The 69,202-nt window shown below is 44.6% G+C and overlaps 3 protein-coding genes across 9 annotated transcripts; 1 reads left to right on the forward strand and 2 right to left on the reverse strand.

Moving 5' to 3' along the window:
- Positions 1–20,362: 20,362 nt before the first annotated feature.
- Positions 20,363–25,528, reverse strand: LOC115296754 (HLA class II histocompatibility antigen, DM beta chain). 2 transcript variants are annotated; one of them, XM_029945234.1, is made up of 6 exons: positions 25,238–25,527; positions 24,286–24,570; positions 22,803–23,087; positions 21,267–21,383; positions 21,077–21,112; positions 20,363–20,724 (listed from the first exon to the last, which is right to left on the reverse strand). In XM_029945234.1, the coding sequence occupies exons 1-6, from the start codon at positions 25,290–25,292 to the stop codon at positions 20,708–20,710; spliced, it is 795 nt and encodes a 264-aa protein (XP_029801094.1). In that variant the 5' UTR covers positions 25,293–25,527; the 3' UTR covers positions 20,363–20,707. The 2 variants fall into 2 exon arrangements, with proteins under 2 accessions (XP_029801094.1, XP_029801095.1); XM_029945235.1 differs by lacking the exon at positions 21,267–21,383 and having other exon boundaries at positions 25,238–25,528.
- Positions 25,529–33,260: 7,732 nt separating this feature from the next.
- Positions 33,261–37,107, reverse strand: LOC115295870 (HLA class II histocompatibility antigen, DM alpha chain). The gene is made up of 5 exons (XM_029944162.1): positions 36,957–37,107; positions 35,159–35,443; positions 34,232–34,510; positions 33,868–33,996; positions 33,261–33,524 (listed from the first exon to the last, which is right to left on the reverse strand). The coding sequence occupies exons 1-5, from the start codon at positions 37,042–37,044 to the stop codon at positions 33,520–33,522; spliced, it is 786 nt and encodes a 261-aa protein (XP_029800022.1). The 5' UTR covers positions 37,045–37,107; the 3' UTR covers positions 33,261–33,519.
- Positions 37,108–48,625: 11,518 nt separating this feature from the next.
- Positions 48,626–60,266, forward strand: BRD2 (bromodomain containing 2). 6 transcript variants are annotated; one of them, XM_029943854.1, is made up of 13 exons: positions 48,626–48,744; positions 51,334–52,654; positions 54,223–54,526; positions 55,117–55,254; positions 55,761–55,899; positions 55,997–56,211; positions 56,316–56,690; positions 57,204–57,332; positions 57,635–57,886; positions 58,016–58,281; positions 58,752–59,056; positions 59,288–59,410; positions 59,513–60,266. In XM_029943854.1, exons 2-13 carry the CDS (start codon positions 52,626–52,628, stop codon positions 59,650–59,652), a joined length of 2,415 nt encoding a protein of 804 aa, XP_029799714.1. In that variant the 5' UTR covers positions 48,626–48,744; positions 51,334–52,625; the 3' UTR covers positions 59,653–60,266. The 6 variants fall into 6 exon arrangements, with proteins under 6 accessions (XP_029799714.1, XP_029799716.1, XP_029799713.1 ...); XM_029943856.1 differs by lacking the exon at positions 48,626–48,744 and adding an exon at positions 49,224–49,354; XM_029943853.1 differs by lacking the exon at positions 48,626–48,744 and adding an exon at positions 50,608–50,710.
- Positions 60,267–69,202: the final 8,936 nt, after the last annotated feature.

Here is a 69,202-nt window from a genome sequence, read left to right on the forward strand (position 1 = left end):
AACATAGGTAAGTATCAGCAAGCCCAAAGATAACTCTGTAACAAGAATTTTATAGGAAGTCAACACATTACAGCAGGATAAGTACAGTGAGAGGAAAAAATACAAAGTAACCCCAAAAGTAAAGTGATTAACTCTTACTGGTATGTGGCAGGTCAAGAAAAGTTTCCTGGAGAAAGAGACATCTGAATGGAATTTTGATAAGTGTAATCTGGAATTTTCCAAGTAAGCAGTAAAAGGGGGAGATTCCAGGCAAAGGAAACCACAAGAAAGTAAAGGCAGGGAGTCATGAATCAGCATGTTTTCGTAAAGATCTATATCTATAATCAGATTAACTGACTGGAGAAAAGGGTGAAACAGGCAGACCCAGGAGAGGTGAGCAATATCAAGGAATGCCTTCTGTACTGTGTTAGAGATTTGATGTTTATTATGAAACAAACAAAATTACCTAAGTTCTAAATGAAGGGATTAAAAATAGTCATGAAGATGAGAGAATATACTTAAGGTTGTCTGGGAGGTAGAATTTACACTAAGTATTGAGTAATAAAATGAAGGGGTTGAGAGAGAGGTAAGAATGTGAGTCAGGGGCACCTGGATGGCTCAGTCAGTTAAACATTCAACTCTTGGTTTTGGCTCAGGTCATGATCTCATGGTTCATGAGACCGAGCCCCATAATCTGGCTCTGTGTTGTGAGTGTGGGACCCACTTGGGATACAATTGGGATCCTCTCTCTCTTTTTTTCTGCCACTCCCCCCCACCTCAAAATAAATGAAAAACATTTTTATAAATATTTTTTAAAGGCATTTTTGAATATCCACCATGAACCTGATGCTATTTAAGTGCTAGAGATACATGAGTGAACAAGACAGATGCAGTCTCTTTCCCACAAAGCTTATGGTTAAATACATATTGGTTAAATGGTTCAAGACTTTCAGGAACACAGCTAACCCATGAATCAGTAAAGGGAATTTTTTAAAATATTGAGTCACTGACAAAGAGAAATGAAATGAATGTATAAAGATCTAAAATTTAAACCTTTTTTTTTAAGTAAAGGAAACAAAAGAAGCATAGTAAAATCCTTACGTAAAATCAGTGGCAAATTATAGCCCGTAGATGTCAGCAAAGACCCACCCTGTGGGCAGGAAAACATTTTACCAGAAGAGGTGGTGTTTTAATTTCTGCCTTGTGTCTTTCCCCTCCATATGTTCATTTTTGTTTTATGTTCTCCATGTCTTAATAGCTTATAGTATGTACCCAAGGCAAATGTTTCCTGCTATTTCATCTATTTATTGAATATATTTTGTTTTGTGAATTTTATTCAACTCACGACCAATTCTGGCAATCTAGTTTTGCTCTTCTCTCTACTCTAAAGGACTTTTTGTCTACAATATAAAACCTAGAGCTTCGTGGTATACGGGCACCAATTGTTTTCTAAAACACTGGTTTCCAAAATGTAGTGTGTACACTGCAGCGAACATACACAAGGTATTATGGGAAGGAAATATTAGGATTCCTATTTATATATTTTTGGCAACTTTTAAACCTCCTATTTGTCTATGTTGTGGTACATATAATCAAGTCATAGTACTTGTACATATGGATAATTTATGATAATTTATAAATAAACATATGCACATAGGTTCTCAAATGTTGTCTTAATCCAGTTGGGCACTGTAATAAAATACCAGAGACTGGGCAGCCTATACACAACAAATTTATTTCCCATAGTTCTGGAGACTGAGAAGTTCAAGGTCAGGGTACCAGAATGGTTTCATTCTGGTGAAAGCCCTCTTCCTGATTCATAGCCAGCGCCTTCTCACTCTGCCCTGAAATGGAGGAAGGGTCAAGAGAGGCCTGGGCAGGTCTCTTTTACAAGGACACTAATCCCATTCAGGAGGGCTGCATCCTCATGACCTAAGCACCTCCCAAAGGCCCTACCTCTTAATACAGTCACATTAGGCAAAAAGATTTCAACACGCATTTGGGAAGACACAAGTATTTAGACCATGGTAAGTGCTTTGTGCTTTTTTTTAAAAAATATGAGGGCCATAGTTCAAATGTATGTTTTGTCTTGACTACATAATTTTAGTGTATGTTCTTCCAGGGAGTGGCGGTGTCTTACTTCTCTTACCTTTTCCAAGGGATCTTGTTTGTGTAAATGCTAATATTTATTGACCGCCACTGACACACAATTCTCTTCTTCAAACCATCAATCTAGAGGCCACCCTTTGAACGTGCTTTGGAAGCATTTTCATTAAAGCTAAAGATAGCTTAGAAAATGTTAATTAAAATTAAAACTAAGAGTGAAACAAAGATGTTTTCCTTTGTACCAGCAGAAATAAGACTTAATGAAAAACTCCAGTAGTAAATGTAGAAGTAATATTGTAAGCAGGGCAATGGGAAGGATTAGATAAAGCCATGCCAACGGCCTCAAACCAAAGGATGTCCAGTTGCCCCAGTTAATGCATATTTGGTGCTATTTTTCATTGATAAGAATAACTCATAATTAACCTAACCGGCTTACCCATGCTTTCTTAAACCTCAGTGTACACAGGAATTTCTAGGACGTAGGCTAGATGCAAATTCTGTTTCACCCATGGGATTCTGAATCAGCAAGTCAGGGGGGCCAGAAATTTGCGTTTTCATCAAGTAACCTGGAAGACTCTAAGCTGGCTACCTGAAACACAACTCTGAGGTAAATGTCCTAGACAAGAGTATTCTACCTTGTCACCAGCCAAGCGAATCTGAGCAAAAAGCAGATCTAAGAACTCATTTACCAGTCTGTTACCCTTACCACCCTTATTGCCAACTGTGATCAAAGTGTGAAGAGACAGTCCATGTGCTTCCCTCAGAGATGATCGCATGGCCAGCAGTGAGACGGTTCAGCTCCCTCAGAACCAGGTGGGGACTGTGGGCCTGGCGCCCCAGCACCAACTGTGCTCCTCCACGTGCCAGCTGCGTGTTTCGTAATATTTACTTGATAAAGCACTGCTCAGTATTGAGCCTCATCTCCTCCTGGCCCATCCATGTGGCCTTGGCTGACCTTTTATCCATTAGGTAGGCCATCTTGTGGCTCCCCTGTCTTCCCAACAGATGTGAACACGAGGAACCCTGGAGCAGAGCGAGATGCCGCTGTGTGAAAACAGCGGAGACTCGCCTGTGTGTGCCGGGAATGGGGAGGGCTGGATCCAGGGACGGAAGCAGCCCTGGGAAGACACGATGCAGGGGGACCTTTCCAAACTAGACTCTTATCTCCTTCACGTGTGCCTTGGGACGTCACTGCCTCCCCTTCGCACACAAACCGAAATCAGACAGCCTTTGTTCCTCGCTAAGTCAAGTAACTGAAGAAACCAGGTGTTTCCATTACCTGTCACCGCCGCCACAGCTGTCAGAGAGCCTGCCTGCTCCTGAGACCTGACGGACAGAATAGCTGCGACTAGAGTTCCACAGTGCTTCTGAGTCCCCCCAAGGCTGGACCCGGAACGACAGACCTTCACCCTTTCCCATGTGTCACACCCACAAACTAGCTGTTACCCCTGTGGAGACATGAGCTCACAGACCCACAGAATTAGACAGCCGAGGACTAAAACTGCTGCAAATCCAACACCTTATAGTATCTACTGCAGAATTCAGAAAAAGATGAAACAAGAACTTAAGATGGTAAATACACTTAACAAAATAGTAGAAGATATAAACAAAACTGGTAATTCATAAAAACAAATGGATAATATTGGGTTTAAATGATAAAAGTTTATGTGGCAAACACTATGGATGGAACAGGCAGATGGATGAAGCTGAAGCAGAAACGGTGAGGTGGAAGCCGAGATGGAAGAAGACTCCCCGAAGAGGGCAGGAGAGAATAAATATATTGAAAATATAACAGAGAGCCCAGCAAAATGGAGGGTAGAAATAGAAGTCTTGACATCTGGATAATAAAGGTCATGGAGTGAGAGAGTAAAAGCGAAGAGTACATATGTGAGGAAATAGTGACTAACGATTTACCATATTACATAAAGATGAAAGGCCTTGGAATAAAGGGCTCAAAGAACACCAAACAGGAGCAGTAAGAAAAATTCCACACCCAGGATCGCTATAATGGGTCAGAGAAATCTGCTAAAAGTTCACAGAAAGAAATCAGATCGCTTCAACAGAATAAGAATCAGATTGACATTACACTTTTCAACAGCATCGATTCTATGCATGAAGACAGTATTTTAGTGAAGGAATATAAACTTCAACCTAGAACTTTATATACATCTAAATAAGGTTAAATACATTTCAAAAAAGGTGGCATAATAAATATATTTTTTTGCCTACAGAGCCTTAGAATCCAAAGATGTATATTAAATAAAACACTCTTGGAAGAAGTACTCAAATAAGAAGACACTCAAATTAAGGAGGTTGCAACAAGGAATATGGGAATGAGGGTGATTTGACAACAGTTCCAGGACCATATTAAGAAAAAGGGTAAGTGTGTGTGTGTGTGTGTGTGTGTGTGTGTGTCCACATTTTGAAATCTTCACTTGGTGGGGGGATTGGCATTTGTGTGAGAGAAGGAAAACATCAAAGGACAGGTAATGGATGTGTTAACCAGCTTGAGCGTAGTAATTATTTTATAACGTACACGTATATTAAATCATCACATTGTACAGCTTTTTAAAAGTTACACTGTGTGGGGCAATTGGGTGGCTCTGTCAGTTAAGCATCCAACTCTTGATTTTGGCTCAGGTCATGACCTTGTGGTTCATGGCATCAAGCCCTGCATCTGGGCTCTGAGCCTGCTTGGGATTCTCTTTCTATCACTCTCAGTCTGCTCCTTCCCTGCTCTCTCCTGCTCGCTCTCTCTCCCTCTCTCTCTCTCTCTCTCTCTTTCAAAGTAAATAAATAAAAACTTTAAAAGTTACACTGTGTAACTTAAATATATGTGATCTTTATTTGTTAATCATAAAATTCCATAAAGCTGGATGAAAAAAAATTTAAATAAATGCATTTAAAAAGGAAATCAGAAGGACATACATTCTGCTAAAGAATTTGGGGTCAAGATATAAATATTAATGTATTTAATAAATTCATAAAGGTAAGTAAACATGAGTGTATGTTTTAAAATAAAGCCAACCCTCATAAGAACAGAATAAGTAAATATAACTTTTAATCCAGCAGGAAAAGAAATCAGTCCATCAAATGGAAAGTGAGAAAAAAAGAGAAACAATATACATTAGATACAAAATAAGAAAGGAGTTGCAAAAATAAGTCTTAATATATTAGCAGTTACCAATTAAAAGACAGAAGCATGGATAATGAAGGAAATAAAAAGATCAAATCATGTGTTATTTACAATAAATACAAATAAAGCAGGAAGATACATAAAGGCTGAAACTAAAAAGAAGAAAAAGATTTACCAGGTGGCAAATATGACCCTCAAAAAGTTGGACAACAATCTCAGTACACAAGAAAATAGATTTTAAGGTTTAAAAAAAAGTGCTTTGATAAAGGACCAAAAAAAGATTTTTATGTAATTAAAAAGAAACAACAGAACAAGAAGAAATAGCAATTATAAATATACATATAATCAATAATATAGCCTCACAGTTTTTAAAGCAATAACTGAAAGAACTATTTGTAGAAGTTGCAGTTGGTAATTTAACAAACCCTTAATCAAAAACTGGTATACAGAAAAATAAGCAAAGATCTTAAAGAGCAGAACAAATAAAATTATTTAAGCTTGTTTATTAATCAAGCCTCTACAAATAGGAAAATTGAGAACTCTTCCAGATTAGAAATGGCTAAAGAAACAAGGCAACTTACTGAAATGCATGATTCTGGATCACAGGGCAGAGGATAAAAGGAGTGAGGAGACTACAAAGATCTTTATTGAGAAAATTCTTAAAACTTGATTATGTATTGTGAATGAGATAATAGTATTATACCAAAGTTTAATTACCTGAGTATTATCACTCTCCTGTATTTATATTAAAGAATGTCCTTGTTCTTAAAAATGCACTAAAATATTTAACAGGAAAGAAGTATGATGTCTGCAACCTACTTTGAAATGATTAGAAAAAAACATTAGAGGGGCGTCCAGGTGGGTCAGTCTGCTAAGCCATCAGACTTCAGCTCAAGTCATGACCTCACAGTTTATGAGTTTGAGCCCCGCATCGGGCTCTGTGCTGACAGCTCAGAGCCTGGAGCCTGCTTCGGATTCTGTGTCTCCTCTCTCTGCCCCTCCCCAACTTGTGCTCTGTCTCTCTCTGTCTCTCAAAAATAAATAAATGTAAAAAAATTTCTTAAAGCATTAGAGAGACAAAAACCAAGAAAAAGAAAGCAAACAAACATAGCAAAATATTAAAAGTGACCGAAGTGTCATAGGCATTTTTTTTTTTTGCTGCTCATAATTTTTCTGTAAATTTGAAATTATTGCAAACTAAAAAGTTTTACAGGGGTGCCTAGGTGGCTCAGTTGGTTAAGCATCCAACTTCAGCCCAGGTCATAATCTCACAGCTCCTGGGTTCGAGCCCCGTGTTGGGCTTTGTGCTGACAGCTCAGAGCCTGGAGCCTGCTTCCGATTCTGTGTCTTCCTCTCTCTCTCTGCCCCTCCTTTGTTTGCACTCTGTCTCTCTCTCAAAATAAACATTAAAAAAAAATGTTTAAGTTTTACATTTTTATAAATAACATTTGACTTAAAACAAAATTATAAAGAATGTAAAGAATAATTAGAACTGACTAGACATTAAAACACTATATATCAAAATTTGTCAGATATGATTAAAGGAAAATTTTTTACCTATAAATATACTTATCAGAAAACTAAAAATAAATGCGTAAGTAAAATGAACTAAGCATTCAACTCAAAAATTAGTAAAGCAAAACAGAATAAACCCCCCAAAAAGAGGAAGGAAATAATAAAGATAAGAATAAAGATCAACAAAACAGAAAACTAAAGGCAAGTTAAGGAAAAAAGCTGGCCCTTGAAAAGATACATATATGAGTTGTTCCAGAAAAGCTGCACGACTCACTGTATTAAAGAATTTTTATTATAAAATAAATAAGGAAATACAAGAAAAGCAAGTTTTATGTCCATGCTTTATAAAAGTAACACACCCTCAGTAACTAAATAAAACAAACAGTAAATATGTAGCTATCAGATAATCAAAAAAGGTTTATCATAGGAGTGTAAAAATGTTTTGCATTAAAAATATCTCTCAACATAATCCCCCGTATTAGGATATTAAGAGGGAAATATATATAATTAAATAATGATGGAAATTATTTTTTAAGTTTCAACATCTACTTGTGATTTTTTTTATAAAATAAACTCTTAGAAAACTAGGAATAAAAGGAAACCTATTTAATTTAGCAAAGATTGCATGTAGAAACTTACAGCAAGGACTTCTGGGAAGATGGAGTACATCAACTTCTCCCTATTGCTCCCACTCCGTACAACTAAAAACCCTCGACATTGTACAGAAAACAAACATAAAAAGATTCCGAAAGGTGGAGATAAGAAGGCAGACCATGTGAGACACCAGGACCTGAGGCACAATACAATGGTGAGTTTCCTGGGCTCTGCCTGATACATCCCAAATGTGGCCCTGAAGAAACTGACAATTTGGAAAGGCCAACTAAACAAATAAACAAAAGAACAAAAACAAAAGCCCCAAAAGACTGATGTCACTAGCTCAAAGGCTGATATCACTAGTCAACAGTCGAATTATCACTAGTCAAAAATCTGGTATCACTAGTGAAAAGACCAGGACAGAGGCAGACTGTCAAGACCAAAAACTTTAAAAATTTTTTTAATGTTTTATTTATTTTTGATGCAGAGAGAGACAGAGCATGAGAGGGGGAGGGGCAGAGAGAGAAGGAGACACAGAACCAGAAGCAGAATCCAGGCTCTGAGCTGTCAGCACAGAGCCTGACACGGGGCTCGAACCCATGAACATGAGATCTGACCTGAGCCAAAGTCGGAGGCTTAACCAACTGAGCCACCCAGGCGCCCCTGCCAAAAACCTTTAGAAAATACCTGCTCTGCTCTGCAAACACCATAGGAATAACTGTGGCCCCATTCCTACTCACACCAGAAAGACAGAACAGGACACCTAGACTTCCACCCTCCTAAGAATGTAACATGACACTGCAGTGGTGTCCAAAAGACCAATTAGGAGACCAATAATTTCATTTCAGCAGACCAGTAATAAGGGCCTCTCCCCAAGATGCTAGTGGAATGGTATGTAAGAAGAGAACTCTCACACCTGCCCAGCAATAATGGTAATAACTAAAAGAAGTTCTCTAAATAGAAAGAAAATTATGAAAGAGGAACCTTGAAACATTGAGAATGAAGAACAAGATAAGCAAAAAATATGAGTAACTACATTAAATTCTTCTTCTCTTGCATTTTCTAATTTATGTTAGGTGGTTGGATCAAAAATTATAACACTGGGGGTGCCTGGGTGGCTCAGTCAGTTAAGCGTCTGACTTTGGTTCAGGTCAGATCTCACGTTCGTGGGTTCAAGCCCCACATCAGGCTCTGTGCTGACAGCTCAGAGCCTGGAGCCTGCTTCCGGTTCTGTGTCTCCTTCTCTCTCTGCCCCTCCCCCTCTCATGCTCTGTCTCTCTCTGTATCGAAAACAAATAAGACATTTAAAAAAAATTATAACACTGTCTGATGTGGCTCTAAATGTGTGTAGAGAAAATATTTAAAACAAGTAAGCGACATATAAGGGAGGGAAAGGGACATAAAGAGAGGTGAGGCTTCTATACTCCACTCAAACTGGTAAACGATGACACCAGTAGACCATGATAGTTATGTATGTATAATGTAATACCTACAGCAGCCACTGAGAAATGCTATACAAAGAGATACATTCAAAACCACTATAAATTTTTTAATGTTTATTTCTGAGAGAAAGAGAGAGAGAGAGGGAGAGAGAGAGAGAGGAAGACACAGAATCCAAAGCAGGCTCCAGGCTCTGAGCCATTAGCACAGAGCCCGACCTGGGACTGGAATCCATGAACCATGAGATCATGTCCTGAGCCAAAGTCAGACAGTCAACCGACAGAGCCATCCAGGTGCCCTTCAAAACCTCTAGAGATAAGTAAAAATGGAATTATAAAAAATGTTCAAATAAGCCACAGAAAGGCAGGAAAAGTAAATGGAGAAATGAGAAACAGAGAGAACAAAGAGAAAACAAAAAATTAAATGGCAGAATTAAGCTCTAGCATATTGCTATGAATTGAATTGTGTCCCTAAATTCACATACTGAATCCCTAACCCCTAATGTATTTGGAGATAGGGCCTTTATGGAAGTAATTAAAGATAAATGAAGTTGTAAGGGTAGGGTCCTGATATGATAGGATGTGTCCTTTTAAGAAGAAACACCAGACAGCTTGTTCTTTTTTTTTTTTTAATGTCTTTATTTTGAGAGACAAAGACAGAGAGTGAGTGGGGGAGGGGCAGAGAGAGAGGGAGACACAGAATCTGAAGCAGCCTCCAGGCTCTGAGCTGTCAGCACAGAGCCCGACATGGGGCTCGAACCCATGGATTGTGAGATGATGACCTGAGCTGAAGTCAGACACTTAACTGACTGAGCCACCCAGGTGCCCCCCAGACAGCTTGTTCCTATTCTCTCTGCCACCCTCCATCCTTCATGTGAGATAGAACCAGAAGGCGGCCAACTAAAAGCTAGAGAGGGAGCTCTCACCAATCATGCTGGTACTCCAATCTCAGACTTCCAGCTTCCAGAAATATAAGAAAATAAGTTTCTGTTGCTTTGTTGTTTAAACCACCCAGTCTAGGGTATTTTGTTATGGCATCCCAATATGCATATAGATATAGATATATATCAATAATTAATATATCAATAATTATATTAAATGTAAGTAGTCTAAATTCATCAATTAAAGGCAAAAATTGGTGGATTTTTTAAGTGAACCAAAGATACATCTAAAAAAATCCAGTTCAGTTCATATATAGGCAAGTTAAAAGTAAAGGTTGGAAAAAGATATTATTCAATCACTAATCAAAGGGAAACATGAGTGAGTATACTACTATCAGATAAAATAAACTTCAGAGTAGAGAAAATTATCATAGACAGGTTGGGACATTTTATAATGATAAAAGGGTCAATCTACCAAGAAGACATAACAAACATAAACACTTATGCACAAAACAACTGTTCAAGCTGCAAAATATGTGAAGCAAAAATTGATGAAATCCACAATTATAGTTGGAGACTTCAAAATAACTCTCTCCAAAAGTAACAGAATGAATAAATAGAAAATCACCAAGGATACATAACTTAGCAATATCATCAACCAATAGGGTCTAATTCACATTTATAAAACACTCCTTCTAACAACATCAGAAAACACATTCTTTTCGTGTGCCCAAGGAACATACATCAAGATGGACATATCTGGGGCCATAAAACAAATGTCAATAAATTTAAACAAATTGAAATCATACAAAGTATGTTCTCTGACCACAATAAAATTAAACTAGAAATCAGTAACAGAAAGATGACAGGAAAATCTCCAAACACTTGGAAAATAAACAATCATTCTAAATAATCCATGGATCAAAGAGTACATTTCATGGGAAATAAAAGATACACTGAATTGAATAACAACAAAAATGCAATACTAAGCTTATGGAACCCAGGTAGAGCAATACTTAGAGGGAAATTTATAGCATTAAATGTATGCATTTAAAAGAATGAAAAGTGTCAGGGCTCCTGGGTGACTCAATCAGTTAAACATCCGACTTTGGCTCAGGTCATGATCTCACAGTTCATGAGTTCGAGCCCCGCATTGGGCTCTCTGCTGTTAGCACAGAGCCCGCTTCAGATTCTCCATCTCCCTCTCCCTCTAAGAGTACGCCCCTACCCTGTTCACACACTCTATCAAAAGTAAATAAACATTTTTTAAAACTTTTAAAAATGGAAAATCTCAAACCAATAATCTAAAGCTTGTACCTCAAGAACCTAGGAAAAGATCAAACCCAAAGCAAGCAGAAGAAAGGAAATAATAAAAATAAAATCATAATTCAATAAAATTGAAGACAGAAAAACAGTAAGAAAAATCAATGAAACAAAGAACAGATTCTTTGAAAGAACAATAAACTGACCAAACTCTAGCAAGACTGACAAAGAAAAAAAAGAAAGAAAACACAAATTACCAGTATCAGTGATGAAACAGGTAATATCACTACAGACCCTGTGGATATCAAAAGGACAATAAAGGAATACTACAAACAACTCTACAAGCATAAATTTGAGAATTTAGACAAAACGGACTAGTTCCTCAAAAAAGGAAGCTACTACAACACACCCAATATGAAACAGATAACTTGAATAGCCCTACATAACTTTTAAAGTGTTGAATTTGGAATTTGAAATTGAAATTCCTAAAAGGGAAATTTCTGAGCCCAGATGGTTTCACTGGAGAACTCAACCATTTAAAGAAGAATTGATATCAGGGCACCTGAGCGCCTCAGTCAGTTAGGCAGCAGACTTCGGCTCAGGTCATTGACCTCCCAGTCTGTGGGTTCAAGCCCTGCATTGGGCTCGATGTTGACAGCTCAGAGCCTGGACCCTGCTTCAAATTCTGCTTCTCTGGCTTTCTCTGCCCCTCCCCCGCTTGTGCTCTCTCTCTCTCTCTCTCTCTCTCTCTCTCAAAAATAAACATTAAAAAATTTCTTTAATAAATAAAAAGGAATTAACACTAATTCTACACAATCTCTTGCAGAAAATAGAAGAGGAGAAAACACTTCCCAATTCATTTTATGGAACTAACATTACTCTCATACCAAAACCCAACGAAAAAGAAAACTATATACCTATATCATTAACGTAGGCACAAAAAATCCTTAACAAATTATTAGTCAATAGGATTCAACAGTATATTTAAAAAACCAGTAAACACTACAATCATTGAGGTTTTTTCCAGGGAGGCAAAGCTGGTTCAGAATTCAAAAATCAATCTGTGTAATTTACCATATTATCAGGCCAAAAAATAAAAATGATCATTTCAACATTGTTATATCAACCAATGGAGGAGAGGCACTTCATTAAATGTAATGCCCATTCATAATTTTTTTAAGCTCAGAAAAAAATAGGAATAAAGGGAACAGTCTCAACCTGCTAGAAAAAAGAAAACAAAAAAGAAAGAAAAAGCCCCTAGAGCTAATGTTATACTTAATGGTGAATACTGAATGCTTTTCCTGTAAGACCAGGGACAAGGCAAGATACTGGCTCTTGACACTCTAATTCAACTTGGTATTAGAATTTCTAGCCAGTAAATAATGCAAGAAAAGAAAAGAAAAGGCAAACAGATTGGAGAAGGAGAGGCGGCAGCAGCAGCTCAACCTAAAATGGATTATAGACTTGAATGTAAAATATAATTTTTTTTTAAAAACTAAGGGGAAATCTTTAGGATGTAGACCTAAGCAAAAAATTCTCAGAGTTGACAACAAAAGCATGATTCATAAAAGGAAATATTAATAAATTGGATCTCATCAAAATTAGAAACATGTGTTCTGTGAAAGACCTATGAGGAGGTTGAAAAGACAAGATACACAACGGGAGAAATTATTTCCAAGCCACGTGTCCAGAAGAGAACCAGGAGCACCTGGCTGGCTTAGTCGCTGGAGCATGTGGCTCTTGATCTCCCAGTTGTGAGTTTGAGCCCTACATTGGGTGTAGAGATTGCTTAAATAAATCAACTTTGAGAGAGAGAGAGAGAAGAATATACAAAAAATTCTGAAAACTCAACAGTAAAAAATAAACACCCTAATTAGAATATAGGGGGAGCAGGGGAAAGAAAGCAGGAAAAAGAAATGAAGAGACATTTCCCAGGCTAGGATACACAGATGGCAAGTAAGCATATGAAATGATTCTCAACAATAGCCATTAGGGAAATACAAAATAGAACAACAATGAGATATCACCATAAACCTGTTAAAATGGTTAAAATAAAAAAATAATGACAATACCAAATGCTGACGAGGATGCAGAAAAACTGGATCACTCATACATTTCTGGTACAGCCACTCTGGAAAACAGTTTAGCAGTTTCATCTTTAAAAACTAAACATGTGGGGGCACCTGGGGGCTCAGTCAGTTGAGCTTCTTCTGACTTCAGCTGAGTCATGATCTCAAGGTTTGTGAGTTCAAACCCACGTTGGACTCTGTGGTGGTGCGGAGCCTGCTTGGGATTCTCTCTCCTACTCTCTGCCCCTCCACCACTCATGCCCCACCCCAAAATAAATAAATAAACTTCAAATACATACATACATACATACATACGCACATATATATATATATATATATATATATATACACATACATACATACATACTAAGCATGCAACTACTGCACAGTTCAGCAACTACACTATTGGGGATTAATCTTGGAGAAATGAAGATTTACGTCCACACAGAAACCTGTACATAAATGTTTAAAGCAGATTTATTCATATTATCTAAATACTGGAAATAACCCAAATATCCTTCAGCCAGCTGTGCTCTATCCACACCACGGCAACTCAGCAATAAGAAACTGTATGTGTGGAACTACCTACGGAGAAATATGCCAAGAGAAAAAAACTGATCCCCAAAAGTTATGTACTGTATGTTTCCATTTATAAAACATTTTTGAGATGAGAAAATACAGAAATGGAGAACAGATGAGCAACTGCCAGAGGTTGAGGAAATTGTGAGTCAACAGGGAAGTGGGGGCGGCTAAGTGTCAGCGTATCCTGGTGGCCATATTGTACCATCAGGGAAAACTCGGTGAAGCACATGGGACCTGTTTGTACTATTGTTTTTACAACTGTATGGGAATCTATAATTATCTCAAATAACACGTTTACTTTTTTTTAAACCTGCAGCAAACATTGTAAATGGAGAACATTTAGTTTCATTTCTTTTAACAATAATGCTCTTTGTCACTGCTACTATTTAACATAGCCCCAGAGGTCCTGGTCAATCCTGTGAAAAAGAAAACTAAGAGTTTCAGGATTTGACAAGATACTCTCAGAGTTTGCTGAGGATACTATTATCTACCTGGAAAAAGGAAAGAGAGTAACAACAACAAACAAACCGCTGAAACCAGCAAGAGAATCCCATATAGGACCAAACTGCAAAAAGTGATTAACTTCTAATATTTGTAAATTACATAGATGATAAGGTGTTAATATCCAGAATATATAAAGAATTCCTACAACTCAACAGCAACAACATATAAGACCACGCAGAAAAATGATTCAAAAATGGGTAAATGATGTGAATAGGTATTTCTCTGACAGTGATATGCAAATGGCTGACAAGCATATAGAAAGGTGTTTGACATCACTAATCATTAGAGAAATGCAAATCAAAACCCAATGAAATATCACTTCACAGCCATTAGGTTAGCTACTATTAAAAAGAAAAAAAAACAGGCACCTGAACAGATATTTTTACACCCATGTTCATAGCAGCATGATTCACAATAGCCAAGAGGTGGAAACAACCAAGTGTCCATTGACTTGTAAATGCATAAACAAGATGTGGGATATCTATACAATGGAATATTATCTGGCCTTAAAAAGGGAAGGAAATCCCATCACTTGCTATAACATAGATGAACTTTAAGGACACTATGCTAAGTCTTTAAATAAGCCAGTCACAAAAAGACAACCATTGTATGATTGCACTTAGGTGAAGTATCTAAAGTAGTCAAATTCATAGAAACAGAAAGTAGTATGGTGGTAACAAGGGCCACGAGAGAGGTTGAGAAGTACAGTTTTGCATAATGAGAAAGTTTAGGAGATTTGCTGCACAGCAATGTGAATGCACCTCTCACTACTGAAATGTACACTTCAAAATGGCTAAGATGGCAAATTTTATGTTATTTTTTACCGCACTTTTTAAAATGTTGGTTACACTTCTCTACACCAGAAATAACGGATTTGAAAATAAAATTACAATAAGATAACAAATCTTAATTACAACAAAGTCTATAAAATGTCAGAATTAACTGGGCATACACGGGACCACTATGAAAAAGTGTATTTTAGAAAGCATAATGCAGATGCCTGGGTAACTCAGTCAGTTGAGTATCCTACTCCTGATTTTGGCTCAGGTCTTGATCTAAGGGTCATGGTATTGATCGCCATGTTGAGCTCTGCCCTGGGCATGAATCCTGCTTAAGATTCTTTCTCTCTCGGGGCACCTGGGTGGCTCAGTCTGCTAAGCATCCGATCTCAGCTCAGGTCATGATCTCAGGGTTTGTGAGTTTGAGCCCCGCCTCGGGCTCTGTGCTGACAGCTAGCTCAGAGCCTGGAACCTGCTTCAGATTCTGTGTCTCCTTCTCTCTCTGCCCCTCCCCCTCTTGTACTCTGTCTCTCTGTCTCTCAAAAATAAAACAAAACGTAAAAAAAGTGTTTTTAATATCATTAAAAAAAGATTCTTTCTCTCCCTCTGCCCCTCTCTCCTGCTCGCACTCTCTCCAAAACAAAACCAACCAAACAAAAAAACTGACAGTAAAATATGTCTGAAAAACTAAAGATCCCCAAAGAGTTACATAAGCCGTGCACAAGGGTAGGGAAGACTAGAAATGAATATTCTCTCAGGTCTCTGAGCAGGAAATTACGGTCTTCTCTTATGACTAAGGGCTGGTCCCTGCCCAAGACCAGAGGAAGCCCAAGCTTTGCATCTGCCCACCCCCACCCCCACCCCCACCACACTACCACAACTTTGGCTTCTTTCCTTCATATTGTAAATGTGCCAAGTGCCCTATATTTCTCCTGCAAGCACATTTCTCCTGCCCAGTGTCTGTCCTGAATGCTGTGCAGGCTCCCAAGCTCCATAGCTTCCCCGTACTCTGAGCCTTGCCCTGAGACCAGGGGGAGGAGGACAGTGAGGTTAGAGTTGTCACTCCATTGGCTTCCTGGGAGTAGGTCCAAGGTCACCTTGGACTCTCTATGTCCCTTGACTGAAGGGCACTGTTGCCAGCAAGGTAGCGACACTGTAGGGCTTGCTCTCCCTCTGAACTCTGATGACTCCTTCAGTCCCTTGCCTCTTTGGACCTCGGGTTAGTGACACCTCATGGGCTGCTACCTCAGGTGACACTGTACTAGCCTCCACCCACCTCTTTGTAAATACTTCCTTGTACATAGATTCTCATCAACTATCTTATTTTGAATGTACCATCTGTTTTCTCTTGAGGCCCTAGGACAATGAAAGTCATTTCTTCATTGCTTGCCTCTGACCAGTCTGGCCTTGAGCTCCTGAAAACCTCATTTACAATGGAAAATTGGGAGAAGGGTCAGGAGAGTAGGTGAGTCCCATGTCTGGGACCATCTTTTAGGTTTTGGAGCCTTTTCATTCTCTGCAGCCCATGGGGATTGGCCTGGAGAAAATAATTTTCCTAAATAAACATTGAAATTAAACACCAATCTTCTTCTGTTTTTTCACGTGAATATGTGCAGGAGTAAGGAAACAAAGACAAGCTGGAGCACAGGAGCATGCTGTCGTGGGGGGCGGGGGGCACTGAGGACACACCCTCCCATTGCATACTTGGGTTTCATTCCCATCGTCTTTATTCCTTTTAATCTGAGTATAGTTGCACACAATGTTACATTTGTTTCAAGTATGTAACACAGTGATTCAACTTCTCTAGGAGTGATACTGTACTCACCACAAGTGTAGCTACCATCCATCGCCACACAGCGCTATCACAGTACCATTGACTATATTCCTTAACTGTGCCGTTTATTCCTGTGGTTCATTGATTACAGAACAGGAAGGTTGTGTCTCCCACTCCCCTTCATTCATTTTGCCCATCTCTCTGTCCCCTCACCTCTGGCAATCATCAGTTTTCTCTCTTGGGGTTTTCTAATGTTTATTTATTTTGAGAGGGAGGAAAAACGCATGAGCAGGGAGGGAGCAGACAGAGAAGAAGAGAGAGAATCCCAAGCAGGTTTCATGCTCACAGGTCTCGAACTTATGAACTGTGAGATCATGATCTGACCTGAAATTGAGATTCACTTAACTAACTGAATCACCCAGGCAGCCCCAATCTGTTCCTTTGTGTTTACAGGTCTGATTCTGCTTTTTGTGTGTTCTTTCATTTGTTGAGGGTTTTTTTAGATTCCACATTATGATTGAAATCATATCAAAAGAAGAACCTCAAACTTGAGGTCAACATGGTTCCCTAAAGTATTGATATCTGCCCCAAGGGTTGAAGGGACTCCCTGCGTGGTGCGTGCCCTCACGACCAGAGATCCAGCTCCATTATGAGTACACGGTTGGACTAGATGACCTTTAATGTCAATTCCAGCTGCAAGTTCTGCTTTTAAAATGGACACAGCATTGAAGGGAGAGAACCATCTGTTGTACCACTTGGATTAGATATAACGCAACAGTGCAACTCCCTCTCTCTCTCTCTCTCTCACACACACACACACACACACACACACCTTTCAGCATTTGATTATGTTGAACATCCTACTCTCCTTACACAGTCTGGGAGCTGGCCCACTGTTACCCCAGTTTTACTTTCCATCCAGGCACCCCTATATAAGGACAGGTAGTTCCTCTCTTTTCTCCCTAATCTGGTGTCCTGGATCCGAGGAGACCTACAGGGCACTTTTTCCTACTCCTCGTCAGAAAAAGACAGCCTTGCCTATAAAACAAAACCATACAAATTTAGGGGAGATAGAAGCCACCAGAAGGAGAATTTCCAGAAGGGGACTAGAAGCCTTCAGTTAGCTGACTCTCTCCTTCCTTCCATTGGGGGTCCTGTCACTTTGACCCCCTCTGCTGGGACAGACCCAAACCCTTTGGATGCACAGCTTCTTCAAAATCAGCCTGGCATTGACATGACCCAGAGCCCCACCCCCAGACCAGACCAGCATTTCAAAAGGAATTTGCTTTGTCAAGCAAACAAGAACAAAAACACTGAACGGAAAAATGAAAATGAAACAATACAAGACTTTAAATAGCAAGTTTTTAAAGAAAGTCAAGTAGCAGTGCCTTGGCTCAGTCAGTTAAGCCTTCGACTTCAGCTCAGGTCATGGTCTTTGGGTTTGTGAGTTCAAGCCCCACATTGGGCTCTGCACTGACAGCTCAAAGCCTGGAGCCTGCTTCAGATTCTGTGCCTCTCTCTCTCTGCCCCTCCCCCACTCATGCTCTGTCTTCTCTCAAAAATAAACAAAAAAATTTTTAATTAAAAAATAAAGCCAAGTAGAGGAAAGAGATTATTTAGATGATACATACATATTTGTTAAATATACACATTTGTTAAATGCTATATATAAATGCAAAAAAATAACAGATTTTTTTTTTTTTTTGCATTTATAAACTCCTTCCAAGACAAATGTCCTGATCTCAAGGATCCTTCTGGGGAAAGTGTGAATGTGGAGGGGATCCATTCATTGGTCCTGAGGCACCTACTTTGGACATCAAGTCTGTAAAAACAGTGCTTCACCCCTTCTTCTGCAGGCTCCCATCAGTGTAGAAACAGTCCAGAGATGAAGGGTTCGAGTCCCCATGACCACCTCTCACACACACACACACACACACACACACACACACACACACACACATTCATGGATAGCAGCCCAGAGTAATGTAGGCTGTCTTCTGCCTCTTCCCCCAGCTCATCAGATTCTGATCTTATGTATTGATACATAGACACTCACATGCACACGTGCACCCATAACCCCTTGTTCTCCTACCACAACATTCTCTTAGGCTCAGCTGCTTCAGTACTCACCTTCCCATCTGGTTTTGTTTCCCTGACCGCAGTATCCAACTCTAATTCCCAAAACAATTCCACTGCCCAGTTTTCTCTGTCCAGCAGGTGGCGCCCTTCGCTGGAAACAAACTGCTCCTCTCTTTCACAGTGTGAAACCTGCACCTCAGTAGTGGAAGTCCCTTGGGTTTGAGGTAGAAGGAAATGAAAGTGTGGCTCTGAAGAGTGGTGTGCTCACCAGCATGAGGATCCTCAATAAAGCAAACTGTGGGAGACCAACCCACACACCGCAGCCGAAAGGTCCCAAGTAGGGGGTTGGTGTCGGCGAAAATATCTCTAGAAAAGAAGATGAACAAGACAGACAAGACAGACAAGACAGACAAGACAGACAAGACAGACAAGACAGACGAGCATGGATGGTGGTTGGTAGAAGTCACGTTTATTAAGATAGCCAGGGTCTTATATACCATGGGTGATTATATCATTTCTTTAAGGATTACGTAGTTCAAGGTCCCTGAAGTAAAGACATGCTCTGGGGAAGATTATTCTTATCAGTAAGTAATAGGTTTAAGTCATTGCAAAAAGAAGAATCCCCTAATAATCGTCTGGTTTTAAACATATGATAAGCCTGAAGAATTCTATGAGGAGATGTACATTCCTTAAGGCCCTTCATTAGTTATTCAAGGGTGGGATGCTTATCCTTAAGCAAATCTTTTGGGAGAGGATTATGTTCACTCCCAACAGCAGACAAAGAGCCAGAAAATAAAGTAAGGGAAGGTCACTGACTGACCCAAGTTGATTCAAAGCCTAAAAGTATATGCCTCTTTGCAAAGCAATGAGAAAATCATAGGATGAACAGAAGCCATGTGAGCGGCCCAAGAGGCCAAATATTGTTTGAGGGTTATTATTGCCTACTGGGCCCCAACAGCAAACTACTTACTTTCAACTAAGGTAGACAAACAAAATTTGTTCTTTGATCTTAGACACCCTATTTAACCTCTGAATCTTGCTTTCTTCACCTGTGACATAGAAGGAGACAATCTTTTCCTTCTAGGGCTATTGTGAGAAGTGAAGGAGAAAACCACAAAGCACTTAGCCCAGCACCTAGGTCATGACAAGCACTTGAGCTATGGGCCTTCTCTGCTTAGGGTATGGAAGAAATAACTGCCCAGAACCCCCATCTGGAGTTAAGCTCTGCCCTCTGAGTCCTATCTGAGGATCTGCATCAGGGCTGTGATGAGGATAAAATGAAATGATGCACGTAAAGCACTTGGTACAATGCCTGGGCCAGAAAGGTGAGTAACAGGTAATAACCAACATCACTACCAGGGGCTCAGCATGTGCCAGCAATGTTCTTAGCTGTCTGCAAGTATTAAGTCACTTAATCCTCCTAAGACCCCTTGTGAGGTCAGTCAACGTCAGCTCCCTGCCTTTCCCTTATTCTGTGACTCCATTCAGGCACAGTTTAATTTCTTCTTATGAATTAAGTATCAGAACACTGCCTCCCATTCTGTCGTGTCTAAAGAGAATAATTAGAAGGAGGCACTGACTCCTCCACTCAAGTAGGCGAGAATCACCCAGTCCATAACTGCTTGTGGTGCCTCCCCAGGGCCTCAGGAAAAAGCGCAGAAAAACGATATTTCCACCAAAGTTTATTCCTCAAGATGATCACCAATGACTCACTGCCCCTGTGGCAGAGTGTGGCCCCCACAAGGGCCTTTACCCTTCCTCCCCAGACTATATTCGCCCCAGAAGTATAGCCTTGGACGATACCTGGGTTACAGAATATTCCCAGGAACGAGTCCCCCAGCTCCCTAAGGCTTCCATGGGGTTGGCTGGGAAGCTCAAAGATCTGGATGGAGAAGACCTAGAATCCAAGAAAATGCGGAGGCTCTGAGGACGTTGAGGGGGTACAGCAGCATCACTAAGACTTTGAATCTCCTCCTCCCTTGGAGTGGAGGTTGTAGGACCCTGCCTCTAGGAGATGCGTTGACCTGCAGAAGAAATAAAAATACGATAATAAGTTTAAACCAACTTGACCCCATCGTCTGTCTCTATAACCATCCACGCCAGAGCCCTTAATACAATGATATTGAAAAATCTAGATCACCAAGGACTAATACTACAAAACCACTTTCGATTCATTTCCCCAAAGATGCTCCATTGGATAGAAGAAGGGGGCATAGGTGCTCCTCTTTCCTGCTCCCAATCCTGACGATGGCAGTTTTGGCAGTTTAAATTATGCTCTTGGCAACATGCTGGTGGAATCTCAGCCCAAAAGCTGATCCCTGTGAACTCTCACCCCTCCAGAGGACCAGTAGGCAAACAGACCAACAGAGATGTTACCTTCTGGATAACTGGACCCAGGGAGGAAAATGTAGCCTAGGAAAGGAAAATATCTGATTAGAGGTCAGTCTGTGGATAAAAGTATCTGGAGATACTCACGCCAAATGGGGTAGCGATGGGAGAACCAGTCACAGAGAGGGAGCAGAAATTGGGAGCAAGACCAGCAACAGGAAGTGGGGGGAGCACTCACCAGAGGATCTGGCTCTCCGCCAGCTGAACAGACCAAGAGAGAAAATGATGAGGCCCAGGCCCAGAGTCACCGCAGCCACTGAAACCTTCACTGTTTGCACTGGGGACAGCCCAGGTGCTGCAAAAATAGGAACTTACTAGAACCAGTCTGCTGCTCATTCCAGAGCAACATAATTTAGTGCGACCTCGACCTAGCAGGTTCAAAGGTGCTTTATCTCAATACCAGGGATCTAGCTCACAACAACCCACTCCAAAGGAAACGGACTTTCCTCAAAATCCCCATCCTGTAGCTCTCAACCCCTAGAGTAGCCCTGGGGGACTCCTGTCACCGGAGCTAGCACCCTGCCTACTCGGTCCTCTCTAACACAGCGGTGCCTCTCAAGGCCGCACCCCCAAAGGCCGTGTCGCCAAAGAATAAAGGTTCCTCAATGCCTTCTCCATTTACCCCATAGTGACAACGTTTGCTCCCTTACGTGCTCTACCTGAATATTTGTCTATTAAAATGTCTTTCCACCTTGCTTAACTCTCAGTGATCCCATTCCATGAGTTACCCGCATACTGATGTGTCTCCTCCTGCCCACATCCAGATTTCCGGAACCTGTCTTCATCCCACTTCATAGCTCCTACCTCCTGGAACCCATCACACTCTGAATTTTGTCCCACCCAGTTTCCTTCCCCATGCTAGAATGAACTTTCAATCCCCAAAGGAAATTCGGGTGCTCAGGTGTACCCAGGGGTCCCCCCTTTGCTCCTCACGCCCCTCTCAGCTGCCCAGCAAGACAGCACTCCCCCAAGGGGGAGCCCAGTCTCAACAGCCAATCTGGGAGCCTATCCCTGCCCCATCTCTTGCCCTTTGTCTACACCCTTCCTCTTCCTCTTCCTCTTCTTCGTCCTCATTTCTTCCTCTTCTCTTTCCCCAAATCTGTGTGCCAAATCTCTTGGTACCTTTAACTACTTCCAATCCTGGGCTTCAAACAGTGGTGACTGGTTCCTGCTCATTAGGCCCCAAGCGTGTAAACCAAAGTGCCAGCCAGTCAATGGCTTTTTCTTCCCTGTCAGAGCAGCCCAAATTCAGGACTGCCCCCAAACCATCAGAAAGTCCTCTTTCTCCTGAAACCTTTTTGATTTCCTCAATTCCCATTCCTGACTCGGCAACAGAATAGTTGAAATCTTAGGGTACTAAAATATTGTATCACAATTTGGGGTCCAACATGATTACCACATCCACATCCCCTTCGCAGGACAGTCACGCTGCTCCCTTCCCTGCTCAGACACTTGCGCCACAACATCAACCCCATGGCGACGGTTAAAGCCACTCTTTCCATTCCTGTCTGCCATTGCCCCCTCTCTGGCAGTCAATCCTCCACCAATTCCTCCAGATTCCCTTCTCATTCTCAGCATCTCCCTCCCTGTCCTATACCACGGACCCACCCACATGTCACTCCCTGTGCCAAAGTGTTGCTGCTCCTTTTTCAACCACCGGCTCCCAATAGCTGTCTGCTTCAGCCCTAATTCCTGTCACCCACCACGCACTTACTCCAGTCCTCACGGATGGGCTCAGGAGCCCCGATGTGCTCCACCACACAGGTGTAGGTGTCCCCGAAAGAGGGGGTTGTGGCTAAATGGGAGACGGTCTGGTACGTCCAGTCTCCATTGGGCTGAGCCGGCTTAGGGGCACTTCTGTGAGGGAGGACAGGCTGCCCATTCTTCCTCCACGAGATGGTCACATCAGCGGGATAGAAGCCCCACACGTAGCAGGCCAGCATCACGCGCTCCCTCGTGTTGAAAGGAGTGGCTTTGGCTACCTGCACGGTTGGCGGCCCTGCATCGGAAGAAAATGTGGTCGTGAAAGAGGGCCGCAGTCTGGCTTCTTCTCCAACCTGGTTTCTTTCCTCCTTCAATTCCTCAGGGTTTTGCCAACCTACTCTCCCCGCCCCCGCTCCCCACCACCACATACCCCTTTGCTCTTTCTCTTCTCCCGTTCCTTCACTGCCCCTTCCTTCCTTCCCTCCCCCAAAATTATGTTTGGTCACATTAAACAGAAGCCGGGTCTGAGCTGCATGCTGTCTCAGAAGTCGCCGTATCTATTTCAGCATATAAGCTAACGGTTTTTGAGAGTTGTAGGTTGGGGGTTGTAAAGGTAGGAAAAGACATCTGCCCTCAAATCTCATTTAACAAACTAAGTGGCTAAATTAAGCAACATATTTCCTTGGAGAGTTTAAGGAAACAAGCCTAACTCAGGTCTAATTCTCTTAAGTTTGAATTAGTCTAATCCAAATTAATGAGATTATTAATATTGCCATTCTCTCCTAGTTTATTGTCCTAGGCAACTCCCCTGCTTGCCTCCACTTTGGTGCTTTTCAAACAAAATCTTAAAGAAATATGCAAGAATCTGTGTTTAAATTCAGATTCCCTAGGTTGCATCCCCAGATATTTTCACTGAGAGGATGTGTGGTGGCACTCAAGGGCTTGTATTTGTAACAAGCACCTTCCCCGGGCAATTATGAAAAAAAAGTGGTCCAGAGATCACATCTTAAGACATATGACTCTCTCCTATGAAGATCTTCATATTTTCTTTTACCAATCTCAAGTCATTCTCAGTGCAAGGGCTTTGGGGGCAAGAAAGCATATCGATACCCCCTGGGAGGCTTTCTAAATATCCCCTGCCCAGGCCCATCCCACACCTAGAACGTCAGAGCCTAGCAGAAAGAGGCAGGGGCATTTTGGGGAAAGGCATTCTAGTTATGCTGACACCCTCCTGGCTGAACGTGGCTCTGCATCCTGAGACCCCCTGCACCAGAGGAAAGCATGCTCACTCTCCTCAGTAGCCCCCCACGGGCTCAGACATCACCTCCCCTTCTTTATCCCTGCTCCACCCCCATCAGCAACCCTTTAAGGTCAACACTCACTCTTTCTACATTTCAGCTCCACACATTTTCTGCTTCTTTCCTGCCCCAATCCCAAACCCCTTGCCTAACCGTGCTTCCTAAAATAGCCCTCTTATACCCCTCTCTTCTTACGTGTCCTGTGGGTCAGTGATCCCCAGAAGGACTGGGTATGTGCTGCACAGTCCTGGAGCCCATTAGACAAGCGCTGGAGCAGACTTTCCTGTCTGTTGAGGTAATCTGAGAGGTAATTGGCCAAGACATTCAGTACCCTAAATTCTTGAGGGGTCATTTTGGCCATTTGGGGATCCCAGCAGGTCAGCAAAACCTTGTTGAAGGTGACACAATACTCAAAATCCTTTGGAGTCCCATCATCATCCAACACACAGGTGCTTTCCACATGGGCTACAAAGCCACCGTCTGCAGGTGAAGAAAAGGGGGGCAGCTCAGAGACCTCTGCAGGGAGTCCAGACTCCAGTTACATCCAGGGAGAGGGGCGAAGCTTTCCCCGCCTCCGGCAGCATCTACAGACCAGGGTCCTGACTGGAGTGTCTGAGAACACCGAGTCAGGGAATAAATGGTAGTAGCAGAGAAAGTTCTAGCTGCAATTTCCTCTTTACGCGAGACTAAGTATGGGAACAGGAATTGCCCCAAATTATTTGCAAGTTTAAACGCAACAACTTACCCAGGACAAGACCTTCACTAAGGCAAACTATTGAGTGAGAAAAATGGTCAAGGGAAAGAGTCAGCTTTGTTGTATGCTGGACATATTATTAAATATTCCATATATAACTCCATATATATTATGAAGCACACACGTATTATGCCAGGCACTGCGCTAAGAGCTGAGGATACAGCAGGAAACAGGACAGATGTCGCCCTTGCCTCCCCTCCAGCAAGAGATACATATTACACAAATAATTTTACAGCTTAATTATATTAAAATTGTCATAAAGATACAAAAGTACAAAGTGCTATCAGAATAAATACCAGGGAGACAAACTAGTGTGGGGTGTCCAAATCCAGCTGAACCCCCTTGCCTCAAAGGAGCAGAGGAAAGGATGGTCCAAGGAAGGAATGTCCTTACCTGCTCTGGCGGAGCCCAGGCTGAGGCCCAGCAGCAATGGCAGGAGTGTGTTCATGCTCTGCTCTGGGAACACACCAGGAATTCAGTCCCCTGGACCAGTTCCTCCAGGGGCCCTGGGTCCTCACCTGCTCCAGAAGCCCCAGCCTGGATAGATGATCTCCAGACCCTGTGTAGAATACGGTATTGCCCCAGTTCCTTGATCCCCACTAAATTAGTGATTTGGAGCCACCCAGCCCCTAGATACTAAACCTGTTCCTACCAGCTCTTCTAAGTCAGAGTTCCAAACCAAGAGTTGTCAGATTGCTGAAGGAGGCGGGACAAATGTAGAGACAAATGGCTGAGTGCTTCAGCCTAGCATCATCAGTTACCAGGTAAATCTTATCCTGACCTAGGCTCGCAACAACTCCATCTCTTAACTCTCTGCCTGTGGGAAAGACCAGTCTGTAAGTGGATTTCCCTAGATCAGTGGAGAGAATAATCTCAATATTCCCAAAACATATGTAGCCTGGAGTGCCCATTGGCTTAACAGTTTCCTTTCAAAATCCTTCCAAAAGACTGACACTAGATAACTTCCCGTGTCCCTTAGAGGAAGGTTACTTAGATATTACAAAGCCTTGGCCTGTCCTGTCATGTGTAGGGAGGATGGAAGGCCCTTCTAGAGCAAGTGGCAGCGGCAGGGCCGCTGTGATGGAGGAAGCACAGGAGGAGTGCCGTGTTACCTGGCACCAGAGCGAGGCTGCGGTGCCACCTTAGAGGTCAGACACAGAGCCTGGAAAACCCCTCCCTGGGATCCCATTGCTTCTTTTGTTCTAGTCAGCAAAGCTTCCGCTCATGCTTTCTGCTTTTTGGAGCCGGGAAACCCTTCCTCCTCCGCTCCAAGCCATCTCCGGGCAGACCACGGGACAACTCCCCTTACACCCTGATAAACAGCTGGTGGTGGACCCGGTCCCAAAGCTCACCTGCCTCCCCCAGTCACAACTTCTCCTGTGTTTCTCCCACTGGTCCTGTCTGGCAGGTCCCTGCGTTATGAAGCCACTAGGAAAGTATGATAAAGCTTCCCTCCTCTTCTTCCCCTGGAAAAGGCAGATTTTAAATGGCAGTTCGTTCTCTTATCCCATTGTGAACTATACAATTGGTGGCTTTTTCCATCACAAATTTAAAACTCTAAATTAGCTTTTCTCTGCTCCCCGTGGGGCTTCAGGACTATGTCTTCTCACCTCTGTGTTTCGGCAAGCTCTTTGATTTACTAATGAGCTAAGTGAGAGAGGATTAGGAGACAGCCCCCCTGACACCACACTTATCTGTCAATATTTATGAAGAAAAAAGAAGCGTGTACCAAAAATAAATACAAAGATGAATATTAGAAACAAAAGACTTGTTTCATGTAACTAATTAAGGTTAACTGAGGTTCTGCCCATGGCTTCCCAGCCACCCCTCCCCTCAACCCCACCTTGATTGTAAGATGTTTCTATACTTGACCTCCTCTAATGGGCCATCAGGTGAACCGGAATGGGCAGAAAATGGGGCGGTGAGTCCAAAATTTGTTGATCTTCTACTTTGGAACAGATACTGTACTAGGCAGGCCCTTTCTGTGGTATCTCATATAATCTCAAAAGACCTGTTAAGTGTCCTCATTTCACCGTTTTGAAAACAGGTCCAAAGGTTCACATCCAAGGTCTAAAGGTGCACACACACACATACACACACACACACACACACACACACAAGTGTGCACATGCACACGTGAGCCTACCTGCACACTCGCTACTTCCTGGAGCTGATATGACCCACAGAAAGGTAGCTAGTGGTGGCCTTTGCTGAAAAAAGATAAAGGGAAGAGCCAATCTATCCACCCAAGTCTTAGCTTCCCTGTTCTCAGAATGCCTTCTGTTCTTAGAACCTGTCTCCTTGCTTTCTCTTTTGATGGTTTCAAAACTGTAAACTCTCTGCGCGCCTCCCCCCCTTACATCCTTCCCCTTCCCACTACATAGGCAGTGAGCCTAACCTTGTAGGCACCAGGCTGGGGATGCTCTTCAATGTCTGCAAACCCTGCCCTGGCACAGGAATGTGGTGGTGTGGTCCCGTGCCTGTGTGGGCGTGGCACCCAGGACGCTGAGGCCCCCACGGAGTTCCCTCTCCTGTCTGGGTCTCTGCTCTGGCAGCCAAAGGAGATGTGAAACCCTCTGTGAGGCAGCAGAAGGAAACGTAGAAGATTTCACTTCTCTGTTAATGAGAAAACTGAAGGTGCTTTTTAGAATGAAGCAGGACGGAAAGCCCAGAGACCTGTGCTCAGCAAAGCGGCTTCTTCCTTCCCCTCTCCTCCTAATTTCACAGACATAGTTGTGTCCCCCACCTCCCATCAACCCAAAAGAACATTTCAAGTGCCCTGTCCATTGTGACTGGATAACTCTTTCAGTAGCACCAGGACTGAAGGAGTAAGGGAGCCACACCCACATACCTACATGCTGTCCCTTTTCTTACTGCCACTGCCCAAGCCTGGATAGTGAGTCCTCTCCTGTTACCCTGCCTCTCCCTCTAGGCCGGCCACCATGCACCGCAAGTGGACTGACCGCAGTGTTTCCATGCAGACTATTACAGACAACACCCAGCTAGGAGATAGGGATTCAGCCCTCAAGTCATTTGGTTTTGGGTTAGTTAGGGAGTAGGAACAAATACCTGTAAAGAGTAGAATTTATGTTAAAGCAAGTAAGCAATAAGACCATTGTACTTCAAAGAGAAAAAAGGAATCACTGAAGGCATGGCAGACAGGGAGTCCTCCCCATTTGAGGGTTCCTGGAGGTGAGCACTGAATACTGGGCTGCAGTCATGTTCAGAAGAGCAAGGCAGTTAGCACCATAGTCCTGCCATATAACTCCACAAGCTTGACAATGATACGAGGTGCTATCGGGTGGTCTATCGGGAGCCCAACTAGGCTAAAACAAAAACAGGCCACAATAACATCGCTGGCCTTACACACTGGAGGAAGTCACAAATGTGGTCTCACGCTCTTCCTGAGAGTATGGCCATAATAATAAATCACTTCTAGGTACTTCCTTATGTTGCTCCCTGCAAACTCTCGGCTTCCTCTTCTGGACAGATGTTTTAACTCAAGCCTCAATTTTATAAACTCAAAAATTTTTCAACCCAGCAATCATTTGCAATTGAAAACCAATTGCGTGAGATCACATTTGTGACATCCTTCATCTTCTCAAAACTACACACACTTGCACCCTGCCGGGATTGCTGATATTACTTCCCAGTCTGTCCAACCTCGCCTCTATCCAGCCCCACCTCACCTCTGCCTCCCACTCCTTCTTCTACCCAAAATTCCCTGCTCCAGACCCTAACCTTGGGGTTACAGTTGCTGTAACTAGCCCGTCATCCTTCCGTCCTTCAGCCAAATTGCTTCAACGGCTAGGGGATATTCTCCCTCAATCAGCACCATAGCTCTTGAATAATGTTATTATCTCCATCTTAACGATAAGAAAATGGAGGCAGAGGGAGGCTGGCAGCTGTCCAGATTTACCCAGAACCATGACTTGAACTGAGGATTTATGATTCTAAATCCTATACTCCTCCTATCAGTTAGAAAATGATTGAACATTGCTAATCATTTACAATAGTAATAAAAACCATAATGTGTTGCAGTTACTATTAAAAAGTATGAGAACTTTATGGATAAAAAGGAAAACTTTATTAAAATACATAAACGAACACCTCAGAAAGCTAAGAGACATATTCACAGATGGGGCATCCTAATATAATGAAGAAGCAAATCTCTCCCCATATCACTCACCTAAATGCTGTCCTAACCAAATCATTGCAAGATTTGGGGAGAATCTGATAAAGTGATTCTAAAATGTACACGGAAATCAAACCCATGAGTATTTTAGATGATTTTGATAAAGAAGAGCAAACTGGGGTTTTGGGGAGGTGAAGTGATAAAGAAGTGGAAAACAGCCCTGCCGAATATTAAGACATATGAAAAGCCATAATCACTAAAACAATATGATGCTGACATAGGAACTGACAAACCAATACACTGAATAATTCAGAGACAAATCCATGCACATAGGGAAGCTTGGGATAAAATCCCTGGGAATATGCAAAGTGAAGAAAGTCAGACAGAGAAAGACAGATAACAAATAATCTGTCTTATATGCAGAATCTAAAAAATAAAAAATAAGAGTTTATAGATACAGAGAACAGATTGGTGTTCGTGGGACTGGAGGGAAAAATTCATGGATTCCATTTTAGTTTAAATAGATTATTTTTTAAAATACATAAAATAATTTGGAAATCATTCACATGATCAAAAACTACATTAAAAGAATAAAATTAAAATTGTTTTATCAAATATGAGTGGAAACAGCAGTATCCCTACCTTAATATGTTATAAAATATGTGATTTTAATTTTGTGAGTTAGTAACTAAATAAAGGTAGCTAACAGACATTTGACAATTTCCCTATGACTTCTATACCCTCAAGCCTTATATATTGACATTGGTCAAAAAACTTATAAAATATTCTAATGAAGAAAATTAAGTATCATTTTATCACTTTATATTCCAGCAAAAATTGTAACTTTACTGCCTTGGGGTTGGAAAGAATTTCTTAAGATCACAAAACACAAACCATAAGGTTCTGACTGTCAAATTTAAATTCTATACGGGTGGATAAAGAAGATGTGGTATATATATATACAATGGAGTATTACTCAGCAATCAAAAGAATGAAAACTTGCCATTTGCAACTACGTGGATGGAACTAGAGGGTATTATGCTAAGTGAAATTAGTCAGAGAAAGACAAATATCATATGACTTCACTCACATGAGGACTTTAAGATACAAAACATAAGGGAAGAGAAACAAAAATAAAATAACAACAGGGAGAGGGAGAAAAACATAAGAGACTCTTAAATATGGAGAACAAAGAGAGGGTTGCTGGAGGGGCTGTGGCGGGGGGAGGGGCTAAATGGGTAAAGGGCATTAAGGAACCTACTCCTGAATTCATTGTTGCAGTATATGCTAACTAACTTGGATGTAAATTCAAAAAAGAAATAAAATAAAATAATAGTAATAAGTAAATATTTTTATCCAGGGAAGGAATATGTACAAATTTAACTGTAGAGCAAGCAAACTAGAAGACATTTGCAATATTTATACTGACATTAAATTGTTACGTGGACTATATAAGAAATCCCCACAAATTCACAAGAAGACAAGAAAATGCAGCTTTAAAAATAGACAAAAGATATGAATCAGCAATTCACATAGAGAGAAACCTATGAAAAGATGACCAACCTCAGTAGTAACACAAGAAAGGTAAATTAAACGGAAATACCACTTTACATCAACCCTATTGCCAACATTTGAAAGTCACATAATTTCAAGTGTTCATGATGATAAAGAAAAATTAGAACCACCTTGCCTGCTGATGGGAGGATAAACTGTTTGTAATCCTTGAATGATACAAATTACAAGCTAGTTGCGTGAAAAATATTTACACGTGAAACAAGGCAGCATGTCCTTGAGAGCATAGTCTGGGGTGAAGTGCATTAAGTCTTAGAAAAGCTCAGTAAAGATCAGTTAAGGCTGCAGTCCCGGTGCCAGGCTGGCTCAGTGGGAAGAGCATGTGACTGAGACGGAAGCTGGGTGCGGTTAGTAAATAAACTTAAAAAAAAAAAAAAAGAGGCTGCAGGATTAGGGATAAGTTCGTGGAAGGAGTGGAACTTGGGTTGGATCCATAGAATTGGTTAAAATGGGAACAAGGGAAGCAGAATGCAGAAGGTATTCCAGGGAGAGGAAAAGGCTGGACAAGTGCCCTAAGGTGAACACAGACACGATACTGTCCACAAAGAGCGGTGAAACTGGACTCCTTCAAAAACAGGATTCCTGCTGGGAAAGGGGACACCAGAGACCTGGGAGAGGGTCTTCTATGCTTCTCAAGGGTTGCAAATGACAGTATCATAAAATGTTTAATCAGTCAGCATCTAACACAAGCCCATCATTTCACAGATGAGGAATTTGAGGTCCAGAGAGGGGATGTGATTTGTCTAAAGTCACACAGCATAATAAAAGCAGTTTGAAGACTTGACTGGCAATAAACTTCTGGACAAGGTGGAAAACAGAAGTCGTTTGTAGGAAGAACTATAAAGCTGTAAGAGACAGATGTAGAATGGTAAAGAGAAAAGAAAAAGAAAAATATCTCAAAGGGAGAAAATACAATACTTGAATGTAGGTTCCAGAAAAGAGAAAGAAGTCAATGATGATACAAAATTCCCTGTGGAAATCCTTGCTCAATTATTTAGCAACTTTTCCATGTGCCAAACACTGTCCAAAGCCTTCTACAGATACTAACTTATTTAGGCTTCACAACAGCCCAGTTATTATCCTTTCACAGAAAATAATATCAAGGCACTGAGAGGTCAAGTAACTTGCCCAAGGGCACACAGGTAAAATTTTTACATTCACAAATGAATTCCCAGCAGTCTGGTTCCTGAGAGCATACACTTAAGCAGTAAGCATGCTGCTATTAGAAATGAGATGGTTTAGGAGCACCTGGGTGGCTCAGTCAGTTGAGCGTCTGACTTTGGCTCAGGTCATGATCTCATGTTTCATGGATTCGAGCCCCATGTCGTGCTCTGTGCTGACAGTTCAGAGCCTGGAGCCTTCTTCAGGTTCTGTGCCTCCCTCCCTCTCTGACTCTCCTCTGCTCATACTCTGTTTCTCTTTCTCTCTCAAAAATCAAATTAATATTAAAATTTTTAGGGGCGCCTGGGTGGCTCAGTTGGTTGAGTGCCTGGCTTTGGCTCAGGACATGATCTTACAGTTTGTGGGTTCGATCCCCACATCAGGCTCTGTGCTGACAGCTAGCTCAGAGCCTGGAGCCTGCTTCAGATTCTGTGTTTCCCTCTCTTTCTGACCCTCCCCTGCTCGCACTCTCCCCCCCACCTCTCTCTCTGTCTCTCAAAAATGAATAAAACATTAAGAACAATTTTTTAATTTTTTTAAAGAAATGAGATGGTTCAGGGGCGCCTGGGTGGCTCAGTCAGTTAAGCATCTGACTCTAAATTTTGGCTCAGGTTTGTGAGTTCAAGCCCCTTGTCAAGCTCTGCGCTGACAGCACTGAGCCTGCTTGAGATTCTCTCTCTATCCCTCGCTCCCCCCTCCTCCCCTGCTCATACACACACCCTCTCAAAACAAACAAACTTTTTTAAAAAGGAAAAAAGAAAAGAAAGAAATGAGATGGTTTAGAGGAGGTGCCAATTCCGGGGAATTGGATATTTCTTCTTAGATCAGATGCCGGTACAATGTGAAGAACAGCCTCTCTCACCAACACCAAAATAATTTCACTCTTGACTTTAATGCCACCTGGTCCTCCAAAGCAACTCCCAGGCCCTAAGGAAAGCAAGATGTAAAGTAATACGAAGAAAGTGTATGCAAAGGATTTTTCCACCAGTGTCACGTGCCCCTCACCCCCACGGTCTGCACAGGCCAGCGCTGCCACAGTCCTCCTTGGACGACCCGCTCAAGCCAAAGACCAAATCGCTGGAGGGTTACATGAACTGCGGGCCCGGCCACAGTTCACACTTCCCTTCAGGAGCTTGAATATACGTTGTCACAGAACCGACATGACTGAGTTAGAATAGCATCTAAAAGCTGATTTCTCCCACTCCTGGGCTCCTGTCTGCCCAGCTACGGTGAAGGTCGAAGGGAGTTACATATTTCTCAAGGCAGCCAATACTGGCCATAAGCATTTTCATAAATGGTAAAATGAAAAAGAAAAAAAATCTGCAATCAGCTTTCTCCACAATGTTGTGTGTAGATTGTCAGAGAGCAGCTCTGCCTTCATTTGTCCCATATTTTGCACAAATCAATAGGACAAAAGCCATCATGTGGTGCTGAGACCAGGGAACAGGAGTTGGCTGAGGAGTCAGGGGTTTTCCCATTCCCCTCCCTAATGAGGGCAAGCTGCGTTGACGTTAAGGCATGTTGATTTTGAAATGACAACCCACTCGATATTAAGAAATGAGATTTATTGCCCTGAAGTGGGAAGGACTGTGGTTGTAACAGGAGAGCCACTTTGGGTTCCCCTGGGCGTGAGCCCAGGGACAACAGAGCCCCCAGCTGGGAAGCATGTACCTGCCCACACATCCCCCAGGGGCATCCCCGGGACTCCTGCTCTGAGGAAGAGAGATCCTGGGCAGGATGTGGGAAACCTGACCTCCCCCTGCGTGCTCGGTTGACGCTGTTGGCACCAGACTCCAGTCAGGAAGAATCAATCTGAGGAGAGACAAGGATGGAGGGAAGCCATCAGGGGATTCCCCCTCCCTTCCCCAAAAGCCCCTCCCTGCATGCCACGTATCCCACAGAAGTTGATCTCTCTTTGGCCCCAAGTCATCTCCAAGCACCCCTTGTACCACTCCCCATATCACCCGTCTCCCACTCAGTCCTGCCTGTGACTTGTAACTGTGTGTGTGTGTGACCGGGACCCCACCCAGGAGAATGCCCATGGTGCCCGATACATCTTCCCACCTAACCACAAGATGACCTTGGCATGCCTTCACACGCACCACTGTTTGTGGCTCCCACGGCTTGCCCACCCACTCCAGACACCCTGACGTACCACCTGAGCAAGGCTTTCGGAAGTAGATGAAGAGGATTAAGCCAACAATGATGCCCAGCACACCCAGGCCAAAGGCCACACCACACAGCACATTCTCCAGAAGATCAGAAGGCAGTGCATTATGGGGCACTAGGGAAAAAGGGGAACACGTCAGCCTGGAGCCTTGCTCGGTGAGGCCCCCACCTGGGCAAATTACTCGGGCATCTAGGATTAAAAAAAGGAGGAAACGAGGCACGGAAAAGTTGAGATTGCTCAGATTGAGAGTGGATTTAAACAAGATCCTAGTAGAGAAAGAAGGCCCTCCCATGGGTCCATCCTTTTTTGCCCCCAAAAGGAACCAGGCTTCCAGGGAGAAGGTTCTCACCCCAAAAGTCAATCGCGGTGTAGCCGTCAATCTCATGAGTTACCATGCAGGAGTAAAGGTCAGAGGGTGCTGGTGTGAAGTTTAAGTAAGAAAAGGCCTGGAAGCTGAATCCGTCAACAGCTGATACAAAAGTGGGCCTGACTCCTTCCACAGGTTCCAAATGATGCTGCCAGTTCACCGTCAACGTGGGAGGGAAGAGATTACTGATAAAACAGACCAGCGTGTTGGGCTTGCCAAACTCCAGGGGCTTCAGCGTGAACACCTCGACAATAGGAAACCCTGGTGGGAGGATTGAGGTGTGAGAGGAGGAAGTAACTAGTTTAGAGGGTACCCCGGAGTTTGGAAGGGAGGTGGCATAAAGAGGGGAGGGCAGAGACAGAGTGGGGGGCGGGCTCTGGGGGAAGAGATGGGGGAGGAGCTGGGGCTCTCAGGGAGATCTTCTTCCAGGCAAGACCCAGACCTGAACCTAGAGGCAGAGCCAGACCCAGGCCACCCTGGGACCCTCCACCCTGATTTCCTGCAGCACTTCCTGCCTAGACCTCACATGGGCATCTAATCACATGCTGTCTTCTCACTGAAACACAGGCACCTCATCAGATACTTTCTTTCTCCCCTTCGATCCTACTGAGCATAGCAATACAAGCTCTAATATTCAGTAAGCATCAATTGGTCCCTCTTGCATTCATCAAGTTCAACAGTTTTTAACTCCTACTATGTCCTAGGCACATGACTTTCCCCCAAAACAAAAACAGAGTGCAGACCATAGTTGGTAAGGGGAGACCCAGAAGGCATTAGATGGGTGAGCTGGTGTGAAATAATTATGAATAGTTATGAATTATGAACAACTATGAATAATTGTGAATAATTGTATACATTGAGGAGGATAAGAATGTAGCCCCTCTCTCCACCCCCAGAGACACCCCTGACCTCTAGACACAGGGATTTGCCCTTCAAGTTTTGGTCCTATTTCTTGGATCATAGCCTGGCAGAATGCTTTGTCAAAGAAAATGGCAGAAGTATCTCCAGGCTTCTGAGTCCAGTCAGCAAATTCAGGCAGGCGAGGCACTCGGGCATTCTGGGAAAAGTCGAAGGAGAAAAGCTGGTCTCCATCATAGGTTTCAGAGAGTCCGAGGTTGGGACTCCAGTCCTGGCAGTACATCGTGTGCAGGAACGTGTGGTTTTGCAGTTCATCCCGCCACGCTGGAGTGGGAGCTGCAAGGGAGACAGAGCAAGTCAGGGAGGCGAGAGTCTCCTTCTCCTCTCCAGCTTAGGAAACAGCAAGGCATGCTTCAGACAGAGGAGTTGGGGTACAGCCCCTTCTGTGTCTCATTTTCAATGGGTGTAAAGAAGAAATTACAGGACCTCTCCAAAATTTCCCCTGCCCATAAAAAGGACAACTGTCTAATGCTGTGAAAAGTAAATTGGTGTATTTTCTAAAGTGACAGATTCATTTGGGGCACCTGGGTGGCTCAGTCAGTTAAGTATCTGACTTTGGCTTAGGTCATGATCTCATGGTTTGTGGGTTCGAGCACCACGTCCGGCTCTGTGCTGACAGCTCAGAGCCTGGAGCCTGCTTTGGATTCTGCATCTCCCTCTCACTATTCCCTCCCTCCCTCCACACTCTATATATGTTAAAAATAAATAAACATTAAATTTTTTTAAAAAAATTAGGTGACAGACTCAGAGGCACAGTGTCAGTTGTGTGCTTGTGTACTACACAGAGGCATCTGGCCAAGGAAGTAACTGGAAGCTGAAATCTATAGCCCGCACTCTGCTCACTGTGCCCTGCATCTTGCCACAGGCATGCATCCGCCCAAAAAAGATACCTTCACCTAATTCACACAAGGCCACCAAGATTGACTTGTGAAGGGTCCTGATGGGTTCCTAATCTTTGAGGCCACGGCCTCCCCAAGCCACACATGACACTGCCCCGTCCTACCCCAGACAACACGGGAAAGTGAAAAACCGATCTCTGCAGACTTGTCTTCCGCCACTTCATCAGCACCAGACGTCTCTGCTGAGAACGTCCTCACCTCCCTCAACCCTCCACCCCCTGCGGAGACAGGACTGGGGGACCGGAGAGCTGCAGAAAATAATCCCTGTTCTCTGAAGCTCCCAGCTAGAATTCCTACACACACACACACACACACACACACACACACACACACACACGCGCGCGCTAGCAGGAAACTTTCTATCCAGTACCTAATACTGAGAATAACAGACATTTAGAGTAAGAGGGATATCCCAGATTATCCTGCCATTCTGCCCCGTCCTTTACAGAGCAGGAAACTAGGACCAATAAAGTTAAGAGAATTTTCAAGAATCACAAGATGAGTTGATGACAGAATATAGAATAGATGCCTAAATAGAACCGTGAGGTAATACTTGCTTTGTTCAAATCCCAGCTGTGCCACTTTCCAAGTGTGTGAATTTGCACAAGTTACTTAAACTCTCTAAGTCTCATTTTTCTCCATCTGTAAAATGGATATTGTAATCTCTGCTTCAAGTGTCTTCAGTGGAATATATAAAGCACCTGGCATTGTTTGCCATCCATCCATAGTCGATCTCTTTCCTAACTCTGGTATTGTCTCTATTGCTCCATAATACTTCCCACCACTTACAAAGCACAGGGTTTCAAGTGCAAAGAAGACTTCAAATGCTCTGGGTGGCTCCCTGGGCTCTAGCCCGTCAGGACTGAAGTAAATGAGAGGTACTGTCATACCTTCAGGGGCGGTCCAGGAGCGGGGCAGCAGCCACAGGAGGTGTAACAGCCTTAACAGTGCAGCTCCCTGCCGCTGCTCATGATCCATATCTTCACACCACACAGTGTACTAGGAGCTACCAACCAGCGGACCCAGGTCCCAGACTCCCCCAGATCATGTTCCGCCAGCTACTTCCAATAGTTGCCCTTGTCATTTGGCCAAACCAATCACAGAAGCATAGGGCTTAACATCATCAGTTGCTGGGAAGAGACGTGGTGCCAGCAACCTCCTGAAAACTTGGCTCTTTCACCAGGCCAGAGAGGGGGGTGTGACTGGACTGGGAGGACAATAGAGGAAGGTCTGCCTCCTGCTGGGGATCCCTCTTTAGGATCAAATTTTCAACCTCAGCCAAGAAACCTAAGCAACGGACTGTTCAGAGCAGCACCACCTCCTGGCAGAATGCTGTGGTGGGGAAGCTCCTCTTTACCAAGCAAACTCTCAGGGCTCTTCGGACCCCGCCTCCTCCTCCTTCTAGCCCTCCTTCCTGTTTCTCAGAGAGGTATTCTTCAGGCATTAGTTATAATTCATTCTGCAGAAATATACGGATAGGTGTCTGGGTGGCTCAGTTGGCTGAGCATTTGGCTCTTGATTTCAGCTCAGGTCATGAGCTCACAGTGGTGAGATCTAGTCCCCTGTTGTGCTCAGCACTGAGCATGGAGCCTGCTTGGGATTCTCATTCTCCACCTCTCTCTGCCTCTCCCTCACTAGTGTCTCTCCCCCACCTCAAATAAATAAACATCAAAAAAAGAGAAATACATGAAAAATTTAATAAATGCTGGTATTGGGCCCAGTGCTAAAAATACAAAGATGAATAAAGGGTATTCCCAACTTCGAAGAGCTTAAAGTTGAGTGGTGGGATCAATGAATAAATAAGTACACAACAAGTAATGTATTCAAATAAGAATGTGTCAAGTGTTTTGAAAGTAGTAACTTTATGAGGATGGAGGCATAGGTGAAACATAATCAAGGCTTCTAAGAATCTTAAAGGAAAGACAATTTTATCAGCAGAACATGAGGGAAGAGAAAGCATCCCAGGGCACGGGGTAGGCAAGTCTGTGGAGGTCAAAGGCATTCAGAGCTCCTTCCTTTGGTTGGATATAAGTTTTGTAGAGGCTACTCATTGTGTCCCTGTTTGGTAGTGGGGTGTGGGGGTGTGTCAAGATGAGCTAGAAATTCAAGCAGGAGTCAGATCACACAAACCATGTTAAACCACAAAGAGGGGCTGGCTTTTAGAGACATTAAAACTGAGAAGTGATGCACTTATTTTAACTTATAGAAAAATTGGTCTGACATTTCAAAGGATGGACTGGAGCTTGGAAAAAAATTGAGGCAAAACTTTTGGTTAGAGTCTATAGTATATTACATCAAAATTAAAAGTTACACACCCACACACACCCCTTTTTTAGCAATATAACAATAATTTAGGTGAGAAATGATAAGAGCCTGAATTAAATCATGAATAGAGGAGTTGGAGGGAATATAATATTGAGACAATTAGGAGGCAGAATCCAAAGGGCCTGGCAACTGATGAACCAAGTAGAAGGATTAAGGATAACACTACGGGTGTCTAGATTGGGTGGCTGGCTGGGTGGTCGGTGATGGACTACAGTGAAATAGAAAAGAACGCCTTAGAAGCAGGTTTGATGAAGAAGAGAATGAGTTCAGAAACACTGGGTGGCTCTGTTGGTTAAGTGTCTGACTCTTGACTTCAGCTCAGGTCACTCTCTCACAGGTGGTGGGGTCAAGTGTCAGCTCCACAGTGAGAGCATGGAAGCCTGCTTGGGCTTCTCTCTCCCTCTCTCTCTGTCCCTCCCCTGCATGCTTGCATGAATCCACACACACGCTCACACACACGCTCTCTCAAAATAAATAAACATTAAAAATATTTTAAAAAGAAAAAGATTGGGTTCAGTGTTGTACATGTTGAATCCGAGATCCCAGTGGTAGAGCCATGCAGGAGGCCTGTGGTATATCAGTATAAATCTCAGGTATGGGCTGAAAACCCTCCGGTTGGGAGTCATCAGCACAAAGGTTGAAGCAGAAGCAGTGGATAAGATCATGCAAGTAGACTATGCAGATGGGTTGGGAAGTGACACAAGGACATAAGTCTGCATGGATTCCAACTCCAACCCTCTTACCAGTTACCATCCAGGATCTAGTCAGGAACATGCAGCCACTCTAGGTATTTCAGACCGATAGAATTTAATTCAGAGAATTGGTCCCAAACACGTTAAAAGGGCAAAAAGTGCAAAAGAAAAAAGCACTGTCTGGAGGCACAAATAGGAAAGAGGAATACCTAGAAATCAGAAGCTACTACTGTCCCTGACATGGAATCCATGTCTACATCTGCTGTTGCCCTGGGACAGACATTGTCATAGTTGGTTCTGGATCTACTGGAAAGGTCCCATTTTCATCAAGACTGGATCATTGAGAAGGTACTTCCTCTACCTCGAAGGCTGGAGCCCAGAATCACCCATTCTTGCTGCAGCCATATCTACCAACAACGGTCACTCTATTAGTAACTAAAGCAGGAAGCTTCTCAGTTTCTCTTGCCTTCTTATCTCCCACCAGTGCCTCCTATGGAGAGATCTAACAGGAAGCCAATTGGCTAGGCCATACCTTGGGAAGTACATACCTTGCAGACGCCTAGGATGAAACATCCAGAACACAGTATAGAAGGGAGTGGCACTGACACCAGAAAATAACCAGGATACTGAAATGGATTTGTTTGTAGGAATCTAGTGACACCAGGAGCATCCAGGGAGTTACAAGAGCAAAAAGAAGAGCAAGGAAGAATCAGATTCAGAAAAGCAGAGCTGTTCCATGAAGCAGGACAAGGTCAGCATAATAAAATGCTACCCAGAAGTCAAGGAAGGACTGAAGTGTCCTTAGATTTGGTAATTATGAAACGGTTGACAAATGTATTGAGAGCAGTTTCAGTGTTGTAGTAGGAGTTGATTCCAGATTGTGGTGGGCTAAGAAGTAAGTGGGAGGTGAGGAAGAAACTGTCACTGTATATGCTGGAAGTCTAATAGAGAAGAAAAGGAGAGAAAGACAGAAGGGGTGGGGGAAGACACAGTGAGAAATATCTAATGTGGCAATTAAGTAATCTTAGAAATTAATCTATGTGGATATGGTCTATCAGTAGTTCTCAGACTTTCAAAATCCATCCTCCCTTTTGAAAAATAAATGACAGCACCAATAATAGCCCAAATAAAAAACAACCCTATGTATGACCTCCTGGATATCCTGAAACATTTATGTGTATATGGTATGTGAGTACACGTGTGAATGTGTGTGGTAGGGGAGGGTGGAGTGCCAGGCTTGGCATAGGGTTTGGAAATCATTGTGTTACACTCCAAAAAAACAGACCTTTTTCCCAGTGTCCCACTCTCTATGGGCTAACACATCAGCAATTCCCGCTGCGGGAAGAGTCAGGCCCTTGGGGAAGCAGAAAAGAGGTTTGTAATATCACCAGGACTATAGGGGGAGACATGTAGCACACAGCCACCTAGAGTGAAAACCAGGGGACTGCAAACTTTTTCCATAAAGGACCAGAAAGTAAATATTTTAGGCTCTGTGGGCCACTCATCTCTGTCTTATGTGCTCAGCTGCAGCATGAAAACAGCCACAGACAACGTGTAAATGAAAGAGCTCCTGGTCTCCTCCCAGCTTTTCCTCCCACTTCCTGGGCATCTCCTTCTCAGTCTCCTTCATAGACTACTTTATCCCAGTTACTTTTTAAACATTGGCATTCCCTGGAGTTTTGTTCTTAACTTTCTTTTTGACTATGTACACGAAAATTTAAATTTCACATAATTTTCATGACACGATTCTTCTTTTGCTTTTCCCCCCCAACCATTTAAAAATGTAATAATTGTTCTTAGATCTTGGACCATGTAAAAGATGGCAGGCTGGATTTTGCTCCATGCCACAGAACTCTGAACACTGCTCTATGTGTGTGGTCAGAATTGGGATGGGGGACTCAAAATAAGCCAAAGAAGATCTCCATTCCCCCTTAGGGGTGGCAATTGGTTAATGAATACATCGTGGCCCAGGTACAACAGATTGTTTGGAAGATTTGAGGGGAGACAGGAGGAAGGCGTCTGGGTGGGAGGGCTAGGAGCAGGGACAGAAGACACTGCAATGACTCTGGGTGGGAGGAAACGAGCGACAGGGACCAAGCTCTCCACAGACTGGAGTGTGGACAAGATCAGGATGAGCAGAAATATAACCACCCATCATCAAGACTCTGGTGAGGTGTGGTTAACTCCTTTCTCTCCCTGTATAAATAGTACCAAGTTCAAACAGTGACGACCACCCTTCCCTCTATGTAATCCTTCCTGTCAGGACTCCAACAAGTTCCATAACAGATATTTCAGAAAGAGTCTCTAATTAGTTCGGAAGTGGTAATTAAGGGTGAGAAGAGGCAGGTAGTCAGTTCTGTATCCTAGTAACTCACTGCTCGTTTTGGTCATCGGATAGGAATGTCCCTGAAAATAATGGCACCTGTAAATCCAGCAGGCCATGGCTGTCTAACAACTCTCCCATCACTTTCTAGTACTGCCCCATTTATTTTTCCTGGCAATGCCGAACTTCCAGAAAAAGGCGTGGGTTACCATCTTTCAACTTTAATACTTGCCATTTAATCTGTAACCTTCAACAATCAGATTGTTCACCAATATTTTTGTGTTGCTAAATCAAATGGACTCCTTGTAACACTTGACACTGTTGGCCATGCCCTCCTTCCTCAAATGGTCTATTTTTTGGCATCCTGAATGGCACTCTCTCCTAGTTTTTCCTCCCACTTCGCTGGCATCCTCTTTTCCATCTTCTTTGTGGACTCCTTTCTTAAGACTTGCTGTTCCCTGGAGTTTTATCCTCAACCTTTTCTCTTCTTATGTTACATTTGTCCTGGATGGCATGCCTTTAGTAGCCACCTATTTTCTGATAGCTTTCAAATTTACCCCTTGAGCTCAGATCTCGCCCTGAGTTCCATGTTACCCAGATAGCTAACTTTTAGCTTTGTAGGCATTTCTGCTTGAACTCCACAGCAGTTCTCAAACTGTATTCTCCACAAAAGTGTCCCTCAAAAATTTTTTTCAAATGTAAATTAGATAGTGGCAATTTTTTTTTGTATTTTTAAATGTATTTCAACACAGAGGTAATAAGACACTGAATACATTGACATAATAATTTTATTGTGCAATCATTTATTATATTTAACAAAGTTCTTTGAGATGTAGACAGTAGAGACCAATTCTGGCTAACTTAAATTTCTTTTTTAAGTTTGTTTATTGTGAGAGAAAGAGAGTGTAAGTGAGCAATTTGACCTTGTTAATATCTCTTGAATTTGTCCTCTCTTTTCTTCCCATTCCCAGTGGGTCAAGCCTTCATTGATTTGGTTGCTTTTTCCTGGATTACTTATTCTTGCTCTGTCTCTTGTCTTATTTTCCAATGCTGCCAAAGGAATCTTTTTATTATACATATTTGATCATATCATACTTTTATATAAAAAACCTCTGTAATCTGCTTTCCTTAGTATGATCCTTAAAGACCTGGATCCTATTTAGCCTACTTCTATATGTCCTTTGAGATGAAATCTCACCTTCTTCAGGAAGCACTGGAACACAGAGTGGAGATTAGGAGCCTCCTCAGCATGCTCCCTCAGCACCCTGTGCCTGCCATTACCATCATTTTTATTGTATTATTATATTTGCATATTTGCTTCACAATCACCTCACCCTCACTGCAGGATCCTTAAGGAATCATGTCCTATTCTTTCTTTTTACATTCTTAACAACTACCAAGAAGGCCTACCAATAAGTAACTACTCACTGGATGAATGAGCTGTTACTAAGGATGGTGAAACCGAGTCTGAAGAGCCTTCAAGCATTAGATGAATGATAGATAATCCCGTCCAGTACAGATACTTCAACAGTAGGTCTGGCATGCCTATGGACTACACTGCAAATACTCCCTGCCCCCACCAACTGCTTTCCCTGTGCATCCCCCCTCGCTCCCCACTCTTCCCATTCCACTCAAGGTCCTTCCCAAACTCCTTGCCAATTGTCACTTTCTTCCTACTCCCTTCCATCTCCTATTTCAGAGAGTGAACCTAGCCATCCAGTTCTCATTTACCCTCATTCCTAGCTCAATGTATCTCTTCATATCCATATTCATTCTTTGTTTTAGCCGCCTTATTAGGATGTAGCAATTTGGTTAACTACTCTACAAGGTTGGACTTTATTATTCCATATATAAATAAGAAAACCAGGGCTCAAATAGGTTCATTTATTTATTTAGCAAATATGTATGGACTACCCTCTCTATGCCTGGCAGTATGCTGGACACCAGACATCTACCATCAGCAAACTTATAAATTCCAGTAAAAATAGAGACACTGGTCAAGTAAACGAACCATAAAAACAAATCCAAAAAGGTACTATGAAGAAAAAGAGCTCAGAGCCATAAGACTAACTGGAGTGAGGAACCCACTGATACTGAGCAGGAGTTAGGCAGAGTGGGAAGAATGTTGCCGTGGAGCATGTATAAGGCCCTAAGACAGGCAAGAGACTGGCTCGTTCAAAAATGTGAAGGAAGACCAGTGTGGCCGGAGCATAATCAGCGAGTAAGAGGAGACATTAGATGAAGCCAGAGGCAGGCAGAAACTCCTTGTGGACCACAGGGAGGCTTGGGCCCTCTTCTAAGCAAAGTTAGTCCTGAGACTGTGACTGCTTTATTCCTTCTCATCTTACGCATGAATGCATGCTATGATTTCTAGCTGATGTACCTCCAGTCTCTCAGAAGCGGATCCATGGTGTACACTGTTGCCAAATAAATCTTCCAATAAAGGTAGCTCTCACTTCCCCTCTCGGAAACTTAAGTAACTCCCTCCTTTCTACTATATTTTAGTCTGGATTACTTGGTCTGGTTTTTCAGGTCCCCCATACTCTTCATTGTATTCCCAGACTACAGAAACTGCTCTCCATTATTAGTAACGGCCCGCAGTTACCAACCCAGTGAGTTTTCCCCCTTTGTTCCCATACACCTATTGGCAGAATCTCACTCATTTATTCAATCAGAACGAGGTTCTTAACCTATGATCCACATGCCACAAAATTCAGGGGTCCATGAACTTGGATGCAATTTTTCTATTTTCAATAACATCTCATTGAAACTTAATTTTATGAATGTAGAAAGTAAATTTTTGTAGTACTAGCAGTACCTATAATGTTGTTATCAATAGAAATCATCAATTAATATTTTCATATCACATATACAGACATCTTAAAATATGAGCTGTTAGACCTGCCAATAAATCATTTTGTTAGTTAAGAACTACATGTATTATGTTAATATGGAAGCAAATATTACTGGATCATCACACATTTCTTTAAACATTGATAACTGTGTATTTTGTTTATGCATTTACAAAGAGTATTGTCAGACAAGGTCCAAAGGCTCCACCCACCTCACTTCCAAAAACATTCATGGCACAAATAAGCATAGCAATCCCTGATTAGTCATTCATTCAACAAACATGCAGTACTTACTGGAACCGTCTCGTTCCGGCATCTTCATATTCTGTTGTTCTGCATTTCCTCCTTGTTTGATGCTCTCCCATTGGTTCCTCCTCTTATTCTGTTCCCTGCATGAGGATCTGACCCAAAGCTCAATCTTTGCTCACATCTAATTATGTTTTATACTTCCTTCCTTATAAATCTCACCTACCTGCATGACTGATTCAAACATCAATTCAAAGATGACTCCCAAATCTACCTTTCCTAATCTTTTTTTCTCTAACTTCAATCCTAGATTTTAAACTACCCGCTGTGTCTAGGAACCAGAAAAATAGACCTTTTCCCATTCACAGGCAGACTGCCTGGGTTGAATTCCAAGCTCTGATCACTTAGTAAAAGTGTGACCACAAGTAAATCATCTAACATCTGTTGCTAAATGGGGGTGATAATAATAGTATCTACTTTATTAGGTTATATGAATTAAGGGTGAACACACATATAGAATTACTTACCATATTTTAAGTACTCAATAAATGTGAGCTATCACTGGTCTCATCTCCTTTCAATCCCTGACCTTCATATTTGGTGTTTATTATCAGGTGCAGTACTAGCCACTGGGAATATAGAGTTCTTACCTCATGACATAATATTGATCAAGTCATTACTTAAAAACTTTCAGTGACTCCCCACCTGTTCCAAACTTAATGGTACCGGAAATCCTTTACAGTACTGTCTCAAATATATGTATCTTCCAGTCTTCTCTCCTCTAGCTCTACCTCTTATATCTTATATATTCTTATATACTATTCTGGCCAGATTGGACCATACTGCTCTCTGTGAAAATGACCTGGCTGTTCTGCTTCTGTCTTTCCTCACACCATTCCAACGTCTAAATTATGAACTTGACAGCAATTATTACATATTACTATGATTATTTCCCCAATACTATGAATGATGCCCTGTAAACATGTACATTACAATCTTATCTAAGTCACACATTCAAGAAACATTCCACATTTGCTCACTTTGTGAGCATCTCATATTGGCCGTTGCTGGGCCAAGAGCTGCGGATATTTTTTAAAAAGAATACAAAGGTCTCCGTCTTCAAGATCAAAGCCTAGTAAGGGAAAGAATCATGTAATCACATAAATGCTATTCACTACGAAAGGTAAAATCATAAGAGCAAGGGACACCAAAGAATGAGCAATCAGCTCAATTTGGGAGGCAAGAGTACGCTTTTCAGATGATGGATTTGGGGCTTAGATGGATTGGAGAAGAGAGCACTATGTGTCAAATATAGAGACATAAAACAGAACGGTTTGTCTGGGGAACAGTTCATTACGGCTGGAGTATAGGGCCCACAGGGAAGTGGCTAGACACAAAGCTGGTGAAGTAGAAAGACCTTTCTGGGGGCTCTGGGTGGAGTCAGTTAAGCATCCAGCTTCAGCTCAGGTCATGATCTCGTGGTTTGTGGGTTCAAGCCCCGCATCAGGCTCTGTGGTGACAGCTAGCTCAGAGCCTGGAGCCTGTTTCAGATTCTGTATCTCCCTCTCTCTCTGACCCTCCCCTGCTCTCACTTTGTCTCTCAAAAATAAATTAAAAAAAAAAAAGAAAGAACTTTCTGGTAAGCATAGGCATTTGGACTTCATCACACTAGCAATAAGGAATTAATACAGGGTTTAAACAGTAGCATGTGGCCAGAGCTGTATTTTGGAAACCTCACTCCTGGAAGTATTGTGGCAGAGGCAGAAAAGAAAACCTAAAGCAACACTGTTCAAGAGACCTTTCTGCAATGATGGAAATGTTCTATCATTTCTGCTCTCCAATATGACAGCCACTAGGCACATGTGACTAACAAGAACTTGGAATGCGGCTAGTGCAACCAAGAAAGTGAGGGATTTAATATTAATTTAAGTAGTAACATGTGCCTAGTGGTCACTGTATTGGAGAGTACAGCTTTAGAGATAGAGAAATCAGGAAAATGTTGAGGTAGCTCAGGTGATGGGTCTATGACAGAATGTGATTCAGTAAATACTCTAGAGGCAAAATAATAAGCCTAGTGGATATAAAGCTGTGGAAAAAGAATTAAATATGGGATCCCAGAGTCCAGGCTTTGTGACTGAATAACTATAATTAGCCAGGATAATACAGAAGATCTAGCATACACAGATTGCATCAATCTTGAACTTGTTGAAGTGTCTGAGGATTATCCAAGTAGTAATATTTAGTAGCAAGTTTAGTTCAGGAGAGTCTTCTGAACTCTCTGTAAAGATACACATTTGAGAAGCTTAGAGCCATGGAGTAAGATTACTCAGAGAAGATGAACAGAACTAGAAGCAAACTGAGGCAACATCTTCGCAAACATCTACCCATAAGAAGAGGCTAAAGAAGAGTCCACAAAAGAGACTAGAGAGGAGCAGTTGGACAAGTAGGAAAAGAAACAGGTGAGACTGGTAACAAATCAAGGGTGTAGAGAATTTCAGGAAGTATGATCAAATGTCAACTGTCTTAGAGGTCAAGTAAGGTGAGAACTGAAAAGTGCATCCTTACTGCCAATTGGGAGATTCTTGGTGACATCTGCCAGAACAGTTTCAATAATGGAAGAAATGGGTTGAAGAGTGGGAATGAGGCTGAAAGAGGAAAATTTAGGTAATACTTTCAGGTCTTGACTGTGCAGAGTAGCTCAGAGGCAAATAGTCTACAAGAGGACAGATATTGACAGGGTTTTCTTTCCTTTTTTTGAGGCTGGAAAACCATCAGAAGGGAGAAGTTAAAAATGCCAACGAGTAAGAAATGAAAGATATCTTTAGAGTAACAGATAAGGTGGGCCAGGTCTAAAGAAAAGGCATTTCCTTAGACAGGAGAGAGGACTTCTGCTCTAACACTAAAAGGTTACAAACAAGGCCCAGGTTATAGGAGGGAGATGGAAAAATCACTAGTTCTCCTGCAGGTTGGCTTTTCTGTTCTGTTCTTTTGGTAGAGAACAGCGGTTATGGCCTGGAGATTTTAAACCACACGGGTCAAGAAGAGATTACTAGCTATAAACATGCAAAAGGTCTGCTTTAGGTGACAACAGAATCACCATAACATCCTTGATTCAACATTGAGAACCTAGAAGAAAAAGTAGAAGAGTTTTAACTTAAATGGTAGACCGTGAGATCAGTAAAGAAGTGAATGTGATCAGAGGGCTGGTAAGTTTTGTAGGAGGCAAGAGATCGAGACTGACAGGTCTCAGTAAAATGATGAAGTCTAGGTAGGTTCAGGGGAAATGAGAGGCTGTAACGCTGCCGAACAAAATGCCCACATCTACAGTCCGCGCTTAATCTCCCGCCGGAGGCACCAAAGTGATAAACTCCCTTTCCCCTGGTCGAACTACTCTACACTCGGCTAAGGGTCCCACCCTGCAAGCCCTCGCATTTTCAGGTCCAGTTCTCACTCTCCTTCACTGACAACAGCTGGGCGGCGCGCGTTTCCGCTGGACTGGATCCTGGACGAACACCTTATACCTGCCTAAAAGAAACCAAGTCAGGCAGCTCCGGGACGCCCGGCGAGGCGGCCCGCGGTGAGGGAGGAGCCGCTAAGGCAAGGGATACGCGCGCCGCACCTGCTTCCGCTCCACCCACAGCGCGCGCTCCCAGGGCAAATGAGGGGGCAGCGGTGCTTGCGGACGCAGGCGCTCTGCTGCTTCCTCCCGCGGTCTCCGAACCGCTTTTCCCCTCCCCCAAGCCGATCGCACCCCTGCGCCTGCGCAGTGGGCGATCCCGGCTGCGGCAGCCATGCTGAACCCGTACGGAGAGGCTAGTGGGGGGGACAAGGTCGACGACAGCGGAATAGGAAGACGGGGATATGGAGAAGCAACGGCATTAGAACACCATGGGTCTCTGGAGCTAGGCCAAGGCCATGCGGCCTCCTTGGCCCCTGGCGCGACCCCCAGAAACCTTCGGAAAACTGGTCCTCGTGGAGGGGGGGATAGGGGGACGGCTGGCACGTGACTCGGGTCAGCCAATCTGGGTGCTGCTGACGTGGCGGCGCGATCCCGATCATCTCCCCACCCCCCAGCTCCGTCGGGAAGGGAGGGGCTGGGGGTTACGCCCCCTCCCCCAACTCTGCTTCAGTTTCCCGGGGGGGGGGGGAGTGACACCCCGGATTACATCCTCTTACCCCCTCCCCCCGTACCAAGCCGAGGGGAACGTGGGCTCCCCCCCTGGAAGATTCCAGGTTCCAGGTGAGAAGGGGCCCTTGGGGGGCGGGGATGTTGCTGGTTATTTAAATGCTTAACCGATGGTAGGGAGTCCGGGGGGGAATTCTTGGGGTTCAGAGAAGAACCTGAGGGTGGGAGGGTTTGTCCTTCCTACAGTTTACAGCCAATGGGAGCTTGGATAGGGGGGCGAGAGCCCCTCGGATGGGGGAGGGGAATGGCCAACCTCATGCCTCCATACCAATTGGAGGGCAAAGGGGCGTGGGGGCGTGTGTCCCCCCCGCCCCCATCCATTCGTCCCCTGGGGTACAGGAGTCCGGAGCCAGGTGAGGCTTCCTTTTGGCGGCGGAGGGAGGGGTGACCTAGTGCGCTGAGGTGTGGGAGTGGTGAATGTATTTCCTACTCTTGGGATGTGAGTGGGCAACCCGGGTTGTGAACTGAGATTGTTCTCGGGCGCCCACTCCCTTTCTCTCCAGAGACTCTGGAAGGAGCCTTTCTGTGCTTTTGTGTCAGCGGTAGGAAGCTCGCAGTCATCACATGGCATGCTGGAGGTTACGCTTCGAGTCGCTTATCGAATTTGTGTGCATTCACGTGGACACGGCCTGTGGAGCCTTTTGCACAAACCTTCGTTGCCTCGGTGGGGTCTTAGCTCAGCATGTTACCCCAGGCTGGGGAGGGCTTACAGGCTGAAAGCTGGGGTTCGCTTGGGAGCAGAAACCAAGCTCAAGGTGGGTGATGGGAGGGCTGTAGAAAGCATGGTCTAAGACAGGAGGGAGTGAGGCTTAGGACCTGGAATGATTTCACAGCTCACAAGGTTTCGGGTTTCTCCAGGGTGGCGTCTTTTGCCTCCTTCATCCCCTCCCCCATTCCTGAACAGTTCTCTCCTTGTGTACTGCGGGGGAGGGAACGGAAAGGAGGGAAGAGTTACTTTTCCAAATTCCTGACTAGCTGTTAGCCTCCCCTGTGACTCATGTGGGGGAAGGGAGGATTGGGAGGGAGTGGAGCAGTGATTTTCCGGAATGCAGGAAAGTAAGCCAGAGTGATGTCTGGCTGCCCTTTCGCTTTCGAAGACCCAGTATTTTCGCGACCTCCTAAATTTTTCTTCCCGGCCGGCCCCCTAATGGGCCTCTGCAAACTTGGGAGGCTTCGGCCGGAGAATTGCACATTTAAGAGGCTGGGCCACTAGGGGGAGGGGAAAAGGGGGGGAAGGGAGAAGGCCTCTACAAAGTTGCTGTGTCATTGCCCTCCCTGCAGCAGCCACCCGGGCCAGCCCGCATGTACTTGTGGGGCCGAAGCCTGATCCCTGCGTGGGGGAGGGCGGTAGTATAGGGGAATAGGCTCTCTTCCCGGTGTGCACTTTCCCCCCGCAGGGTTTGTCCGACTCGGGTGGTCGAGAAGACGTGAGATTGGCGGCCATTTTAGACGCAGTAACCGAGGTCAGGGCTCAAGAGCTACTGCGATAGGAGGGAGGGTGATGTGGTTGGAGCGCAAGGAACTAGGCCCTCATGAGCTTTTCCGGGGTGGGGGCCTTTTATGCGCGTTGATTTACATTAATTTATTTTCTCAGGTATTCAGTCTGTTTTCTATCTTGGTATCCAGAGAAGGGGAGATGGAGGGAAAGGGGGACCTCCCGCTCAATCCCAGATTGGGGATAATTCACTCTGCCATAACGGGGCACGGGGGTAGGTGGGCCCAGAGATGGCTTGAGAGGTCTTAGCCTCCTTGTATTCCGGCTGTTTACTCATAAGTAGTCTAACCTATTCAGGTAACCAGATTGTGGGGAAGACTTGGTGAGTGGGTTGGGGGAGGGGGCGAGACTGAGCTCCCAAAATGGCTCCTGCCCCTCCTCGGAGGCGGACGGCCCGGGGGGAGGGGAGGAGGGGAGAGGAGGGGGAGGGCTAGTCTGCGCCGCTGCCGCCGCCTCCTCCGCTCGCCCTCCTCCCTGGCGCTGACCGATGGACCAGCCGCTCCGTGGGGAGGACTCCGGACCCTGGTGGGGGGATGGGGGAGCCCTGCCGCCCCCAAGGCGATGGGACCTTAAGAGGGGGGTGTGGGCCTGCCCGCCTGCCCTCGGGGTGGGGGAGGGCCGGCAGCTTAGGGAAAGGTCTGAGCTCGCCAGGAGGGGGAAGGGTGTTCACCCTGATTCGCCCCTCGCAGGACTTGTTTTTTCCGCTCTGAGCCAGGCACCGGAATGAAGTTTGGGGAGGAGGAGGTGGGTTTCATTTTCTAGAGTATATGGGTATGTTTGGAGATTTTTCTCCTACTTAGGGGCTGCCGAGATTTTGTCAGGTAGGCAGGTACTTTATAGGTAACTAAAGGTATGAACAGGGAGGGATTGGAGGAGTGCTTGGGTGCAAGTTATGAGAACGCGCTTTAGATTTGGTTATCTTGTTGATAAGCCTTTGGGAGCTCAGATTCTTAGTGTTTTGCCTTTGTCTTTCGAGTACTTGAACTGGGGAAAGACGAGGAGGCTTTTAATACTGCGGCAGGCCTGTATTTTTGGTTGTGGAGTATGGGAACGTCAGATTCTTTCTTAGCTACTTTTCGGGAACCCTTAGTTATTTGCCAGAGAAGCAGGCCGCGCGTTCTAAGATGGCGTCTTCTTCCTCGTTTCAGATTCCTCACTGCAGCGGCACGTCTGCCGAGAACAACAACCCGCCGGGTGTCCTGCGGCCACACCCTGACGGGCCCAGGCTGGCTACGCCCACGCGGCCCCCTCCGGTCCGGTCAGTGTGGCCAATGGAGGAGCTGCGAATGGCACGACCTGCCCGAGCTTGGCATTCGCCGGTCGTACCCAGCTTGGACGCCTGGGAAGACTTTGTTGGAAGGGGAGGTGGGTAGAGGGTGCTGCACCCATGCCAACCTCTCTCCTTCCCTGGAGTCGCCGAACCACCGCGCAGCCAATTGGCTCAAAGATGTGGCGGGTTGCCTGTTCCCTATGGGTCTCTGCGGCACTCTTCTGCCTAGTGACTGACACCTTGGAAATGGAGCTTGTGACGTCATCGTTCCAGTCAACCAATAGAAAGCGCTCCCGCGGAGAGGTGTTCCTCCCCTTTCGACTCTGCTTCTTCAAGCGCGTGAGCGAGCGTGCGCGCGCGGAGGGGGTGGGGGAAATCTCGAGCACGGTGGCGCGCATGAGCGACGAAGCTCCTCCTCCCTGCCTATATATAAAGGGCTGGCGCGGGGCTCGGCGGCGCCATTTCGCGCTGGAGTGGAGCAGCCTCTAGAACGGGCTGGAGGATTCTGCCTACTGATAGAGAGCCTTCGAGTCGTCGGGGGCCGCCATTGCAATCCACGTCCATCCGTTTGGAAATGGCCTTCGTCTCGGCCTATGACCGGTCCCGGCGGACAGTGCAGACCCCATAGAAGCCCCCGACGCTCCCCTTTTTCGGGCCCCGCCCAATCCTCGGAGTCTGTCCACCCCCTCTACTCCGCCCTCAAGAGGATTTCAAAGATGGAGGCGGCGGCTCCCTAAACCACTTTTCGTGTTCATCCGCCTCCATCCGAGATCGAAACGGGATCTCGTCCGCTGCGGGCAATCCCAGCAGGAAGAGGGAATCCTTGCAGATCAACAGCGGGCAATATTGACGACGGTGTCTGGGATTGGGGGCCGTCCTAGTGTTTGAGGAGACTGTACCCCCTCGCTCGCCCGCCTCTGCTGAGGTCGCCGCCATTTTCTCGCCGTCCGCCTCCCGCGGAGCGCGCCAAGCTGCTGGGAGCTCTCCGAGAAGCAGCGAAGAAGACCTCTTTCGTGCCGGCCCGCGGGGGGGTTGTCGCCTGGAGGGCCAAGGGCAGCGGCCCTCCACCCCCCCCGCACTTCCCGGGTTATGCTGGACCGGGCGGTAAGGGGAACCGAGGCCACCCGGACTTTCCGCGGCTGAGGGCAGTGCCGGTTCCCCGTGGTCAAAATGCTGCAAAACGTGACTCCCCACAGCAAGTACGTCCCCGCGATCCGCGTATGGGAAGGGGACATTGGGCTGCGGCACGGGGATGTAGGACGCCGGGTTCGGAGGGCGGATGGACCGACTCTGGCGCGTTGCTGTTTCTCGGCGCGACTGTTAGCTCGCGGGGAGTCGCGGAGGGCGTTGGGTGACGGTTTTGCAACGGTGGTGGACGGTCAGATACTGGCATGGAAGGAGTATAGGTTGTCAGTTTATTCGTTTTCCCGCCGTGGTCCAGTCGTGATGTAATCCGGCAGAGCTAGGTTGGCAGCGGCACGTAATGGTAAAAGACATTGAGTAGTTGCAGGTCCTGCGGTTGGTGGGTCTGGTGTTTAACAAGGGTTTGTCATAGGTCTTTTGGGGTGTTTCGTGGCCACATCTAATCTTATAGGGTTGCCATGGTGATAGAGCCACAGCCTGTAGGGTAGGAGGTTACTTTTGGCTATGGACTCTTGTGTCCAAGCTAGGTCATTGAATTTATCTTTCAAGTGACTGGATCAGTGTTGTGGGTTTGCATGCAATTTGTTTGGAGGGGATGTTTTTGATAGGTTTAAGAGTTTTGTTTGGGCAGGAGGGTGGAGCTAAGGATTTTTTAGTCCAGCTCTGCGGATGTAAACAATGAGATTTCGGTGTAGTGTCTCCAGTCTTAGGTCCTAGGAAACACCTCGGGAACACTCCTAAGGAGTGCCAGAGAGGGTGTAAATTTGAGCCATTCTTGGCCACGGATTTCCAGAGTCTGGGGCTAGAGTGGGAGCCGTTCATCTTATTTTTTTGGCGGGGTCGGGCGTCTTCTATCACTCTTCAGCTGGAACTTACCTTGACTGGGGATTGGGCCGGCTTTGTATTTGAGTCCTTTGGAGGAAGGAGATGAATTTGAATAATTTCTGAGGTCTGGCAGCTGGGTTATTCCAAACTACGAAGTCTGACAAATGCGCCTTTCCTTGTCTGAAATTTTAAGTTGGTAATGTTTTCCGTTAGATTTTTTATTCATTTCTGCCTTAAGCAGGGTTTGTGGGGAGGATGGTACTCTCTTGGGCCCAGATGGATTCTTAGAGGTGTTTCATCAGCATTTTATGAAATTTACTCCCTGTTTTGTTCCCTTCCTCTTCTTCTCTCTTTTCACCCGTTTCCCTCAGGCTCAACCACCATGGCAACCACCTAGCCCCTAGTGAGGAGGAAGCTTGGGTTTTGAGCTTCTCTGCCCCACCCATTTTGTTTAACTCCTATCCCCTAAAGGTTGTGCTCAAACGCTATGCTGTGCTTTATCAGAAACCATTGGGCAGGGTTTTGGGGATTTTTTTCTTATGTAAGTGATTTATCAGAGTCCAGAAGGTGGGATGGGGTTAGGTCTACTAAAAATAGAGAAACAAGAAGTGGGGGAGGTGGGGCAAGAACAAAAGCTCCATCAACTGTGTGGATACTAGTTGTGGTTAAGAATTATTTCCATAAGTTTGGTTATATCTCACTAAGTTTCAAGCTTGGATTTATTGGGTATATAGAGTAAGTGGCATTACTGATTTTTCTCATGAAATAACCACATTTAATTATGTTTCCCATTTCACAGGCTCCCTGGGGAGGGGAATGCAGGGTTACTGGGGCTGGGCCCAGAGGCAGCAGCACCAGGGAAAAGGATTCGAAAGCCCTCCCTGTTGTATGAGGGATTCGAGAGCCCCACAATGGCTTCAGTGCCAGCTTTACAACTGACCCCTGCCAACCCACCACCCCCGGAGGTGTCCAATCCCAAAAAGCCAGGACGGGTTACGAACCAGCTGCAATACCTGCACAAGGTGGTGATGAAGGCTCTGTGGAAACATCAGTTCGCATGGCCTTTCAGACAGCCTGTGGATGCAGTCAAACTGGGTCTGCCAGTGAGTAGGCATGGGATGTTGGAGTGGGGGAGGTACTGGGAATGAAAATGGCGTGTGAGTGGAGGTGGGCTGTTTAGTATAGGTGCTGCGGCCCCTAGGGAGTTCCCATCTCTCCCCTGTAGGGCAGATAGCCACCAAATTTCTGGATTCTTGGTCCTTTGTGATTATTGATCCAACCGCTTGCTATCTTGGCATCTCTCATTGTGCCCTCCATGTGTCCTTCCTTAACTTTTGTGCCCTGGCTCCATTTTACAGATTCCCACCCCAGGTTGGGAGAGGACCACGGTGGCCAAAATTCTTAGCTTCTTCCTCTCCCTCATGCAGTCCATGGATAGCCAGCCCCAGAGGTAATGTCACAGGATGGGAAACCTTCCAGAGTTGGGAGGGAGGCGGGTGGTTAGAGAAAGGCACTAGGGGCCTCCCAATGGGTACTAAGAATCCCATTCCATCTTTTTCTGTCCTTAGTTTAATTGGGGCCGCAGTCTAGGGAACTATGTACTTTGATGCCTAGGGGGTGTGTATGTGCGTGTTTGGTGGGGTCAGCGGTTTGCTTATTTTCAGTGGCTCTGATCTAGTATTTCTTTCTTTAGGATTATCACAAAATTATAAAGCAGCCTATGGATATGGGTACTATTAAGAGGAGACTTGAAAACAACTATTATTGGGCTGCCTCAGAGTGTATGCAGGATTTTAATACCATGTTCACCAATTGTTACATCTACAACAAGGTGAGTTTTTCCTTGTGTTTATTAGTAGATGGAGAGAGTGATTTTGTTATTGCTAGATATTTTGTTTGCATAATGCCTGTCTTTTACTGTAGAAGGTGTTCCTCAGTAGGTAGAATCTAGAAATCCTGAGCTCCAAAGGATACCACTGAACACAAGTGATGTGGTTTCAAAGATTTAGTAGTAAAGGTTGTTTAGGTAGAACATTTTCGTACTTGGGGATGGTGGCCCTGTTTCTCAAAGAGAAACCTCCAGAGAGCTGAGTAGAGCAGAACTTATTCTCTGACATTCTCATTCAGTTACTTTTGAACTTTTTTCTTTACTGCATTTTGAGGGACAGAATTTGGGGGAAGAACATGGAAATAAGTGGCCCAGTATAGGTAATTTTCAGTACTTGATGACAGAGTTGTCTGAGTGCGCAGGTAGCTTTGAGGGCTAGAAATTCTCTCAAGAAAAAATCCTTTTCTTTTTAGCTGGCATTTAAACCTTTTTGTTTGTGTTCCCTGTAGCCCACTGATGATATTGTCCTGATGGCACAAACGTTGGAAAAGATCTTCCTACAGAAAGTAGCATCAATGCCACAAGAGGAACAAGAGCTTGTGGTGACCATCCCTAAGAACAGCCACAAGAAGGGGGCCAAATTAGCAGGTAGGAAGAGTGGCAGGTAGTTTTGCTAATGGAGATTGAAAGTTGGAGAAGGTAATACAATTAATCTTTTTTTTTTTTTTTAATTCCTTTGTTTTAGCACTCCAGGGCAATATTACAAGTGCCCATCAGGTGCCTGCTGTTTCTTCTGTGTCTCACACAGCCCTGTATACTCCACCACCTGAGATACCTACCACTGTCCTCAACATTCCCCACCCATCCGTCATCTCTTCTCCACTTCTCAAGTCCTTGCACTCTGCTGGACCCCCGCTCCTTGCAGTTTCTGCAGCTCCCCCAGCCCAGCCTCTGGCCAAGGTACAAGTCTGTGGGTTTCTTTTGGAGATTGGGAAGGGAAAGGTCTCAGAAGAGGTGGACCCTAGCATAAAAGGTTCCTATCTAGTTTTTTTTTTCTCCTGCAGAAAAAAGGCGTAAAGCGGAAAGCAGATACTACCACACCTACACCTACAGCCATCCTGGCTCCTGGTTCCCCAGCTAGCCCCCCTGGGAATCTTGAGCCTAAGGCAGCACGTCTTCCACCTATGCGTAGAGAGAGTGGCCGCCCTATCAAGCCCCCACGCAAAGACTTACCTGACTCCCAGCAACAACACCAGAGTTCCAAGAAAGGAAAGCTGTCAGAACAGTTAAAACATTGCAATGGCATTTTGAAAGAGTTGCTTTCTAAGAAGCATGCTGCCTATGCCTGGCCTTTCTATAAACCAGTGGACGCTTCTGCTCTTGGCCTGCATGACTACCATGACATCATTAAGCACCCCATGGACCTCAGCACTGTCAAGGTACCCACTGCATGGGGCAGATGGGATGCTCAGGCAGTGATTGGAACTTTGGGCTCAATAAAACAATTAGTCATGGGCACAAAGCAATCTTGATTCTTGGTATTTTTCTTTTTTACAAAACAGTAATGGAGCAGAAGGTTAAGTACTTGATAATTAAGTTTGTGTATTTCTTGAAGTTGCAAACTGTATGATGAGTTCTGTTTTTAGATCATTACTACCCACGTACATTTAAGTTCTGCTATATTGAGAGTATTGGGTTAGGGGAGTATGGGGTTGGAAGGATAGTCAGAGGCCACCCACCCCTATCACTTAGAAATGGTTTTTTTTTCTAGACATAGATATTTCTTCAACCTACCCAAATTCTTTGACTTCAAACTTGAACCCCAGGGCATAGATCTTTAAGGTCATCCCTACTGTGCGCTCAAGAGAGGGCTACTCTTGTGGTGTCTGGGGTTGGCAGGGAAAGGTGAGTCTCCCTGCCTGTGCAGCTTCTGATGCTGCCTCCTTCTGCAGCGGAAGATGGAGAATCGTGATTACCGGGATGCACAGGAGTTTGCTGCTGATGTGCGGCTTATGTTCTCCAACTGCTATAAGTACAATCCCCCAGACCACGATGTTGTGGCCATGGCACGAAAGCTACAGGTGAGTGTCACGGTTAGAATTTGAAGAACAAACGGGTCTGGGCAGAGAGGTTTTGTCATTTGCTACCCAGCTTGGTTACGGGGCTTTCGCAGTATGCATACTTGTAAACTGGAGCTATACTAAGTACATCACTAACTGGCTTGGTATAACTGGGGCACAGTTCACTGACAGTGGAGCCTGCTTGGAATTCTCTCTCCTTTCTGCCCTGCCTTCATAGGTTCCTTCTCTCCCAAAATAAATATTCTTAAAATGTCAGGGCACAATTCACTAGTATGGTTTTGAGTGTGCTCTTTTTTTTCTAGGATGTATTTGAGTTCCGTTATGCCAAGATGCCAGATGAACCACTGGAACCAGGGCCTTTACCAGTCTCTACTGCCTTGCCACCTGGGTTGGCCAAATCTTCTTCAGAGTCCTCCAGCGAAGAAAGTAGCAGTGAGAGTTCTTCTGAGGAAGAGGAGGAAGAGGATGAGGAGGATGAAGAGGAGGAAGAAGAGAGTGAAAGCTCAGACTCTGAGGAAGAAAGGGCTCATAGATTGGCTGAACTACAGGAACAGGTATTTTGTCATTATTCAGTTTACTTTAAAGACGTTTGTGCCCTGTGTTACCCTTTTTTTCTCTAAGTCCTTTTGGTTCTTTCTACTTTATTTTTCTCATGGTGTACCTGATTGGTTTTTTTCCTCCAGCTTCGGGCAGTACATGAACAACTGGCTGCCCTGTCCCAAGGCCCAATATCCAAGCCAAAGCGGAAGAGAGAAAAAAAAGAGAAAAAGAAGAAACGGAAGGCAGAGAAACATCGGGGCCGAGCTGGGGTTGATGAGGAGGACAAGGGACCTCGGGCACCCCGCCCGTCTCAGCCCAAGAAGTCCAAGAAAGCAAGTGGCAGTGGGGGTGGCAGTGCTGCTATGCTGGGCGCCCCTGGCTTTGGACCTTCTGGAGGAAGTGGCACCAAGTAAGTTCTGAGAGGGAAAGAAACAGAGATGGGCTTGGCTGTCTTTGTAATCTCCAAGGGAGGATGCTTTTTCCCACTTCTTGCCGAGTTTTCTCTAACCCAGAGGGCACCACACCTTTTCTGAAAATGGTCAAGTAAAGCAGATTTTGTCTGGTGTAGTGTGAAAGCAGCTGTAGACCACATGGAAGCAGAAGTATGATTGCTCCAATAAAAGTTTACTTACATAAAACAACTGGCAGGCCAGATTTGTCCCCCTAGTTTGTCTATTTCTTTTCTCTACACCAGTAAATCTATACAATTACTGTTTTCCATGGTGGAGTGGCTTAGTAGTGTTTTAGGGAATTCCAGACTAAATGTAAAACACTTGGCCTATATCATTCTGAAAAAGAGTTTGGATTACTGGATTGAACGGTGGGAATGTGTTGGGAGTTAGAGATGCTTCCCTAATGTACACATTTTTTTGCCTGTAGACTGCCCAAAAAGGCCACAAAGACAGCTCCACCTGCCCTGCCTGCAGGCTATGATTCAGAGGAGGAAGAAGAAAGCAGACCCATGAGTTATGATGAAAAGCGGCAATTGAGTTTGGACATCAACAAATTACCTGGGGAGAAACTGGGTCGAGTTGTGCACATAATCCAGGCCAGGGAGCCCTCTTTACGTGACTCAAACCCAGAAGAGATTGAGATTGATTTTGAAACCCTCAAGCCTTCCACGCTGAGAGAGCTTGAGCGCTATGTCCTTTCCTGCCTACGAAAGAAACCTCGGAAGCCCTATAGTGAGTATGAAATAGGCTCTACCGCATTAATCCAGTAGTCGTCAAGTAGTTCTGAGGACAGGCTAGAGAAGGGGTAGTGAGCCGAGTATGCTTGATACACTCTTGTCTACTGTTGAGGTGGGATGTGTTTATCACTTCCTGTTACTCAAGAAAGAAACTTGGGAACACTCGGGCGCACTAAAAACTAGATACTTACCAGCAATCTTAGGCCTGGAATGTTTCTTTTTCTAGCCATTAAAAAACCTGTGGGAAAGACCAAGGAGGAGCTGGCTTTGGAGAAGAAGCGGGAACTGGAAAAGAGGTTACAGGATGTTAGCGGGCAGCTCAATTCCACTAAAAAGCCCCCCAAGAAAGGTGAGTATCCTCAAAGTGCAAATTTGCTACATCCCCTCTAGTCTTCCTGACAAATCTCAGACTTCTACTCTCTACTCTTTAACCTTCAACTTCATCCTGCAGCAAGCGAGAAAACGGAGTCCTCATCGTCGGCACAGCAAGTAGCCGTGTCACGCCTCAGCGCTTCCAGTTCCAGCTCAGATTCCAGTTCCTCCTCTTCATCATCCTCTTCTTCAGACACCAGTGATTCAGACTCAGGCTAAGGGGCCAGGCCAGATGGGGCAGGAGGCTCCGCAGGACCGGACCCCTAGACCATCCTGCCCCACCCTTTCCCCCCTTGCTGTGAGACTTCCTCATCTCATCCTCCTCCCCCCCCCCCACTGTAGGAGAGCTGGCTCTGCATGGGGGAGGGGTGCAGGGACATTTACTGAAGGAGGAACATAAATGGACAAAACAAGATTGAGTTCCCAGCCCCATTGAGAGGTGACCTCTTGGGCATAGAGCCCCATTCAAAATGACTGGGGCAGGGCAGGGGTACAGGGTGGGAGTGGGCAAAGGCCCTTATACGGGGTTACCTGAGGCCATAGCTGCCCTGTTCACTTGTAAAGGCCCTGTTTTGAGGTTGTTTGTTCTAATTTATTTTAAGCTAGGTAAGGCTGAGGGGTGTGGGGGCCATGGTCCCCTCAGCCTCCATGGGGAGGGAAAAAGGGGGAGCTCTTTTTTTACGTTAACTTTTTTTTTTCTACTCTGTTTTCCCTTTTCCTTCTGCTCCATTTGGGGCCCCTGGGGGTTTCAGTCATCTCCCCATTTGGTCCCTTGGATTGTCTTTCTTTGTCTGTTGATTCTAACTTGTAAATAAAGAAAATATTATTCAAGATTTGAGTTACCTTAATGTTTGCTTTTTGTAGTGTTTCAAAAGGAACATGATACGATTGAGAAATTTGAGGAAAATATTCCTGGGGTGAGAAAATGGAAGAGCCATCCTGTGGTTGGATTGGTGCTTAGTTTTTAAACCAGGCTGTTGATATGGTGACAGATTCATCTACCTTTTGTAAAGCAGTCCTTAAAAATACTTTGGTTTCTAGTTTGCTCTGGTTTAAACAGAAAAAAACTAAATTCTCTGGCTCATGTGTGTCTTAGGTTTAGAACTCAAGATAGGTCTTGGTTTTCCTCTACAGTGCTGTATGTGTGGGTTATCTCCTGAACATATGAACAAATGTGAACAGAATGGATGGTAGCCAACAGTAGGGGGTTTTTTTATTATTGCTATTCTGCATCTGATTTGAAAGCAGTTGTGCTTGCTTTTGAAATTTGCTCCTTCCTCAAATGCCAAATTCACAAGAGCCCTGCAGCAGTTAATAAAATGCAATCTAGCAATTTTTGCCAAATTCACATCACAGAAACTCCCTTCAGGACACCTTGGTGGCTCGGCCAGTTGGCCATCCAACTTCAGCTCACATCATCATCTCCTGATTTGTGGGTTCAGGCCCCACATGGTCTGCTTTAGATTCTGTCTCTTTTCTGTCCCTTCCATACATGGCATGCACTCGCTCTCTCCCCATCAACACACACACAATACTAAAAAGCTCAACCTCGATAAATTTAATCTTAACCTTGTTTTGCTGACCAGAGAAGACCCTAAACTATATAAACCCTACATAGTTTAGGGAACTGATAATATGGGTTTTGGAACTGGGGACTAACCACAAAAGTAAAAGACTTAGCTTGGTATAACACCACCATACCAAACCTGAACTTGGAACTAAGGGCTGAAAGTTCAGAGAAAATGGTCTATTCTATCATAAATCTCATCAGAAACAAGGTGCGGGGTAGAATCTGGTTTGGGGATGGTAGGGAAGATTTTGGAAGCAAAATGGACTATAGCAAGGGGTTTCCACCCTTAACATCTACTAGGGCTCCAGTGACGCTTTTTTAAAATACTGTCATAATTTCAGGATTTTATCTTTATGAATTCTCATTACATTGGGGTTTGGGCAGTGTTTGAAAGTTCAGGAGATGGTGATGTACAGCCAGGGTTGAGAGCCACTTTCTAAGGTTTTTGGAAAGCCCTTACTTAGTTTTAAAAGGTAGGAGACCCAGGGACACCTGGGTGGCTCAGTGGGTTAAAAGGTAGGAGACCCCTGATTGGGCTTTTAGCCAACTTAAGTGTAGAACTCAGTAAATCTTGACTTTCTTTTGAGTTTTGGTCCTCATGAGAAGAGAGTAATAGAAAATATTTGGAAAATTTGGATTTTAAATGTTTATTTTGAGAGTGAGTGAGCAGGGGAGGGATAGAAAATCCCAAGCAGGCTCCTATACTCCCAGTGTGGAGCCTAACATGGGACTTGAGATCGTGACCTGAGCCAAAATCAGAGTTGGAGCTTAACCAGCTCAGGCACCCCAAGGCATAGCTTTTTATTGTTTGCTTATTTTTGAGAGAGTGAGAGGGGAAGGTCCAGAGAAGGGGTGACAGAATTCCAAGCAGGTTCCCTGCTGTGCTGTGAGTGCAGAGCTCAACATGGTGCTTGAACCATGAGATCATGACCTGAGAGCCAAAATCCAGAGTAGGACACTGAAAACCCACTGAACCACCCAGGAAGCCCTAGATATACTTACTAAGGTTTGTTGTGGTAGGATAGGAATTATCTAAGAAGTAAAGAACATTGAGATGATGCATGATGTGTGCCCAGGATTGCATCTTGTTTCAAAAAAGAATGCAAGGTTTGAGTTGGATTAGTTTGGAGAGGAGTCTAGTTGCAGAATCCTAAGGCAGTATGGCTGCATCCCCTCTGTCCATTTACTCCTAAAACTTTATTGTAGTCTGGGAAAGTTGACTTTCTGAGATTGTGACTTTGGCGCGGTACCTTAGTATACCTTAACCTAAACCGAGAACAACAAATGCAGTTAAAAAAAGGTGGAGGGGCTCATTGCCTTGACTGTAGGCCCTCAGAGATGGAAAGAGTGGCTCGGGACCTGCGTTAACACCTCCCACCCTGCCGCCTTGGGCTATTCGCAAATGTGTTTGGATTTCCTGAGACTCCTGTTTTTTTGGTAGAGTCCTTGCTGTGGTCCCTGACCTTTGCTTCAGTTTGAGCCATTCTATCCTTTGATTTATTTTTAACCTTAGTTTAATTTACTGATCAAGCCCCAGCTGTACTTCATCCCATAGTACCCTTTCAGCATGGTGTTAGTTTTAGGAGTCCGATGGAGTGCTACCCTGGTTGAAATTACTGTCTTCCAGCTAACCAGTCTCCAGCCCAACTAGGACACAAATGTGGAATCTTCCTGTGGGCGTTCCTTCTGTGCTCTTTCCAGCTCTTGAAGCCATGGTGGGTTCTACTGCCTCATTTTTTTTTTTCTAGTGCCATTTGCTCCTCTAATGGCTCTTGGGAGCTTTTATTATTCAGTCAACATTTTCTGGACTCCCCAGGTTGCCTCTTATTTTTCAATAAGCTGTTAGGTCAATAGACCTAACACTGCCCAACTGTGCTAAGATGGGTGATGTGGGGGTGCAAATAGAGAACAAGCCCTGCCTGCCCTCATGAAGCTTGCTCTGTCAGTAGAGCTGAATTAACTCCCTGTACGTGGTGCTGACGGGCTCCAAGATAAAGGCATGAGTTGGTGGTCCCAGACACTTAATCCAACTGTATGTCGATGGTAGCGATCAGATCTGATGTCTCCATGATCTCATATCTTTGCTGCTTTCCCATTTCCTGGATCATATGCTTAGTTCATTCAAGCTCTGCAAAAATCCCTCTAGCTGGTCTCCAGCACTGAATGGGACAGTTTGTTGCCCCCATAGTTTGTGGGGGTGGGAACATTAATGTTTATTTTTGAGAGAGCACAAGCCAGAGATTGGTGAAGGGGGAGGCAGAGGATCTGAAGCGGGCTTTGTGCTGACAAGCTGACAGCCGCGAGCCTAACGTGCAGTTTGAACCCCAAACCGCAAGATCATGATCTGAGCGGAAGTCGGATGCTCAACCAACTGAGTCACCCAGGTGACCCCCAATCACAGATTAAAAAAAAAAATTGTAAGTACTTCTAGCCCCACAATATGCAAAACTTTGTAAAAAACTTAGAGGGTGTTTTTCCGAGAGATCTCTAATCTCTGATCCATTCTGACAGATCTCAGAAGGATGAGAAGTGTTGGGCTGTTTCCAGAAGGAGGGGGAACAGGCAGAACATTGCCCACAAAAAAAAAAAAAAAAAATAGTGGAGGTAAACTGCAGAATGCTGAAGCAGCATGAATGAAGGGTGAGTGCTCCCAGGTGAGGCCAGAAAGCAGAGCTGGACCAACAGGCAGAGCATTTAGGCCACAATAAGGATGTGAATTTCTATCATGAAGACTTTAATTATAGCTCACATTTACTTAACACTTACTATGCCAAACAGTATACTGAAAACAACTCATTTTTTCTTCATTATGTCATATGAAGTAAGTCTTAATTTCCATTTAACAGATGAAGAAATGAGCCACAGACAGTTTAAGGAACTTGCCCAAAGTTGCAGCATGAGCTAGTGAGTGCTGAGGTGGGAATCGAACCCAGCAGTCTGGCTCCAGGAACTACCACCCTAGAATTCCAATATTGTGGGCTGGTGAGGTGCCGGGAGACACATCTTTTGGGGGTTTTTTAACTTTTTTTTACATTTATTTATTTTTGAGAGACAGAGACAAAGTGTGGGTGGGGGAGGGGCAGAGAGAGAGAGGGAGACACAGAATCCGAAGCAGGTTCCAGGCTCTGAGCTGTCAGCGCAGAGCTCAAACCCACGAACTGCAAGACCATGACCTGAGCCAAAGTCGGAAGCTCAACTGCTCAACCAACTGAGCCACCCAGGCACTCCAGAGACACATCTTTTGAATACATTCAGGTAGGAAGAATCGTGTTGGGGGGGTGGGGCATCGAGTAGGAAAGAAGAGTGATTATTTAGAAAGCAATCCCTGTAAGTGAAGATAGAGGTTTGGAGTGGGGAGGCAGCAATGTAGGTTAAGAGAGTGGATACATTTGAAAACTATGTAGGAAATAAAAATGGGTGGGGTTGTCCTCCACGCACCGCAGGCAGGAAGAGCGGAGTTGGGGACGTTGCGCGCCACCCGGCTGGCTGGCTGGCAGGAGTGCAGGAAACCAGCAAGGCTGCCCCAGGGGCTGAGGTTCAGAGGCCCTTGTCGGCAGTCATGGAGGGTCTCTGGCGCCCCCTGGGGAGCATGATACCGATGACTTAACTCCTGTATATTTCAGGTATTCTTGCGGCCACCCTCCCATTTTTCTGTTCTTTTTTACTTTTCTATACTTCAGCTCTTGAAACATGAGCTACACCTTTATGACACAGAGGTCCTTGTCTCCTTTGACCTCTGAAGCATCCCATGTGGCTTCCCCTGGCTCTCCTACTTTTCAGACAGCCTCTCTTAATCAGCTTCTCAAAAGCCTACCTGAGCCTTCCATGAGAAGTTGTCCTTCACATGACCTTGCTTGGTCCTCTTTATTTGCACAACGTTTCTAGGCAATTTTACCCATTCTTCTGGAGGCAATTCCCACCCATAAAATCTGTTTCTGTCCAGACTTTGCTCCAAAGTTCCAAGTCTGTTCTCAAATGCCAAATGGCAATGTCTTGGGGGGCTCCTGGCACTTGGTACACGTCCCAAAGAGATCCCATCTTTTCCCACACATGCTCCTCCGTACGTTATCTATTTATGCAACAAGCACTCATATAGAACTCACTAACGTGCCAGACACGAGTGCCTCTACAGTCAAGTCCTCACAAGAACGCCATGAGTTAGATACCCATCGCCCTCGTATAGATGAGGACACTGAGGCTCAGAGCCACCCAGGAGCAGTTGCACAGTACATAAGGAACAGAGCCAGGACTACTAATGTACCATCATTCTCCCAGTCACTGGAGCCAGAGCCTGGTGATCTGGCTCTAGATCTCTCCCCCTCACTCTCTCCCCTTCTCTGTTCATCCATCAAGGCCTATTGAGCCTTCCTCTATCACTTCTATCAGTGCCTGCATGAGGCTGACCTGTCACAACTCTCTGCTTACTGGGTTTTCTGTCCACAGTCTCATTTCCATCATATCTATCCCCCACACTGTAGCTGCCAGAGAGCTCTTTTAGAAAAGAAATCAGACCGTGTTGCTTATTATTACCTTTCACGTTTAAACTCCTTTGCAAGGCCTCTATCTCCCCCTTGTTAACTCTACAAAATTATACTTCTCACTTTCCCTTCCTTGAACTCTGCACTCAACTCAGAGCAAAAGATAGGCCTTCCCAGATTCTCCCATGCTGCTTAGTGCCATCGGGCCTTGGCACATGCTATTCTCTCTGCCTGGAATTTCCTGTTTCCCCCATCAGCAAATCATACACAATCTCCAACTTGTTCCCTCCACTATAAAGGCCTTTTTCTGACTGTTCCTCCATCCCCATGACATATGCACACAATTTCCAAGACTTCATTGGGCTTCTAACTATGCACTACCCACCTCCAATCCAACCATAGCCCTGTCTCCAGACTCCAGGGGGAGTGCCTGGCGCTGAGGTGGCCTCTCATGTGGCTGGTCTGCTCCTCGGCCTTGGAGGACTCTCCCGAGGCACAATTAAACAGCCTCAGTGTCTCAGTTCACAGGTAAGCATATCCTTCCTCCTCAGTTTACCCCCTTGTACTTATATGTCTCTTGTATCTCCTTTGTGAGGTAGGAACTGTGTCTTGTTCTTTTTTATTTTTAAGTAGGCTTCACACCTAGTGCAGAACCCAATGTGGAGCTTGAAGTCACAACCCTGAGATCAAGACCTGAGCTGAGATCAGGAGTCAGACACTTAACCATCTGAGCCAACCCAGGTGCCCCTCTGTCTGTTCTTTATAACCTTAACCTGCCCAGTGCCTGGGGAAACAATTTAAATATATGCCTAAATGATGGTTAAACTACCTCTTGGCATTTGCATCCATCGCAGGTCCCTCAGCACAGGTCCCAGCAGGAGAGCTGTCTGCTCCGCGGTGGGCCCGGCAGCCTGGGGGCTGAGGTTCAGATGCGCACGTCATCAAGGGGCAGTGAAGGCAGGTAACCAGCCGCCACAGGCTTGTCCGGGACTGAGCAGTTTTAGCTATAAATAGGGGGAGATCCCTGGCAAATTGGGACAAGGGGTCACCTCATAAATGGAGACAAAATCCCTTTGGCCATGCAGGGAGATAGTAAGAGCTAACATAGCCTACTCGGGGCATTTTTTATTTTCTGAGCCCTGTGCTTATTACATTACATACGTCATCTTATTATTCCCACAACATTAATGCTTTATCATTAGACTCAATTATGCCCACTTAGTAGAAGAGAAAGCAGAGGCTCACAGAGCCTGAACTTGGCCTGAATCACTGGTTCCAAAGTCCATATCTCTCTGCTATACCATGTTGTCTCAAGACTCCATCAACCACGTTCTCCCCTCATACCCTGCCCTCTGCCCATTGAGCCCAAAGACCCCGTCCCTGGGGTACCAGGCCTGTCACTTGCAGTGAGGCCTCCTGTCATCCTAAGGCGGCCAAGGTCAGAGGAGCTCGCATCATTCATGTGTAATATTCCTTGCATGTGATTTACCAAACGAGGACATGGCTACTCGTGCAGGAGGGCTAATGTTGGAAGTGAGGTTGGAGTAGATAAGGAATTTATTCTTCAAGGATAAGAATTTTTGTCAGGTGTTGGTTTGAAAAAGGAGTGTTGCTAAAGTACTCTTCTGTCGGTTCAACTGTCAGAGCTCAGAGTCAGCTGCTGTGACGACTTCTGAGACCATGGGCACGTAACAGGGCTCAGTCAACGAATGCTTTGTCCGCGTCTGCCCCTGCCAGTGTGTATGTTGGAACTGGCTTCCCCACGAAGGCAGGTTGCAGAGACACTGAGAGTCCCTCTGAAAACGGTGACCGCCGCTCCTCCTGCCTCGTTTTTGCTTCTCACCCAGAGTTGCTACAAAAAGGAGTCAGTTTTGCTCATCCCTTTTCTTCTTTCTCTCAAAAAGACAAAAAGACAAACCCAGTTTTTAAGGTTTTCTAAGTTTGCATGTGTGCTTTTAACTCCACCTCCAGGAAAACGAAAGCTGAAAAGTTCCTAAGAGAGGGCCAGCAAGTCCTGCATCCTTGTCAGAGGGAACCTTCAGGCTCTTTAATGGGACACAGAATGATGGTTGTTCTCCCAGATCCATGGTTACCATGACATTTTGTTCTATGTTTTCGATTTGAGAAATAACAAGCGCTACTCAATCCCCCTACGCCCTTTGCTTTCTGTGCCAGGTTTCTGGTTCACCTACCGCCTTCCATAAAGAGTTCTCCATACTTGGCCCCTGTTCCCTGGGGTCTAGTCAGTAACCTGGTGCTGAAACTGGCCATGAACCTCTGCTTAGATTCCCCCTTAAAATTCTGCAGCCTTTTCTGGACCTCATTCCAAACACAGTGACCAAAGCCTGCTGTTCTTGAATCTGTCTCCCCCGACCCAGCCTGATTCCCCAGTATTCCCCTGCTTTTCCATCGTTGTCTTTGGTCTCGCAAATAGACCCTGCAGAACCCCATCATGATTTCATCAGAGAGTTGGCCAGAATTAAAAATTGCGTGCAGAGAGAACACTGAGCGGCAGGGGGGCAGCTTGGGGTGGAGAGGCTGGTTCCGAGAGCAGTTCTGTGGGTGGAGGGTCTGCTTCCAAACAAGGCAGAAAACAAAACCGAAAAGAGCTTGCTTCTGCAGAGTCTGTGGGAAAGCCAGGGAAGGGCAATCGACACGTGCTGAGGTCTTGCTACCGCCAGGTATTTTGACAGGTACTTCCCTTGTCGGTCCCCACAACATCTCTATCCTGCATACATTATTGTCCTCATTTTAGAGACGAGCAAACTGACTCAACGTGCATAAGATCACATTGGCTAGGGAGACAGGATAAGGCTGATTTCAAAGTTTATATTCTTTCTTCTTTACCAAAAGTTTGGGGTTATATTCTGGATATAAGCAAGAAAGGAATTCACAAGTGAAATTGAGAAAAAAATCCAGAAAAAACATCCAGATAGTAACTCCACTAATCTCAATTGAAGAATAAGGCGAGAGATACACACACACACACACACACACACACACACACACACACACGCATGCACACACACATTTCTATCATCTATCATATCTATCTCTTTTCCAATGTAGCTTCTCCCCAGTGTTCCTCCATCCTGTAGAAAGTTAATTTTTTCATCAAACCCAAGTAATCGAGTTTAACTCGAGAACTATTAGGAAGTGTGAACACCTCCAGACAAAATGAAACCACCTTGTTCCACAAGTATAGATGAGGAGTTCCCAGTGATCACTTTTGCTGTGTGAAGAGGAACCAGGCTGAGTAGAAACTCACTTTGAGCTGAGTAATATCTGGTGACCTGAAGCCACCCCTTCAGGTCTGGCTTAGACTGGAACCATGACGAGGCCTGTGGGAACCAGGAGGTAGATGACCGAGGACATGGGCGCTGTGACAATATGGACAGGTCCACAAGAGGAATGTGCAGGGTGGGAAACCTGGGCTTGTACTGACCAGGTGAAAAGGACAGAAAAGGATAACAAAAATTAAAGACCAGGAATAAGAATTATGAGAACTTTTTAGGGTTTTAGAAACTTTGCACCTTCCCCATTTTTACTATTTTTTTAATTTTTTTAAAAATATTTTATTGTCAAGTTGTTTTCCCTACAACACCCAGTGATCTTCCCCATAAGTGCCCTCCACCATCACCACCACCTCTTTTCCCCCCTCCCCCTTCCCCTTCAACTCTCAGTTCATTTCCAGCATTCAATAGTCTCTCAAGTTTTGTAT

Source organism: Suricata suricatta, chromosome 7 (assembly GCF_006229205.1).
Source record: "Suricata suricatta isolate VVHF042 chromosome 7, meerkat_22Aug2017_6uvM2_HiC, whole genome shotgun sequence".
In the NCBI taxonomy this organism is placed as follows: domain Eukaryota; kingdom Metazoa; phylum Chordata; class Mammalia; order Carnivora; family Herpestidae; genus Suricata; species Suricata suricatta.

Bases quoted from the DNA above. Each gene is read 5' to 3' on its own strand.
- LOC115296754 (XM_029945234.1), bottom strand. From the start codon at position 25,292: ATGAACACACTCCTGCCATTGCTGCTGGGCCTCAGCCTGGGCTCCGCC. The intron at 24,571-25,237 runs GTAAGGACATTC...CTTCACCTGCAG, and splicing joins CCTGGGCTCCGCCAGAGCAG to ACGGTGGCTTTGTAGCCCAT. The intron at 21,113-21,266 runs GTGAGTGCTCCC...TTCCTTTCCTAG, and splicing joins GCGGAGAGCCAGATCCTCTG to GCTACATTTTCCTCCCTGGG.
- LOC115295870 (XM_029944162.1), bottom strand. From the start codon at position 37,044: ATGGATCATGAGCAGCGGCAGGGAGCTGCACTGTTAAGGCTGTTACAC. The intron at 35,444-36,956 runs GTATGACAGTAC...TCTCCCTTGCAG, and splicing joins CTCCTGGACCGCCCCTGAAG to CTCCCACTCCAGCGTGGCGG. The intron at 33,997-34,231 runs GTGAGAACCTTC...CTTTTTCCCTAG, and splicing joins CACCGCGATTGACTTTTGGG to TGCCCCATAATGCACTGCCT.
- BRD2 (XM_029943854.1), top strand. From the start codon at position 52,626: ATGCTGCAAAACGTGACTCCCCACAGCAA. The intron at 52,655-54,222 runs GTACGTCCCCGC...CCCATTTCACAG, and splicing joins AACGTGACTCCCCACAGCAA to GCTCCCTGGGGAGGGGAATG. The intron at 54,527-55,116 runs GTGAGTAGGCAT...TTCTTTCTTTAG, and splicing joins CAGTCAAACTGGGTCTGCCA to GATTATCACAAAATTATAAA.